Source organism: Zygotorulaspora mrakii, chromosome 5, assembly GCF_013402915.1.
Source record: "Zygotorulaspora mrakii chromosome 5, complete sequence".
Taxonomy (NCBI): Eukaryota; Fungi; Ascomycota; class Saccharomycetes; order Saccharomycetales; family Saccharomycetaceae; genus Zygotorulaspora; species Zygotorulaspora mrakii.
This window is the reverse complement of record NC_050723.1, coordinates 1180753-1249962: the sequence shown is the minus strand read 5'-3', so window position 1 is coordinate 1249962 and position 69210 is coordinate 1180753. Positions and strand designations below refer to the sequence as shown.

General features: G+C 40.8%; 21 protein-coding genes and 3 non-coding genes across 24 annotated transcripts; 9 read left to right on the top strand and 15 right to left on the bottom strand.

The window, feature by feature from the left end:
* Positions 1-542: 542 nt before the first annotated feature.
* On the bottom strand, positions 543-7214 carry HG535_0E05880 (uncharacterized protein; the record flags this gene model as incomplete). Its single annotated transcript, XM_037289334.1, has 1 exon — positions 543-7214. The coding sequence occupies one exon, from the start codon at positions 7212-7214 to the stop codon at positions 543-545; it is 6672 nt and encodes a 2223-aa protein (XP_037145229.1).
* Positions 7215-11456: 4242 nt separating this feature from the next.
* Positions 11457-11530, bottom strand: HG535_0Etrna11V. Its single transcript has one exon. It is a non-coding gene; the product is annotated as a tRNA-Val (tRNA).
* A 531-nt stretch (positions 11531-12061) lies between these two features.
* Positions 12062-17105, bottom strand: HG535_0E05860 (uncharacterized protein; the record flags this gene model as incomplete). The annotated part of the gene is given in 2 exon segments (XM_037289333.1): positions 12062-16072; positions 16074-17105. Coding segments are annotated over 2 exon segments (5043 nt in total).
* A 1049-nt stretch (positions 17106-18154) lies between these two features.
* MET17 (bifunctional cysteine synthase/O-acetylhomoserine aminocarboxypropyltransferase MET17) lies at positions 18155-19495 on the bottom strand (the record flags this gene model as incomplete). Its single annotated transcript, XM_037289332.1, has 1 exon — positions 18155-19495. One exon carries the CDS (start codon positions 19493-19495, stop codon positions 18155-18157), a length of 1341 nt encoding a protein of 446 aa, XP_037145227.1.
* A 461-nt stretch (positions 19496-19956) lies between these two features.
* Positions 19957-20056, bottom strand: HG535_0Etrna6L. The gene is given in 2 exon segments: positions 19957-20001; positions 20018-20056. It is a non-coding gene; the product is annotated as a tRNA-Leu (tRNA).
* Positions 20057-21300: 1244 nt separating this feature from the next.
* On the bottom strand, positions 21301-22332 carry GTR2 (Gtr2p; the record flags this gene model as incomplete). Its single annotated transcript, XM_037289331.1, has 1 exon — positions 21301-22332. The coding sequence occupies one exon, from the start codon at positions 22330-22332 to the stop codon at positions 21301-21303; it is 1032 nt and encodes a 343-aa protein (XP_037145226.1).
* A 189-nt stretch (positions 22333-22521) lies between these two features.
* TYW3 (tRNA methyltransferase TYW3) lies at positions 22522-23217 on the top strand (the record flags this gene model as incomplete). The annotated part of the gene is made up of 1 exon (XM_037289330.1): positions 22522-23217. The coding sequence occupies one exon, from the start codon at positions 22522-22524 to the stop codon at positions 23215-23217; it is 696 nt and encodes a 231-aa protein (XP_037145225.1).
* Positions 23218-23403: 186 nt separating this feature from the next.
* Positions 23404-26466, bottom strand: HG535_0E05810 (uncharacterized protein; the record flags this gene model as incomplete). Its single annotated transcript, XM_037289329.1, has 1 exon — positions 23404-26466. The coding sequence occupies one exon, from the start codon at positions 26464-26466 to the stop codon at positions 23404-23406; it is 3063 nt and encodes a 1020-aa protein (XP_037145224.1).
* Positions 26467-28437: 1971 nt separating this feature from the next.
* Positions 28438-29658, bottom strand: RPT6 (proteasome regulatory particle base subunit RPT6; the record flags this gene model as incomplete). The annotated part of the gene is made up of 1 exon (XM_037289328.1): positions 28438-29658. One exon carries the CDS (start codon positions 29656-29658, stop codon positions 28438-28440), a length of 1221 nt encoding a protein of 406 aa, XP_037145223.1.
* A 287-nt stretch (positions 29659-29945) lies between these two features.
* Positions 29946-30539, top strand: ALG13 (N-acetylglucosaminyldiphosphodolichol N-acetylglucosaminyltransferase catalytic subunit ALG13; the record flags this gene model as incomplete). Its single annotated transcript, XM_037289327.1, has 1 exon — positions 29946-30539. The coding sequence occupies one exon, from the start codon at positions 29946-29948 to the stop codon at positions 30537-30539; it is 594 nt and encodes a 197-aa protein (XP_037145222.1).
* Positions 30540-32576: 2037 nt separating this feature from the next.
* On the top strand, positions 32577-32650 carry HG535_0Etrna7I. Its single transcript has one exon. It is a non-coding gene; the product is annotated as a tRNA-Ile (tRNA).
* A 295-nt stretch (positions 32651-32945) lies between these two features.
* Positions 32946-35279, bottom strand: ACO1 (aconitate hydratase ACO1; the record flags this gene model as incomplete). Its single annotated transcript, XM_037289326.1, has 1 exon — positions 32946-35279. One exon carries the CDS (start codon positions 35277-35279, stop codon positions 32946-32948), a length of 2334 nt encoding a protein of 777 aa, XP_037145221.1.
* Positions 35280-36093: 814 nt separating this feature from the next.
* On the bottom strand, positions 36094-41808 carry STT4 (1-phosphatidylinositol 4-kinase STT4; the record flags this gene model as incomplete). The annotated part of the gene is made up of 1 exon (XM_037289325.1): positions 36094-41808. One exon carries the CDS (start codon positions 41806-41808, stop codon positions 36094-36096), a length of 5715 nt encoding a protein of 1904 aa, XP_037145220.1.
* Positions 41809-42375: 567 nt separating this feature from the next.
* UBC12 (NEDD8-conjugating protein UBC12) lies at positions 42376-42774 on the top strand (the record flags this gene model as incomplete). Its single annotated transcript, XM_037289324.1, has 1 exon — positions 42376-42774. One exon carries the CDS (start codon positions 42376-42378, stop codon positions 42772-42774), a length of 399 nt encoding a protein of 132 aa, XP_037145219.1.
* A 212-nt stretch (positions 42775-42986) lies between these two features.
* On the bottom strand, positions 42987-43247 carry DPA10 (Dpa10p; the record flags this gene model as incomplete). Its single annotated transcript, XM_037289323.1, has 1 exon — positions 42987-43247. One exon carries the CDS (start codon positions 43245-43247, stop codon positions 42987-42989), a length of 261 nt encoding a protein of 86 aa, XP_037145218.1.
* Positions 43248-43972: 725 nt separating this feature from the next.
* HG535_0E05740 (uncharacterized protein) lies at positions 43973-44890 on the top strand (the record flags this gene model as incomplete). The annotated part of the gene is made up of 1 exon (XM_037289322.1): positions 43973-44890. One exon carries the CDS (start codon positions 43973-43975, stop codon positions 44888-44890), a length of 918 nt encoding a protein of 305 aa, XP_037145217.1.
* A 109-nt stretch (positions 44891-44999) lies between these two features.
* Positions 45000-47561, bottom strand: IMH1 (Imh1p; the record flags this gene model as incomplete). The annotated part of the gene is made up of 1 exon (XM_037289321.1): positions 45000-47561. The coding sequence occupies one exon, from the start codon at positions 47559-47561 to the stop codon at positions 45000-45002; it is 2562 nt and encodes an 853-aa protein (XP_037145216.1).
* A 340-nt stretch (positions 47562-47901) lies between these two features.
* Positions 47902-52887, bottom strand: CDC25 (Ras family guanine nucleotide exchange factor CDC25; the record flags this gene model as incomplete). Its single annotated transcript, XM_037289320.1, has 1 exon — positions 47902-52887. One exon carries the CDS (start codon positions 52885-52887, stop codon positions 47902-47904), a length of 4986 nt encoding a protein of 1661 aa, XP_037145215.1.
* A 1863-nt stretch (positions 52888-54750) lies between these two features.
* Positions 54751-56460, top strand: DPS1 (aspartate--tRNA ligase DPS1; the record flags this gene model as incomplete). The annotated part of the gene is made up of 1 exon (XM_037289319.1): positions 54751-56460. The coding sequence occupies one exon, from the start codon at positions 54751-54753 to the stop codon at positions 56458-56460; it is 1710 nt and encodes a 569-aa protein (XP_037145214.1).
* Positions 56461-56684: 224 nt separating this feature from the next.
* COX19 (Cox19p) lies at positions 56685-56942 on the top strand (the record flags this gene model as incomplete). The annotated part of the gene is made up of 1 exon (XM_037289318.1): positions 56685-56942. One exon carries the CDS (start codon positions 56685-56687, stop codon positions 56940-56942), a length of 258 nt encoding a protein of 85 aa, XP_037145213.1.
* Positions 56943-58228: 1286 nt separating this feature from the next.
* KNS1 (serine/threonine protein kinase KNS1) lies at positions 58229-60577 on the top strand (the record flags this gene model as incomplete). Its single annotated transcript, XM_037289317.1, has 1 exon — positions 58229-60577. One exon carries the CDS (start codon positions 58229-58231, stop codon positions 60575-60577), a length of 2349 nt encoding a protein of 782 aa, XP_037145212.1.
* A 640-nt stretch (positions 60578-61217) lies between these two features.
* On the bottom strand, positions 61218-62738 carry ATG39 (Atg39p; the record flags this gene model as incomplete). Its single annotated transcript, XM_037289316.1, has 1 exon — positions 61218-62738. One exon carries the CDS (start codon positions 62736-62738, stop codon positions 61218-61220), a length of 1521 nt encoding a protein of 506 aa, XP_037145211.1.
* Positions 62739-64239: 1501 nt separating this feature from the next.
* On the top strand, positions 64240-64995 carry MRPL15 (mitochondrial 54S ribosomal protein mL57; the record flags this gene model as incomplete). The annotated part of the gene is made up of 1 exon (XM_037289315.1): positions 64240-64995. One exon carries the CDS (start codon positions 64240-64242, stop codon positions 64993-64995), a length of 756 nt encoding a protein of 251 aa, XP_037145210.1.
* Positions 64996-65123: 128 nt separating this feature from the next.
* On the bottom strand, positions 65124-68870 carry SPA2 (Spa2p; the record flags this gene model as incomplete). Its single annotated transcript, XM_037289314.1, has 1 exon — positions 65124-68870. One exon carries the CDS (start codon positions 68868-68870, stop codon positions 65124-65126), a length of 3747 nt encoding a protein of 1248 aa, XP_037145209.1.
* Positions 68871-69210: the final 340 nt, after the last annotated feature.

The following is a 69210-nucleotide window of genomic DNA, read 5'->3' as shown; positions in this document are numbered from 1 at the left end:
AAGCACTACTTTACTATAATACCAGTATTTTAAGGTTTAATATTTTCAAATTTTAACACAAGCATTATCCCCAATAATAGTTTACCATATAAAATAGGTTTCACACTGCTCTTCACTCAGCATCCGTTTGGCGTTTTTTTCCCCAAATTCGAGCTATATTGCACTTTTGTTGGCTGTTTGTGCCTCAGAAAAGTCCCTACATGTCGAAATAAGCGCTGAAATTTTCAAAATGGAATGCGCTAGGCCACTTTCGACAACCGTTTTCAACTCCTGAAAATTAACTACTGACAGTACCACAAGTCATATATTAGACTCATCAAGCCACTATCCCCAAAGTCATCTACCTCCATCCATAGGAAAAACTGCCGCGGCTCTTGCAAAAAGTGAAATAAAAAAGAAAATGAGTTCAGTTACTATATAAAAGATAATCCTCGAATAATATATAATCTCAACTTTTTTTAGAAGTGATTTCTCTGAAGCAAGACTTGGAGCAAAAATTCCAGCTGGAACTCAAAAAATAATACATTTTCCGTCCAATCAAACTATAGGAACGCGAGTGGTAGAGCAAATAGAACACCAGCTCTGAGTCTGTTGGCCACACCTTCGTAAACAGAAAGAGTTGACAATGATTGTGGGGCTCTTGTTGAAGTGCTCAACTGTGGAGAGACAGTTTGTGGTGACTGCGGCGCAGAGGTCTCACTCAAAAGGGTGTTTGAGACCACAGTTGAGCCAGCAAAATCGGTAGTTCTTGGAACTGTGACAGATGTTGACTGTATGTATGTTTCACTTCCACGGTTGGACGAGCCGTTTGGCTTTGATGTTGTCGTCGCAACCGATTCTTTTGGAGCTCCGCTATTTGAAGCTTCACTAGTAAATTGAGGAGTTTGTGTGGTTGAATAGACAGAAAAACCTTTGCTTGAAGCTTTTTCTGGTGCTGGGGAAGCTGTTTCATTCTCAGGAGTAGCACTACTATCTGAAGCAGCGTTAGGACTAGAAGTATGTTCTGAATGGTTATCGGAAATGGTTGTTGACTGAGAAGAGACACTGTCGGATTCTGGGCATGTCGTGGTGTAGGAAGTCACCATACCATTCATGGTAGTGGTAACCACAGACCTATTGTTACCACTTGTGACACTTGATGCAGCAGACCCTGAGTATGAGCTAGCTGTTATGACAGACTCCTTGAAGGTACTGTCAGAAGCTGGGCATATCGTAGTGTATGAAGTCACCATACCATTTACAGTAGTAGTAACCACAGACTTGCTGTTACCGCTTGTGGCGATTGATGCTCCAGACTTTGTGTATGGGCTGGCTGTTGAGGCAAAATATGAAGAGCTGTCAGAGTTCACTGTTGTCTGAGTGGTGCTAATATCGCCTCCGGTTTCCGACGATGGTGAACTTGTGGCGCTCTTCGGGGTTGTAGATACCGTACTTGAGACTAAGCTTGCTGGCTCCTCGGAGGTTGAAACTGTACTTGAAATCGTACTCTGCGTACTGTTACCATAGTAAGCTGACCCTGGAGTTTCAACATAGTAGAAAGTTTCAGTGGTAACAACGCCATCGCTACCCGTTAACACATCAGTGGATGTGGCGTAAGTGCTTGTGAAAGTACCAGTCCATGGTGTGTAACTTGTGGTTACAGCGTTTCCAGATGGTGTCTCGACATAGTAGACAGTTTCAGTGGTAACAACACCGTCACTGCCAGTGAAGATTTCTGTGGAAGTTGCGTAGGTGCTTGTCAAAGAACCGGTCCATGGTGTGTAACTTGTGGTTACAGCGTTTCCAGATGGTGTCTCAACATAGTAGACGGTTTCAGTGGTAACAACACCATCGCTTCCCGTTAACACATCAGTGGATGTGGCGTAAGTGCTTGTGAAAGAACCGGTCCATGCTGTGTAACTTGTGGTTACAGCGTTTCCAGATGGTGTCTCGACATAGTAGACGGTTTCAGTGGTAACAACACCGTCACTGCCAGAGAAGATTTCTGTGGAAGTTGCGTAGGTTGTTGTGAAAGAACCGGTCCATGCTGTGTAACTTGTTGTTGCAGCGTTTCCAGATGGTGTCTCAACATAGTAGACGGTTTCAGTGGTCACAACACCGTCACTGCCAGTGGAGATTTCAGTGGATGTGGCGTAAGTGCTTGTGAAAGAACCTGTCCATGCTGTGTAACTTGTTGTTGCAGCGTTTCCAGATGGCGTTTCAACATAGTATACAGGAGCAACTGTTGTTGAATTGTCAGTTCCTGTGAAGGTTGTAAATCCAGTAGAGTAGGTGGTTGTGAAAGAACCAGTCCATGCTGTGTAACTTGTTGTTGCAGCGTTTCCAGATGGTGTCTCAACATAGTAGACGGTTTCAGTGGTAACAACACCGTCACTGCCAGTGGAGATTTCAGTGGATGTGGCGTAAGTGGTTGTGAAAGAACCGGTCCATGGTGTGTAACTTGTGGTTACAGCGTTTCCAGATGGTGTCTCAACATAGTAGACGGTTTCAGTGGTAACAACACCATCGCTTCCCGTTAACACATCAGTGGATGTGGCATAGGTGGTTGTGAAAGAACCGGTCCATGCTGTGTAACTTGTTGTTGCAGCGTTTCCAGATGGTGTCTCGACATAGTAGACGGTTTCAGTGGTAACAACACCGTCACTGCCAGAGAAGATTTCTGTGGAAGTTGCGTAGGTTGTTGTGAAAGAACCGGTCCATGCTGTGTAACTTGTTGTTGCAGCGTTTCCAGATGGTGTCTCAACATAGTAGACGGTTTCAGTGGTCACAACACCGTCACTGCCAGTGAAGATTTCGGTGGAAGTTGCGTAGGTGCTTGTCAAAGAACCGGTCCATGCTGTGTAACTTGTTGTTACCGCGTTTCCAGATGGCGTTTCGACATAGTATACAGGAGCAACTGTTGTTGAATTGTCAGTTCCTGTGAAGGTTGTAAATCCAGTAGAGTAGGTGGTTGTGAAAGAACCAGTCCATGCTGTGTAACTTGTTGTTGCAGCGTTTCCAGATGGTGTCTCAACATAGTAGACGGTTTCAGTGGTCACAACACCGTCACTGCCAGTGGAGATTTCAGTGGATGTGGCGTAAGTGGTTGTGAAAGAACCGGTCCATGGTGTGTAACTTGTGGTTACAGCGTTTCCAGATGGTGTCTCAACATAGTAGACGGTTTCAGTGGTAACAACACCATCGCTTCCCGTTAACACACCAGTAGATGTTGCGTAGGTGCTTGTGAAAGTACCTGTCCATGGTGTGTAACTGGTTGTGTTGAGGTGAGCGACCGGTGTTTCGACATAGTAGAATGTTTCAGTAGTTACAATACCATCGCTGCCAGTAAAAACACCAGTAGATGTTGCGTAGGTGCTTGTGAAAGTACCTGTCCAAGGGGTGTAACTGGTTGTGTTGAGGTGAGCGACCGGTGTTTCGACATAGTAGAATGTTTCAGTAGTCACAATACCGTCACTGCCAGTAAAAACACCAGTAGATGTTGCGTAGGTGCTTGTGAACGTACCTGTCCATGGTATGTAGCTCGTGGTTGCAGTTTGAGCACCTGTAGAGCTGTTCTGAGCACTTGGTGTTTCAACGTAGTAGAATGTTTCAGTAGTCACAATACCGTCACTGCCAGTAAAAACACCAGTAGATGTTGCGTAGGTGCTTGTGAAAGTACCTGTCCATGGTGTGTAACTGGTTGTGTTGAGGTGAGCGACCGGTGTTTCGACATAGTAGAATGTTTCAGTAGTTACAATACCGTCACTGCCAGTAAAAACACCAGTAGATGTTGCGTAGGTGCTTGTGAAAGTACCTGTCCAAGGGGTGTAACTGGTTGTGTTGAGGTGAGCGACCGGTGTTTCGACATAGTAGAATGTTTCAGTAGTCACAATACCGTCACTGCCAGTAAAAACACCAGTAGATGTTGCGTAGGTGCTTGTGAACGTACCTGTCCATGGTATGTAGCTCGTGGTTGCAGTTTGAGCACCTGTAGAGCTGTTCTGAGCACTTGGTGTTTCAACGTAGTAGAATGTTTCAGTAGTCACAATACCGTCACTGCCAGTAAAAACACCAGTAGATGTTGCGTAGGTGCTTGTGAAAGTACCTGTCCAAGGGGTGTAACTGGTTGTGTTGAGGTGAGCGACCGGTGTTTCGACATAGTAGAATGTTTCAGTAGTTACAATACCATCGCTGCCAGTGGATACACCAGTGGATGTTGCGTATGTGCTTGTGAACGTACCTGTCCATGGGGTGTAACTGGTTGTGTTGAGGTGAGCGACCGGTGTTTCAACGTAGTAAATGGTTTCAGCAGTGGCAATTCCATTACTTCCAGTGGAGGTTGCAAATGACGTTGAATAGGTGTTTGTGAAACTGCCGGTCCACTGAGTATACGATGTTGAGGTCTGTATGGCTCTTGAGCTTGGAACCTCAACGACAACCGTTGCGGTTCCTCGCGTGGAGTCACCACTAATGGTAGTCATTGTTCTTGTTAAAGGAGAGTCCCATGTATTTGTAAGTGTCTCCGTAATAATTGGCACAATGACTTGAGTTTCAACATATGGTTGTCCTGTGATATACGTTGTGAATGTGGATGTTACGGTAGAAGATTCGGTCCAATAGTTAGTTACCAACGTACTGGCAGTTGAAGCCGGTACACAAACAATATTAGCAGATTCTGTAGCACATCTTAATCCCAATTGACAACAAGCAGTTTGAGAACCCAAAGAACCAGGAGATCCAACAGTACCACAGGAAGCGCTAGAGGTAGCACATACTGTATTTGGAACATAGTTTATGATAGTTTCTGTTAATGCTCCGTCAGATAAGCTCAGGGAGGTACTTGTGGTTGTTCCTGGATATGGATAATTGATTGTTGAGGTTACAAATGGGATATGAACGACTTCTGTAATTTCAGTGGTAACAGTATTAAGTGGATCACAAACACGAGTATAAGGATTCTCTCTCTTATGAAATACGTTCTGCGTTGGATTAGCTTGCTCTATATCACCACAATTGAAAATCGTTGTTCCAGTGGTAGAGAAAGTCCAGCCTCTGGTGACAGTAGTACGTGGAATAGGTTCAACATTAATGATCGTAACCTGTGTTGGATTGTTAGAAATTGTGTACGTTGTTGGGGTTCTTCCAGTGTATGAAGATGTCGATGTGTAGTACGAAACGGGTGGACCATAAATTACTACTGTATATTCGGGCGCATCTTCTTCAGGGGAAACAGTGGAAGTGAAAAATTGAGTACTGGTCCATGTGCTCCGAACTGTAGTCGTTGTTGGAGTAAATACGTCAACATATCTAGTTGGTTGGTTGGATTGTAAGGGTTCAGTAGAAGTTGAGATTTGCACATGACTCCAAACGGTTGTCCTTGTAACAGTATTTGGTGGACGAAATAGTACGATCGTACTATCTGATGTAACATAAGGAAGTGTAGAATATGACGAGGTTGGACCATCAAAGTATACAGTTGACGTTGTAGTACGGATTGGAACACAACGCTGATTGTTTGCATTGTTTTGACTACAGTACAGTCCACTGGCACAGGCGAGGCTGCTTACACCATTTGTGGGTCCACAGACACCGTTTTGGCTCTGAGGAAATGGAGGTACATATACAACAACAGTTTGAATTGATTGACCACTTGGACGTAGCAGTGTTGTTGAGGAAGAAGTCTCGCTACTCCACACATAAGTTGAGGTCCTGGTAGTAACAGTACCATATCTGTAGATTTCAAGACCAGTAGTTGAACCAGAAGAATCAGTTAAAGGGCTAGTGCTCAAGAAGTTGGTACCAGTGGTTGCCACAAATGTTGATTGTCTTGGATATGGTCTCCTATCCACAACCGTTACTGTTTGATCAGCCTCGCTGTATGGGATAGTGGTAAATGTTTCAACTGTTCCGTCATAAAATGTGGTTGAAGTAGTTGTGGTACTGGAAGGCTGCCAAATTTCAACCGTCAGAACTGTATCAGAGGCTGCGTTGAAGGAATCAGTAGTAGTGGAGTGAGTTGGAGAATTCCAGATGTGAGATACTGTTGTCCTCCTGACTGGTACATTTATAACCTCAGTAAAAGTAATGCCTGATGTGATTAACGTACTACTTGTTACGGTTCCGGTCCACGGAATAGTGGTTGTTCTAGTTCTTGTTGGGAGATCAACCTCTACTGTTATGAAAGTAGCGTCTGTAGCGTGCTCCAAAGTTGTTGTTCTTACAGAATTGCCTGAATACGTCCTTGTAATTGTAGTTCTTGGTGTTGGAATTAAGACAACAATGTTTTCTGTCCCTGCAAGTACTTCCGTAGTAACTGTGGTAACATCTCCTTGATAAGAACGCGTGGTGATTTCAAATGGCACATAGACACCAGAAGCAGCAGCGAGCTGCAGTTGTGTGTTAATCGAAAAGGCTTTATTTACCGTTGTACCGTCAGAACAAGTAACATTGTCGGAATATCTGTTTAAAATGGAAATAGGATTTCCAGAATTTGATGGCCGCTGGAATCCATTTAAAAAAACCCGATAGCCGGCTGGCAAACTTCTTGCATTAATTGTAACTACATTGTTTTCACACGTATAAGTAACAGAGGAAGGAACATCCTCAGCAGTCTCTGGCATCATCCACCTATTGAACCTGTTTGACATTTTCAATTCAACGTTGGAACATGAAACCAATTCACCAGTAGCGGCATCACCTCTAGAAAACCCTGCAAACTGAATCCTGATATCTTCCGCCGTGATTGAACCTGAAGAACACTGGGAACCAACGAAATAGTTTTGGATTTGGTTGTTTACCGAAGTACGCACGTAGTAGTTGGGATCGCTGGATGAATCATAGCCATTGGCAAGATTAGGGGTATATGTGGGGCCAGCAGCAAAGGAAGCTGTTGCCGTCAGACCACCCCAAGTAACTGTGTTTGTGCCAGTGGTGTATACTTGCGCAGCATCCAAATCTGCATTAAAGTCAGAACCACCGACGGAAAAGATAAAAGGAAGTGTAACAGAACCAGAAACGTTGGCTACCGATGCCATCTGGTTGATGTTAGAATTTGTGATTGTACATTCCACTCTTGAATCAGTAGTTAATGACAATCCAGAGAACACGGAACAGGTTGCCAATTGGGATCCAGAAGCAGAACTTATGGTGAAACTTGAAGAATCTGAGCCTCCGCCATAAACCCTATAAACGTCTGGAATATCTAAAGCAAAAGTGTCACCCTGTTGAGCATTCATAGCATCAGTAATGGAAAATTGCAGGTTCGCGTCCCAGACACCTTGAGGGTGATTACGATTGCTGCCTTCAGGGACAATGATAAAGAATTAAAGACATGTCCTAGATCTTTCGCAGAGGCAATCAACGAGATAGACGCTATTAGCCAAGAGGCGATAAGCGAGGATCTCAGAGAGCGCATGATAACCCTTGTTGAATTTATTTTATTTTATGGAAAGCCGTAACCTTACATCATTGATAGTCGACCCGCTCGGTGTGTGTCTTTTTTATATTCAACGTTGGCAATTTTTAGTTTGTCGAATTTTGTGGAGCTTGTACATAAAATAATACTAGAAGAATTATCACTTTCGCTTTTACTGATTCCAGGTGAGTGAAGTCATCAGATTTCCAAAGGCAACGGTAGCACCTTTTACATGGCTGCTCTAAACTTTAAAGAAATTCATACGTTTGTCATCCATAAAGGGAAACATATGTGAATCATTCTGAGAAAACAATGTTTTTCTAAAGGCACAGCCGCTTTTTTGAGGAACATTCCAAACGAGAAAAAATCTTAATAAGGAAATTAGAATATCGTTCCATGAGTATGTCTCACTCTTCTGGAAGGAAAAAGGAAGATATCTCCAAAACCGGAAATTCTTCTCCTATCAAGGGCAGCTTGGTGAGGAGATACAATCCGTATCGAGAAAGGTAGAGGTCGTCAAGAGAAGAGCTACCATTGCTACCATCATGGTTACCATTGTATATTCGAAATACGTAGCTACGTTCAGTCTGGGAGTGCTGTTAAGGTTGTCCTCTTTCAGCTTTCTTTAGTTTCTCTCTGCCTCTAAGTACTCTTTCCCAGTTAGGTCACATCCAGTAGTAGCTGTGCTTTACTCAAAATAGGCATATCATTTTGAAAGTGAGACACACTGCTATTAAACGATTAAGCTTTTTTAGAGAGATCTCTTCCCGTCGATGTTCTTGGAAATTCTCTACGACAGAAGAGTTGCGCAGCAACCTCGCGACAAACATACTATGGAAGTATAATTTATTCTTTGACGTTTTCATATCAATGGTGGCCCGTTTGGGTGGATGTATAATTGGCATCGCTCAGTGATTCTTTCGAGAGAAAGGTCGCTACTTAGAATAACTGAATATTTGCTCACACACACAACAGGCGTCTCATAAGAAATTGTCTATTGCTTTCCGACAGTTCGGTAGGTATCAAAGATAGACTGGTTTGGGGAAGTGTGCGCTTGGCGTTAACTTGTGATTCTTTTATAAAAAAAGATGCGAAATAAGACGAAAATTTTTGAATTTAACACAACTTTTCGATGAATGGCTAAAGCGGACTCTACGCTTGATGTGCTATGTTTCGAGGGAGCCAAAAAATTTGCGTTTTGTCAAGTGAATTCTTTGAGCCTCCCTATTCCATAGGGAAATGTATTACATGATTACTGTGCACACATTCTCTCCAACAAGTCCAGATATAAAGCCAGTAGTGGGGGAGGAAGTAAGAGAACTGATCAAAAAAAGGTAAAAGAAGTCAATGGAATCGTCTCGTTTTTGACTTTCTTCCCAACAACTCCTAGAGGAAAGTGAAACATGTTGAAGAGACATTAGACATGAAATGCCTTTTTAAAGCCTTTAACAGGCAAGAATAAACTCTCAAGACTTAATACTAAAATCTGCATCCCCCAATTAACGGTCCCGTCCTTTTGCTGAGTTTTATTCTTCATTTAATTTTCAACTTTGTGCTACATTGTTCGTTTCTTCACTGAGAATAATACCGTCCTAATGATACCTGATATTTCCACTTATCTTTGCACAAAGCGAGTGCTTCTTACAGATACTTGATATTTTACACAATCATAAACGTGGTAAAAGCAGAGAGAAACTGTTTTGGCGTATCTGATGTGCTACTTATTTAGTACCCTTGCAGTATTCAGTATTCATGTAACCAAATATGTGCTGAAAATATTATCAGATGGTTACAATACAATCGAAAGATTGAATGTAAAGCATCACAACTTTACAAAGACATGGCTTTTGTTATTTGCGCGTTTGAGTTCTCCGCTTTCTTTTACCGCCGCGACTGTGCTTCTTTTTACTTATATGTTACCCTCCCTTTCGGATAATTGTCATCTTTATAACTACTATGAATATAATTGCAGCACCTTCTTCTTGAGCGCTTCTGGATGCACAAAACGAAAAAACAAAGAGAGTGAAAATTGATTTCTCGAGCTATCTTGTATGATAATAGTTTTTACGAAAAATGAGAAGAGAAATTCATATCTCCAACTAGAGTAACTGCAGTAACTGCAGTAACTGCGACATAGCTTAAAAGAGAAAAGTCATTTCGATGCAGGCACTTATTGCCTTGCAGTCTTCGAATCCAAACTCTTTAGAGAAGGCACTTACTTTCAAAACCATCCTACCGCTCTGAAGTAACAGTTTGAATTGAACGAGCAAAGCGATCTCAGAGGAGGTCATACGGAAGGATCTTCTCAAAATGTCGTGTCGTAGGCAAGTTTTCACTGAAAATCAAAATGCCTAAAATGGTTACATTCCTGGTTGGGAAATTTTGGAAGTATTTCCCGGAATTTTCCCAAAATAGAAAATGAGAACATCCGCAGGTGAAGCAAAAGCTCGAAAACTTCTAGAAGGATGTTCCTCATGGGGCAACATGAAAATTTTGATCCGCTGGTTCCGCGTTTCGTTTCGCTCTTCCGCCAATCGTATCCACTATCCATTCCCGAATGAAGCAAATGATGCTATTTCAGTGGCATTAAACTCTTTTTGAAGGTTTGGTCATGAGGATGAAGAACTAAATTGAGACACGATTGCGAAAAGACAAGCATACAATTTTATGTCTCTCCTCAAGTGTTTGTAATAGCAGCAGTCTAACATTGTTTCTTCAAATTGAACGAGATACGTAATATGAGATATGAAGGTAACAGCTAATATTAGACCACATTCTTTGTATATTTTGACAGAGATCAAACTGTTAATCGATGAAATGAATTTTTTTTTCTTTTTGCTGATTTTCTTTTGAATGCAAGACACAATTCCTATCAATATCAAGATTAGGATCAGAATTCAAGTTTGCCCCTTCATCAGTCGATATTTTGTGTATCATGTTTACGATACTAAAAGTGGTAGCTTATGCAGTTAATCTGCGACGTTGGCATGTACTTAATCGACTGCTGATTTGAGATAGTATATTATTTTAGATTGGCATTCGGCTTGTCTCGTCTCGAATGTGCAGTTTTCAATTTAAGCATTGAATTGGATATGCTGTTGCGCGTTTTCAGGTATTGCAATATGCAGTCTGAGAAGATAATTCGAAAGCCTGCTTTGAATAATTTATTATTGGAATAGCATTTCAGCTCAACAAACGCGTGTATCCATTGAATGACTTTATGTTGAAGACTGCGCTTTAGCATGCTCTAAAGTTTAACTTTATAAGGATTTTATTGAGATATCGCGGAAAAAAACAATACCTGCATTTCAAGAGCTTTCCCCTGCTTGCGCAGTTGTTTTTGAATCGTCAAAATATATTTTAATGGGTTTCAAAAATCAAAATCAAAATCAAATGAATTACTTCTCAAAACTGTTTATTGAACCCTGGACGAAAGTATCTCTGACCATGCCTCGAACCGCCAGTAAATTAATTCCGATGAGTCTTGTCTTTGAGGCGCTTAATTTTGAGCCTGTACCTGTGCTTACAAACACATAGAAACTTAGGTCTTTGAAGAGAGCGTACTAATCATAGTTGAAAAACGTTGTTAAATTGCATTTGAAAAACAAATCTACATGTCAATTGTTTATAAGTTTGCAAAGTTCCATGAACGGAAAGCTTCAAATGAAAGGTATCTAAACAATTTACTATGCATTCTTTCTGTTTAGCCTAGTGGTAGAGTTCGTGTCTGTTAGCTTGTCGAATAGACGTATAGCTTCTAGCGAGCCCTTGCAGGACATTTACTTGACATCGTGGTAAAATGCAAGCTTACTGACAATAAGGATTTTGGTTTGACAATATTTAGTTATATTTCTTTATGAGCCTTTTGTTGGTGACGGAAGGTCCGGAATCTTATTATTACCAATCAGAGGATGCTAGCACAAAACAATACGTAATCTGTAAAAAAATTTATATTTCTCGTACTGCACGCCAACGAAGGGACAACTACTAAACTGCATTAGGCAACTCAATTGTTTGAAAACACGTGTGACTCCATAGGTCAGAGTACTTACACTTGCAAAAATGATTTCGCCCAGGATCGAACTGGGGACGTTCTGCGTGTTAAGCAGATGCCATAACCGACTAGACCACGAAACCTCAACTTCTAATATTTTGTTTTACAGACCAATTGTCTTATTTCTGATGCTTATAAGTCATCTCTTTAATATATCTTACAACCTCGATTTATATTTCAACATTGGTCAATATGTCCGCATAGTTATCTTTGTTGAAATATAAATCGAGATTGTAAGATATATTAAAGAGATGACTTATAAGAATCAGAAAGAGACAATTGGTCTGTAAAACAAAATAAACGAAGTCAGATGAAACCCTAACAGAATGTCAATCGATAATGGAAAGATATCGGATGATAATCTATCACGAGACGTTTACAACTCAGGAGTCTGACTACGAAGGAGTCTATGGCATGGAACATGAAATAACAGTTGTACTGTGGATTCTATGGGACTAGAAATGGTGTGATGACGATGAAAATTCTTCACTCGTCGTCCTCTCTTATGGTTCAATAGGTGCGAAATGCTAGGTATAAATACTGACGTATTTTCCAGATATTAATCCAAGTTCAATTAGTTTTATCTCAATTCATGATATAGAAAAACAAAGGAATTATATATCTCTATAATTGAATATCATAGCATTATCATCAATGTCAAACCAAGTTACTATCGACAACGCCGAAGAAAGCATTCTTTCTAAATAATCTTCTGTCTTTATGTATTCGAACTTCATATCGTTGCGTCTAGCTTCATCTCTTAACCTGAAAGCTCGTGTCCCGAAGAAACGATTTCTGAACGCTCTTGAATCTTCACTTTGGTCCTCTACTATTGATATAGTAGGTTTTGAGTCAGTTAGTATCTTCGACCTAAGTGATGATGATGGATCAATTTGTTTTACTAGGCATGCTAATCCTTGTAACATTGGGACTGACTCGCTTACCGCATATATTTCTGCTTCGGTAGATGATATGACACGCAGTTTTTCGCTAGATGATCTCCCACCGATGACTTTTCCATTTAGGCAGTAGTAATGGCCCAATTGTGATCGGAATACTTCTTCATTCGCAAACGATGCGTCAGTGATAGCGGTGATCCTATTTGTCTTGGTATGCTTGTTGGCATGCCAAATCAGCTTTTTGTGTTTTGACTGCCACACGAAGTTCAACAGCTGTTTGGTGAGTTTCTCCACTTGCTCTGAGGGGTATAGCGTATGCTGAGCTAAGATGTTCACATAATATAGAATATCGAATCTATATTTGTATCCCACATATGATAGCAATCCTATAGCCTTCTGCATTTGCTTGACCTTTTCTTTGTAGTCGTCTTCTTCAACGACCAGATTATCTTTGTGGATATGTTCACCTGGTGTGCCTGGCACAAGAAACTTCTTGTTATCCTTTTCGATATCAAAACCTAAATGTGGAAGCTTTTCGGTTAAGGAGTTTTCCATTCCTATTGTCATTTTCTTTCCGAACGTATATTCTATTTCCAGTCCTAGAATATCGTATGTGGCCATGTTGTTTTCGTCTAATTTCCCATCATGGATCACTTTGGTCTCGAACTTTTTCTTTAGAGTTTTGACTAGTTTGTTTGCTGCCTTGATATCTTTGGACAGGACGATCATGTCGTCTACAAAGAGGCATACAAAACATTCATTTTCATCTTTGAACACGCATGGCCAACCGGTTAATTCTGTCATGTTGCAAGAGTTGGTTAAGTAACTGCCAAGCATCTTGTACCAGTTCGCTCCGCTCTGCTTAAGTCCATATAGTGACTTGTTCAACTTGAATGCTTTTCCTTGGAGCTTCATGTGTGGAGGTGCTCTGATGTACAGATCTTCTTCCAATTCAGCGTATAGGTACGCTGAGGATATGTCTAGTTGGGTGATAAACATTTTCTTGTCTAGTGCTATGTTGAGACTGGTCATCAGTGCGTAATGATGTACCGTGTTTGCTTTGAGGTCTTCTTTGTAAGTTCCAGCCTTCTGCTGGTCACCTCTTGCAACGAATCTGCATTTCTTCCTTCCATCTCTCTTAGTGTTGAAAATAAACATGGAGTTTATTATTTGTTGTCTAGGGATCGTCTTTTCATTTATAGGTTTGTTAGGATCCCAGGTCTTCATTTTGATCAATTGGTCATATTCCTTCATGTAGGCTTCGTTGTACCCTTTTGCATCATTTTTATCATCGTTATTGACAATTGCCTCATAGTAACTTAAGGAGGGTTTAACATGAGGAGTTGGATTCGAGTGTACTGCGTTGACATAAAGTATATGACGCTTTGGTCTCTTGCGTTGAGTCCTATCTTCAATTTCACCTAGAGCTAAACTACTTTTTCTTTTTGTACTTGGTGGCTTTACCCTCGGGATGTCGCCATTACGGTACTGAAAAATTCTATTCTTTCTTTCTTCTAAACTTTTAGCATTGACTTCTGGAGACTGATCGTTACCACCCACATTGGAGATAGACTCAGGTGTTTCGCTATCGGGAGTTGCTACAGTAGTACTCTCTGGTACGGGGGAGTCTTCCTCGCTGGGAAGTGGATCGAGTTCTGCTGTGGAGGTCGATGATGTGGTGCGCTCATTTACCGTAGTAGGAGCAACATCGTCGTAAGCAGATGCCTGTATTCCGACCGTGGATGCAATTGCACTGCTTGGGTCAATGTCATTGTTGATGGGTCTTCTTGAGACGGTATCGGGAATTGGATCCGGTGTCTTAGTGTTGTCAATGATGGCGGAGGATGGATGATCGTTTGCTGGATCATTTATGGGGTTTGACGTTGGTTCATGCTGCGTGGTCTGATCGTCACCTTCTGTATTATCATAGGTGACAGCATGGTTTGCGCTTTGAAGATTGATTCGGGGATCTTCATTGATCATGTTAGAACCATGTTCCGCGATATCATCAGCGATCTCGTCACTGGTATGTTTAGGAGGATCATCATGGATGTCTGGTCCTAGAAAATCATTGTTATCCTCGGGGATATACTCTGGTATGACTTCAGTTGTATCTGTGGTTCCAGTTTGGATAGGGTCATTACCACCCGACGAGGTAGATAGGTTATCGGCTGTTGGGGTTGGTGATACAGGCCTTTGGTGAATGGTACCACCCGAATGGATTGACACATCCATTTCCATACCACCCGAATGGGTGGACATATTATTATCGAATTCACCGTCCTGTCTGGCTTCGAGTTGATCAAGTAGGGGAGCAATGACTGCGTCGGCGTCATCTGTCCTGTCATGAGGATCACCCCGAATTATCAGGTAGTTCGTAGTGTCAGTGACGGTATGTTTCGATGGGATGTATATTAGATAGCCATGGGATTCCGCGGATGGTGTGAGTGCGAATCCCACTACACCCCGTGGTCTAAGTTTGTTCTTTGGCGGATTATTTACCATGACACGTTGTCCAAATGGTAAAATAGTGCTGACATCTAGTCCTGTCAGGCCTGCTTTGGCCCTGGAGGAAGTGCCAACACTGGACGTTATTAATGAGTTCCTCATTAGCGTCGAGAACTGCACTGCATAGAACCAAAGATGTAATGGTAGATTGCTACTGCGAAGCAGTGTCCGGCAATCATCGAGCAGTGTATAATTAAGGCGTTCAGCTACTCCGTTTGCTTTTGAGTCACCTACGGAAGTGTAGCACGGGATTATTCCGTACTCCTTGAAGAAGTTACGAATTGTATTATTAGTATATTCTGATCCTCTATCCATTTGGAAGCTGCGTACCTTTGTGTTGAACTGGGTTTTAACCATATTTACCAGTTCGCGAAACTTTGAGGTAACCGTTTCAGCTTCTTTATTCCACAAGCCAAAAACCCATCTAAATCTCGTGGCTTCATCTGTGAATGCCATGAAGTATGATGGTGACGATGTGGGCATGTGAGGTACAGGTCCAAAAATATCGGTGTGTAAGAACTCGAAGGGTTGATAGGATTTTTGGTATGTCAATCTGGAACCCACCAAGTGTTTGTGCTTTTTGCTTTTTCCACTCACACAATCCTCACACTGGAAGTTAGAGTATCCGGACCAATCTATGTCATCCATGCATAAATTTGTCAGCATCCCTTGCTTAATGGAATCTCTTAAAGTTATAATGTTGACATGACCTAGGAGCCGATGTATAAATTCCATAGGGAACAATGGTTGTTTTTGAACGTTCATGACGTTCAACTTTTTGTGTGGTTTATGGATATATTTTGCCGGTATCCAATAGTAAGGTCCGATCTTTTTGATCCGTGCTACCATTTTCCCTTTATTATTAGTTACTTGGGAATTGTTGAAGTCGACGGTGATTCCGTTTTTTTGGAGCTCATGGAGGCTCAATATGTCGACATGTGGCACTGTAGATGCCACTGCCTGTGTGTGGATAATGGAGGTACCCGGGAAGCTTAGCTGTAGGTCACCACTGACACTTATGGGGATCTCACGATCTTGCGCGTCAGCTATGCCTATATTGGGGTGTTTATTAATGTTGTGAAGGAGGCCTGGGTCGCGAATTACTGATATGGCGGCCCCAGAGTCAATCAATAGATGTTGGTTATCTTCAACTAGTTCACCAGTTTGTGGTGTCTTCGTCATACTCGGACGTTTCTTCTTCGAATTCTGGAGAATGCCTAAGTAACTCTGTGTCGCGGGTGAGTCCGATTTTATGGATACCCTTACGATGGTAATGCTTTTTCTCCTTTCGTGAATTGATGGAGGGTTTTGGTAGTTTATCTTTGACATTTGGGCATTGAGGAGCAAAATGGCCCTCAGAGGAACACTTGTAACAATGTCTGTTTGTTACTGAAGGTGATGTTTCAGATGTATGTTTCTTATATTTTATCAATCTGTCATATGTGCGCAATACACATTTCGAAATGCCTGCGATTGTGTTCAGGTCGTATTCCAGGTAATGATTCTCCCTAATCTTTGCGTATTGACCGTGCAAATTTTTGAGCAGGTATTCACAAATTATTTCTTCTGGGATGTTGGAATTTGTTGCTTTAAGTTGACTATAAAGCTCTTTCACTCTACTAGTATAGTAATATGAATCTTCAGATCCGTCGTAACTTATTGTGGTTAGTTCTCTCCATATAGCGGATCTAAGGTTACTGTCTTCGGATACATGACATAGGATAATTCGGAACAGGTCGTGTCCTCTTTTTATTGCGTCTTTGACGCTCTTTGGATAGGCTGTTTCCTTCACATATGTTTTGAAGGAATTAATGATGAAAGCCTTTTCGCTTTTCGTGGCGTCCCTCTCAGATTCATTTAATCTGTCAGGTATGATATCACCTAGCTTGTTGTCTTCCAGGAATCTTTTGAATGATCTCATACATCTGGGAAATTCCGAAGGATTACTAATCTCATCCAAGTCTGGTAACACTTGTTCATTGTTAGACTCTTTAGCGGACTCAGAAGTGGTATCATCTTCTGATCTCTGGTCATAGAACTTTCGATATTGCTTGAATTGGTCGTTCAGCAGTTTTTGATGGTAAATGAATGTTTCATAGGTAGTGGCCGGAATGTATTTTCTTCCGTCAGTATTCATATTCCAGTTGAACATACCATTCCCCATTGGTGGAGCCATTGGGGGAGATGGATTCGGCCATGGGTAAGGGTAGGTATACCCTTGTGTGTAAACCAGTGTATTGATAACTGGCATCGTATGCGTTTGATTTAGGGGAATTTTCTTGTTTGTTATCAACACTGGTCGAGTTTGAATTGCGACGAAGGATAGTATCTTTGCGAATCATTCAAGTTGTGGATCAGTGTTGTTGTCACTAATTTCCGAAGAGTTTTATTTCTTGCGAGCTGTATTCAAAAGTTTCTCTGCATCTCTATTATTTGAGAAGGGGACGTTAGAAATGCTACCATATTGAGAGCGTAGATTACCTTTAGAATGCTTAGTACTAGATTGGTGAGACATTGATGATAATATTGTGATATTCGGTGTAAAGGTATATGTGTCCGTGGTTTCCTGTATTAGAATGACATAAAAACTTGATAAATTGAGATTGAGTATTTGGGAAAGACGTCAGTATTTTATTCGAATATACACTAATGTATTGGTTCAGGCCATGCTAAAGACGCAATTCGAGGAAATATGAAAGTTCAGAGATCTCGCCTTGGTAATCTTACGACAGGAAGGTGGAGTCAGATAAAACTCTGGCAGAATACCAATTGCCTCTAGCGAGTCGTCCACCAATACTCTGTCGTGAGGCACTTAGTACTCAGGAGTCTGACTACGGAGGAATCTATGGTATGGAATAAGAAATTACAATTTAGGTATAGATTCTACGGGATTGGAAATTGCGTGATGACGATGAAAATTCTTCACGCATCGACCTCATTTCATTCTATAAATACGAAATCACTGGCGTATATATCTCTATACTGAATATCACAGTATTATCATTTATGTCTAACCAGTTTAGAATTAGTAACTCTCAAGGTAATCCACTCTCTCATTATGTGTATCTTTGAAACTGAATATCACGAAATATTCCAAAAATGTAACAAGACAATAATCAACAACAACTCCGCAAATAATTCACTCCGTCAAAACCCCATTCCATTTTTTTTCTCGGCACAAAAAAACGGCTGAAGATATAAAATAATCTGTTTATAGCACATTATATATATTCTTGTTATACATTCACTTATCAAGTTAATCTGAACCTGCTTGTCAAGTTTTACATCAACAGAATGCACTTAAGGTCTTCCTTCACCATAAACTGCTTGAAATGCCTGTTGGAAATCATTAATAATATCATCAATGTATTCGGTTCCGACAGAGACACGAATCAAATCCTTTGTTACACCCGCGTTCAGTTTTTCTTCTTCTGTTAACTGTAAATGAGTGGTGAAATAAGGTGCAATTACTAAAGTTTTAGAATCACCAACATTAGCTAAGTTGGATGCTAGTTTCAAGCTATCACAAACGCGAGCACCTGCTGCTTTGAACGGATCTTCCTTCTCAGCTTCACTATTGTTGGGCAAATCCTTAGCACCGAAGGATAATACACCACCAAAACCGTTAGTTAAATACTTCTTCGCGTTTTCATGGTGCGAATGGGAGGGTAAACCAGGATATGAGACCCATGAAATGTATGGTGATTTTTCTAGCCATTGCGCCAATTTCAACGCATTTTCACCGTGCCTTTCAGCTCTTAGGGACAACGTTTCTAAACCCTGAATTAGCTGGAAAGCTGCAAAAGGGTTCAAAGCTGGTCCTAAGTCCCTCAAAAGTTCAGTTCTAACATGACCGATGAATGCCAAAGGTCCGAATGCCTCATTGAAGACTAATCCGTGATAGCCTTCAGAAGGTTGTGAAAATTGAGGAAACTTTTTTGGGTAATTCTTCCATGGAAACTTACCGGAGTCAATTATCAATCCACCAATGGTTGTACCATGACCCCCAATCCACTTGGTGGCTGAATGTGTAACGATATCAGCACCATATTTTATTGGCTGAGCAAAGAAACCACCGGCACCAAAAGTGTTGTCAACAACAACTGGGATACCATGCTTGTGAGCGATGTCAACTATTTTCTCGAAATCAGGAACATTGTACTTTGGATTGCCAATTGTTTCTAGGTAAACGGCTTTGGTCTTCTCATCGAAATATTTTTCGAAGTCTTCCGGTTTGTCACCATCAACAAATCTAGACTCAATTCCTAACCTCTTGAAAGCAACTTTAAATTGATTATAAGTACCTCCATATAAGAATGAAGTAGACACAATATTGTCTCCTGCGTGAGCCAAACCAGAGATTGCTAAGGCTTGTGCTGCTTGTCCAGAAGCAACTGCCAAAGCAGCAGCACCACCTTCAAGAGCTGCTATTCTCTTTTCTAACACATCTACTGTTGGATTCATAATACGCGAATAAATGTATCCTGGTGTTTCCAGCCCAAACAATTGAGAACCGTGCTTAGAGTCGTCAAAGACATAAGATGTGGTTGCGTAAATTGGTACAGCTCTTGGTCTGTTAGCATTGTCACTGGCATTTTCTTGCCCGGCGTGCAACTGGATGGTGTCGAAATGGGATGGCATTTTTACAATAAGTTCAATGATATTCTCTTAACGATTAAACACCTTTCTTAACCAATAAGCGTAGAATATTAATGAAAACAAAAACTGATCCTACATACTGACTAGCGTAGTTTACGTACCTTTTATACATTTTCATTTGCCCCGCTTCTACGAATAATTGTCAATCAACAACCTGTTCGAGATTCAAGAACCTCTTGCGTCCCATACTCGCAGAGCTCACCACAAATTCACTGTTATAGGCTAACTCCTTTACACAACGGGTGTCGAAGAGTGCTTATTGTGATGAACAGCCACCACAGTGCCGGTGACTACAGCACTGGCACATGCCCCAGTCTGCCGACATGTTTTTGAAAACAATTTCAGATCATCGCATGTGATGTTTCCACACTGTGGCTTTTATTGTCCAGCCCTGACAAAAATCTACACGGTTCGTAAGGTGCTTCCGAATGGCACAAAAATATTGAGAGCTAAGGGATTCGAACCCTTGCATCCGGAGATATCAGAGGATTTAAATTGAAAACAACCTAAATCTGACGCCTTAAACCACTCGGCCAAACTCCCAACAACTTATATGGTTTTATATAATAGCATACGTCATACCTGCAAGAACAAAGTGCATGTGCTTTCAACGTTGAACTATCTTTAAATAAGCACTGAAAAGCATATGTATTTATAAAGAATGTTTTCTTCGGCGTTGTCGATAGTAACTTGGTTTGACATTGATAATAATGCTATGATATTCAATTATAGAGGTATATAATTCCTTGGTTTTCTATATCACGGATTGAAATAAAACTAATTGAACTTGGATTAGTATCTGGAAAATACGTCAGTATTTATACCTAGCATTTCGCACCTATTGAACCATAAGAGAGGACGACGAGTGAAGAATTTTCATCGTCATCACACCATTTCTAGTCCCATAGAATCCACAGTACAACTGTTATTTCATGTTCCATGCCATAGACTCCTTCGTAGTCAGACTCCTGAGTTGTAAACGTCTCGTGATAGATTATCATCCGATATCTTTCCATTATCGATTGACATTCTGTTAGGGTTTCATCTGACTTCGTTTATTTTGTTTTACAGACCAATTGTCTCTTTCTGATTCTTATAAGTCATCTCTTTAATATATCTCACAATCTCGATTTATATTTCAACAATATGAATATCGGACAGAGTGAAAAGATACTTTAATATATGACAGAGTTTATTTTAGGAGTATTTGGAAAGAATGTTTTCTTCGGCGTTGTCGATAGTAACTTGATTAGACATTGATGATGATACTATGATATTTGATTATAGAGATATATAATTCCTTGGTTTCTTATATCATGAATTGAGATAAAACTAATTGAACTTGGATTAATATCTGGAAAATACGTGAGTATGTATACCTAACATTTTGCACCTACTGAACCATAAGAGAGGACGACGAGTGAAGAATTTTCATCGTCATCACACCATTTCTAGTCCCATAGAATCCACAGTACAACTGTTATTTCGTGTTCATTCCATAAACTCCTTCGTAGTCAGATTCCGGAATTGTAAACGTCTCGCGATAGATTATCATCCGATATCTTTCCAGGATCGATTGATATTCTGTCAGGTTTTATCTGACTCCACTTTCCTGTCGTAAGATTGCTAAGGCGAGATTTCTGAACTTTTCATAGTTTCCGAGATTGTCGCTTTAGTATACCTTGCCTGAATCACAATTTTGACCTCTATTTTTGATATCTAGAAAGAGTCAAAATCTTGGTGTATATGCAACTACTTTTACACATTATTATCCTGATACGTACATTTCAACTTGAGCCAATGGGCGATTCTTGTCGGGACGTAACTCTTGCATTAGCCCATATATCTTCTAACCCTTTTTTAAAAATGTCAACGTTATAATCGGCGACAGTCAAGCAGCTCTCCGTATCAGCTCCGTTGGGTCTTATCACAGCTACAAGCGCCAAGCCACGAATCATTTGTCTAAGATAAATAATCACTCCATTACCTAAATGAGAGACGTTTTTCAGTTCCCTTGGCCGTATTTGCACTGCTTTTCCATCACTATCCTTTCTATTCCTTTGAGTATCTTTGTAGAGATCAAATAGATCTATTGTTACGTCTACGAACTCAGCGCATATTTCATACATTTGTATATCAACTGGATTTGAATCAGTTGATACGTATATCTTGGAGTTTATATCAAACAGAAATGCCTTTTCAATTTGGGAATGTTGGATCAAGTTATCTAACATGTTCTCTAAAAATGATAACTCGGGGATTAATTTTTGCACAATACGTGAAAAGGCTTCATATATGGAGTGATCGAAAATAGAGGTGAGATAAAAAGAAACCTGCACGCCGTCCAAGCCAAGTTCTAGCAGTTCTTCTCCGGTGCGCTGCATGATGTCTCTCTGTGCGTCAACTTTGAAATCCTCACTTAAGCCGTCCACTTTGTGTATCAGTACTTCTATATTAATTAACGGATTAACTTTGTACGCATATTCTATTATCATCGCCAGATTTGTGATTGCATTCATGTATTCGTCTTGTGAGTCGATAACGTATACCAGGCCTCCAACACTTCTGAACAGTCGTTCTGAATCGTATGTTGGTTCGAAATAATTGAGTTGACCAGGAAGTTCCATCACTGCGAGATCAATAAGAGTAGAGAAATGCTCCACTGTTGGATTAGACGTTGACTCTAAATATAATGTATCCAAGGGTTGCATATTATGAAACAGAACCTTGCAGATAGAAGACTTCCCGCCTCTGCGTAAGCCCAAAAGAAGAATCATGGCCTTAGAATCGGGATTATCTGTAGCATTGATATCGTTCATACCGTTCGTGCTTTCCTGAGTATTATATCTCTGGTTTCTCTTGCGCTATTTGAAGGCTGATGACGTTCAGTAGAAAGTTTTCTTCCTTGAAAATTGATATGGACGCTTTTTTCTTGAAAAAAATAGAATTAATGCTGCTTCACAATAACTACTTCAACACCATAGTTCTGAAAGTTTCCGCGTAATACTATGGCTAAACAAAATCCTTTTGACCAAAAGAAGGCCTCCATTTTGTCTGAAATACAATCAGAAGCACCAGATTTATCGCCTAAGGGAGATGTCGACGTATTATGTTTCCCAATTATAAATTTAATAAACACAAATGCAGACATGGTGACAACCTCATCATGCTCAGGTAGAATAAGTATATTTTTGGAAGGCGATAAAAACCATAAAGGATCCATCAAATCTGGTGGTAAGGGAGAGGGTGGGAGATGGCTGTACGTAACTCATAATGTTAGTGAAGTCTCAAATTGGATTGACCGAATCGAATCCGAAAGCTTCGAGTTTTCTGACCCTGCTATAATTGCAGAACAGTTTGATGGTGACAAACGACTTGTGCTTTATAAGTACGAGCCTTTCATATTACATGTCAAATGTCGAGACTTTTCGACAGCGTCCAAATTATACAACGTGGCCATGGGATGTGGCTTCAGAGAAAGCGGGATAGGATCCAACAATCTTGTTGCCATTAGAACTAGTAGTAAACTAGACATACCAATGGGTATATGGGACTCTATGGGTAATCATATCAAATTTCTGGTTGACAAGCACTATATAAAAATGATCGACGCAATAGCCATTGCGAAATTTGGGGAAAATGAAAGAAAGATGACCAAGTTATATGAAAGGATAAAGAGTGATATATTTGAACCAGTCCCGTAAGCATGTTTGCTGGTAAAAGGCGATTTTCGAGATTAAGCATAATGTTGTTTTCTCAATGTAATTTATAAGAGGCACAAATTAAAAATAGTGCTCGTAAGGTGAATAATGTCACAAGTAAATAATAAACAGTATATAGATGGATGAATCTAATATCACTATAGCAGATAGCGCATTTAATTCTCATTTTTATTCATCGTCATCATCCATTAATGCATTAAAGATATTAGTAGCTGTCATTTGTGGTTGACGTTGCTCTTCCTTTTGAACTGGCTTTTGGGTGTGCCTTAAAGAGGAGGATCTTGTTGTTATGAAGTTATCCTTGGAGACAGATGGCACTTCCCTTCTAGAAGTGTTCCTTCCACCCATTGAATTGTTAACCCGTCTAGAATTAGACCTAGAGTTACTTTTTCTTTGTTGGCGTTCTTTTTCCTCCTCATGAATTTGTTGAATGGTTTTTGGCCCATCTTCTTTTTTGTTACTATTCCAATGTTTATCTCTCAATTCTTTCATATCAATTAGCTTGAACTTCATTCTACTCGATATAGTTTCAGATTGAGTGATCCCTTGCAAACTAGCAAACAAACTATCAAGAAGAGCAGAGCCCTCTAAGGTAGCCTGCCCTGCACTGAAACTATCTGTTTCGAACTGTTCACCGACTGTACTTAGTAATTCGATAACGGATTCCAAAGTCTCCTCACTAGGGTTATTACTTAGATCCTTCATCAATCTACGGAAGCATTCGAACATCATCTTACCTGTCAACAAATTCAAACGATACAAAAACCCAATAAAACGAACTAAACCTAATCCTCTTCTCTTGGCGGTAGCTGCTTTATAGTACTCATCAGACATCATTTCAGGCTCCAAAGCTGTGCCGTCTTCATTTGTGGGCAGTTTATCAGTCCAACCTTTATCAAACTCTGCATGGCATCTAGCAACAAGATAATGCAACACCAATTTTGGTCCTGTCTTGCCTTCGTTGTTCTCATCCATAATATCTGGGTCTAATTCCTTCACGACTTTACCACAGAGTTGTGCATACATGGAAGACCAATGAGGTTCATCGCACGCCTTTATGAAAATCTGCTCTATGACAATACCCAAAGTTTCACCCTTATTTTCCCATTTAGATTGATGCGCGATTGTTAAAATGTCACTTGAAATTTTATCAAACATTTCCAAAGTAAGCTTGTTTAAGAGCGATTTCATCTTTCGTTCGACTTCATCCTTCTCCAAAAGTTGTGTCACGCCATCTGGTGCCATCCTTTTTTCGTTTTTCTGCTGTTTAGATTTTGGAACCCACCTGTTAGCACTTGGAACCAAAGGAGCGACTTCTTCTTTAGGCTTTTCGGCTTCTTTACGTTCCATTTCAGCCCTCTCTCTATCTCTTCTGGACGTGTACGACCTGTTGGATCTTCTATCGTCCAGCATCCTCTTTGACTTTTTCTTTGAAGAATTTCTGGAATTGGATCTACCATCCATATTTCTCATAGAGCCACTTTTTCTGAAGTCACTGCCGTTCATTCTTCCGCCTGGGCCTCCAAATGAGCCACCATCTCTTTGTTTCCCTGCTTTGTTCATACCAGGTGGAATCACAATTTTTGAGGCAGCTTTTTTTACCCATTCTTCATCAGCAGCTGTTTTAATTCTATCCTTGAACTGAAGCAAAAATGTAGGTCCATAGGTGTACTTGATATGAGATTTTTGGTATCTTGGATCTGGGAGATCTACACCAGCTGGATACTTAAATGAATAAATGTCCTCAATAGGTTTAGCATTATCCAATTTCTCTAAAAGTTCTGTCATGGTGATGTCAGCTACAACATCAGAGGTGTCTGCCTTGTTTTCTGCCTCCTCTGGTTTTGTGTCATCCACCGCAGACTTAGCACCCTCCGCCTTGATTTCTGCCTCCTCTGACTCAGTTTTGGCATCATCTACTGGAGTTTCCAAATCCTTTGTGTCCAGATTTCCTATGACCGATGACTCTTCATTTTCTTCATTTGCCGCTACCTTTACTTCCGAAGCATCCTTCGAGGCACTTTGAGATTCCGTTTCAATGTCAGCAGGTTTTTGATCTTTATTCTGCTCCTCGGTAACGTTTTCTTGTTTAACAGCGGCTTGAATGGGCTCTTTAGAATTTACAAGTTGCGTGGAAAGAATCTCTTCATCAATAGCTGACACCTTCTGCTCATTCATAGAGACTGTTGCTTCAGATAATAGCTGTTTCTCATCCTTACTGGTCTTTTCGGTTTCTTGGAAGATCGGAGAAAGAGTATCATTAGTATCCAAATCTTTTTCACTAACTGAGAATGGTGCATCTTTTCTCTCCTTTTCGTTTGATTCCAATGTCACTTCCTTCTCGGTAGTTTTAGTCTTTAAAGCTTCAAATTGCTCTAGTTTCTTCCTTTCCAGAGCAGCTTTACGTTGCTTGATTTGCTCCAAAAATTCCCGTTTGGTTTTTTCTGCTTCTGTAATACCCTTCTCTGTTGGATTTAGGATATTTTCGTTCCTTTTTTCGTTAAGAGCTGTTTCAGGGATTTTGTCACTTTCTGTTACATTTTCTGTTATTCTTGTCGCAGAGCCTGGAGTTTTCGTTTCAAAGCCTTGATGAGTTCCATTATGCAAAATAGCGTGTGTGTTATGTGAATGAAGACTATTCAAATCGAGATGCTCACCTGTCTTTGTCGTAATTTCAATCTTCCTAGTAGCGGGGGGTGAAGCACTTGAAGCATGTGTTTGAATTGGCGACGTCGATTGTGGCATTTCCATTGATGTTGCTGCTGAAGCATTACCGGGTGCTAACTGTGGAGCCATATAATACATTTGAGGGTTATAATAACCCTGCCATTGCATGTTCATAGCTGCTGGATTGATGTTACGTCTGTGGGGTTTGTAACCATTACTATTATAATTTCTAGCATGACCACCACCAGCAGCTTCATTGAAGCGGTTGAACTGACCGGAAGGGCTATTGCTATTAACGTTATAATTATATTTGTTCGACCCATATCTACCGCCCCTTGGCTGACCTTGTTTAGCAGGATTGCCATTTCTGGTTCCTCTTTGAGAGTAGCCTTTAGCAGCATTGTAATGATAAGGTTGCTGATGGTACTGCTCATCAGTAACTTGCTCGTAACCCGGGTAAATGTTCTCCGGTACGCCAGCGACAATCTGCTCCTGTTCGGGCTGCTGTGGCTGCTGTGCTGGATGAGCGCTCTGCTTTCCATGCGCTTCTAACTGCTCAGACATTGCACCGTGAATTCTTATACTTCAATATCCACTATCGATTCCTCAATCTTTGCAGAAGAGAACTGTCGTTGCTCAGATTGTTTTTCAAAAAAAGCTGAAGAATTAGTAATGTGAAGGTTGCCTTGTAGTCGGTCCCACTTTGCTGCCTACTCTTCTCTTTAGGAATAATGCTTTTGAGTAACCGCTGATGAACCACCTATACACTTGGGGTCTATCAAAGTCAACGCTACGATGTTGGCGTTTACCTCTGTTTCGATAGTTAGATCTTTTATAGAGAGTGACGAAAGATCGGTTTTTGAATGTACTGCAAATTTCTACATGATGGCCACACGAAATCGAAAAATTTTTCTGTAGAAATGTCAAACTTGAAGAAATAATTACTTCAACCGCAGAGAGGCAAAAAAAAAGTAGTCCAGAGCGTTAATAGTGATACGTTGTCCTTTTACTAACCGAGTAACGAAAATATCTGCTGTTCAGTAAGAACAATGCTCAATTCGTCCCATCGTTCAATTGAAACTGTAGGTACCACTACACTTCCTATCCCGCTTACATTTGAGATTAGAATAGAAGGTCACTTTTGAAGAAATGTCGACATTGCGAGCAGAAAACGATCAACAAATGTGGGGATGCCTTTTATGACGGATTGGCTATGTATTATATAACTGAGTAGATACTTCAAGGTCCTTTTCAGATGAGGCTATTATGGAGCACTGGTTGCAATCCGTTCTATATTTCGCAAACTATTTCAGAACTATATAATACTGACCGAAGAGTCATTCTCAGGTGGGAGGTCAGGCAGGTTCCATCTCATTCTCTTAGTCCTGGTTACTTACCGCAAGTATTTTGCAAAAGCTCAACTTAAGGAAACAATTTTTTATATGATACAATTTCAACATTCATGTAGAGCTTTGCCCTATCGGGCCAGGCTTCCGCAGAAGTAATAGTGACCAATACAAGAGCTCTTTTGGACGTTTAAGGGAGAAAAAAGGTCTGGTACTTTGTCTATCTATGCCGTCTTGTTGAAAAAGGTCCAATCTTGACTATTCTCCTGGTCAGATTTAACCAAAAATTGTTTGGAGTAAAGGCGCAAATACTATACTCTTCTCTTGCCAGCACTGTTGAAGTTCTGGATCTCATTTTCTAAGTCTAGTACACAATTGCTTGGTGACACAGTCATCTAACACACTGTGTTGAAAAATATGTTTTACCTAAACTTGTTTGTTCGCGTATTTCCCATGAATGGTATGAATGTCGTGTCTAGCTTGAATAGGACTGGAAAAATACTGTGATGGGTGTGTTATTGTCATATGTCCAATTCCAAAGAGCACAACGCTTGCTTTTTGAGTATTGCCTCGTCTCGTTCATTCTTTTTCATTCAACTTGTTCTTCAGAAAAGTAATCACTTCGAGCATTCTCAAATTGAATTCTTTATTTCTGAAGTTCTGTCGACGGTTGAAGTTTAGCTGTTAGGTTAAGCTCAATGGCCGCATAATAGGGGACATTAGCTTCCAGGGGTGATAAGCGGTTTTTTGGATGCATGATTAGGAATGATCTCTGACAGCAAGAATAAAGGCCCTTTGGCATACTGCCATAAATCCTGTGATTTTGGCTTGATATTCATAGCATATGACGATGGACTTTTGTTCCCTGGATCCTGTTAGCATTTCGTAAAAAATTTTGCGGAAACAACATGAGAGAATTATGTTTCTATTGGCTAATATTCTTATTTTTAAAGGACCATTAAATTACGCTATTTTTTTTTTGGTCTTTCCTTAATATTTCAAAAGCTGGTAAAAACATAAAATGCTAGACTAGAGGGATATCAAATTTGATAATTCAATGTATAGAAAAATATAAAACAGCATTACTCGGAAACAAGTATGCGTATGAACATTAGAAACTCATTTACTTACTGAACAAAGAATCTTTATGGTGGCTATAATGACTATTTTGCTGTGCTATACTGATAACTCACTTGAAAAGTTTTGCAGCTGAGATCGTTGTTTCTTGATTCTTATTCATGACCTTACCAACCGCTAATTCTAGGTCTTCTTGAGTAACATGTATCCTTCTTTCCCTCAAAGCATACATACCAGCCTCAGTACATACACCCTTGACATCAGCCCCTGAGCAACCGTTCATTTTCTCTGCAATTTTTCTCAAGTTAATTCCACGTGTTAAATTCATCTTCCTAGAGTGTATTCTCAATATTTGTGTTCTCGCAGCTACTGTTGGAGGTGGGAATTCGATCTTTCTATCAATTCTACCTGGTCTTAGTAGAGCAGGATCCAGTATATCGAGTCTATTTGTAGCCATGATTATCTTGATGTTTTTAGAGGTTTCGAACCCATCCAATTGATTTAACAATTCCAACATTGTTCTCTGCACTTCGGAATCACCCCCTCCTGAGCCACTTTCCACACGACTTGAGCCAATAGAATCTATCTCGTCCATGAATATGATGGATGGCGCATGTTCTCTTGCCATCACAAAGAGTTCGCGAACCATTCGCGAACCCTCACCAATGTATTTTTGAACTAACTCCGCACCACTCACTCTTATAAATTTACAGTCAGTATGATGCGCAACTGCTCTAGCAAGCAAAGTCTTACCAGTCCCGGGTGGTCCATAAAGTATAACACCTTTGGGTTGAGTAATCCCTAAACTTTCAAAAAGCTCTGGGTGCTTCACAGGTAGTTCGATAACCTCTTTTATTTCCTTTATTTGCTTATTGAGACCACCTAACATATCATATGTTGAGTCAGGTACCTTTTCAACCATCATCAGTGAAACTAGTGGATCGGCTTTATTTTCCAAGATTTTATGTAGCATGTAGGAGTCGCTCTTCAAACAGACCCTTTGAGATGCTTTTAGGTCCTTTACATCAATGTCTTTGGAGATATCAACGATGTATTTACCTTCAGGCTGGACCTTGACTAACACCTTTTTGTCTGATACAACCTTCATAACTTCACCAACATAGGATCCAGGCTCCTGTAACAGACGCAGTTCATCTTTGATAAAGCGCACTTTATCATTCAGAGAATTTCTCTGAGCCTCCAATCTGCGTAAATTCTCAGTCTTTGACCGAATTCTCAATTCGATATCCTGAATTTTCTGCTCAAAATACGGTCTTACTCCACTATCGTGTGGCACCAATGCGACTCTTGGTGTCCCTGTTGCTGCTGCCATATCTAGGTCAATGATACAAAAATCTCAGTTCTTTTCAATAGTAGCCTAGATATTACCAGAGTTAATAACGGTTGAATTGTTATATTTTGTTAGTATGCTGGAATTATCTATGTATGTATGTGTTTTGCCACCCTTTTGTCTTAAGTTGATGTACCAGCTACAGGCCAAATGTCGCGCGTGCAGTATGATATGAAATCTGAAAAACTGTACTATAAGAACCTTATCCACACATGTGGAAGTCGATTACAAAAGTGATAGATTAAAGCACAGTTGTTACCGCTCACTGAATGAAAACTTTACTTGTGACTTGCGGGGCCACGGTATCATTTCCAAAGCTCATATGTTCAGTTATATCTGCGCCTTTCATTGGGGAATTAAAATCAGATGGTTTCGAACGTTTAATAGTACAATTTGGTAAAGACTATCGCGAAGAATTTGCGGGAAAGCTGGATAACGAACTTTTTATCGAAGTGGAATGTTCTATCTCAACAGCAGAGCTGGGCACAGTAAACACACCTGTTAGCAGAACGCTCATGGCCAGTCATTTCGAGATTATAGGAATTGATTTCTCCTCAAAGATACAGCATGTTATAAAAGAACATGCTGATCTAGTTATATCGCATGCGGGTACAGGATCTATTCTCGATTCACTCAGATTAGCCAAACCGTTGATTATTTGCGTAAATGACGACCTAATGAACAACCATCAACAACAGATTGCAGATAAATTCGAATCGTACGGATACGTATGGGCGTGTTCGGCCAAACCGAAAGATTTGCTCAGATGCTTGACCAGATCCCGTTCAGAAGTTTTGAAGCCATTCCAAGCTACTCGGAGTGACGCTTTTGAAGGAAGACTGAAGTTTCTGGCCTTTTCGTAAACTTCGTTACTTGGTCACGTTTGCAACGCATTCAAACAGCACGGAGCTATTAGCTAACTCTCAATCGTTCCTCTTCCTTTAGAAGACTTCCAACCGCGCCCCAACTATACCCTCGATAAGGATGTGACCGCTGTCTTTTCAATACCATCACTAATCTGAACAGGGCTGTCAATGAATATTACTTCAGGAGGTATATTTTCAGCTATTGGATGCGCTCTCGTGTAAATCGCTCTGCAAATAATAAAATGGCGAGATGAAGAAAGCGATGCGGCTTTCAAATTGTTGGTCTTATCGAAAATAGTGATTCTCTTGCACGTGAATATCCTACGATTACTTTTATAGAGGCCAAAACATGGAAATACCTGCTGAAATTTACATGCTACTGTTCAGACCCGGGCCTAAATTTATGTGATTGAACGAAACTGCGTTTGGGTCTGTTAAGGCTTTTGAAGAATGCGCAATGAAAGCCTTTTCATACAAATGAAAAATATATTCCCCTGGTTACTATGCCTAAGGGTCAGTCGCACAGAATCAAAAAAACAAACAGACTCAAACGTTAGCGATTCGAAGTTCTTCTGAATACGACACAAAATGACCGATAGTATGGAGAAAGTAGCCATTCAATAGATAGTTGTACCAGCTACTGCTAATTGCAATGATAAAATCAAAATTCCATTTAAGTTGGCTCCATAAATCTTTATATATTTCTGAATGACACCAAAAAGCGGCCAGAAAATCGTTAATGTATTCCAACCGAAAAATCTTTTATTCACAGGAGTTCAGTTGACCACCGGACGAACGTTGGCATGAGACTTCATCCAAATCCCAGAAGGGCGAATTTTCGGCAAGTATCAATATATGATATAAGTTACCTAGGAGAGAAGTTTATTTTTTGAGAATTGGGATTTTTTCATTTAAAACCGCTGATTATATTACATTATATATGTTGAAGGAGGGACTGACATCAAGAGTATCAGCAAGAGACTAGCAGTCCGAGAAAGTCGAAGGTGATACTTTTTTCCCCATTGACAATGAATGAAATGAAGACCGATGAAATCCCAACGGATCATCAAGCGAATCTGAAGAGCCTTCGGCCTACAATCTATCACAAGGCGTTTGCATTTAAGGACTTTAACTCCGTGGGAACCTATGCTACGGAACAAGAAATAGAAATGTAGAGTGTTAATAAGATGTGTTGTGACTAAAAATTCCTCAAAACATTGAAGTTGCAGTACACAATTCCTTACACCAACTTCGTCGCTTGTATTTTGTGTATTAACTGTTTCTCCGAACTTCTTCCCCCTTCTATGTAATATAACATAAAAATGTTGAAATATAAATCGATATTGTAAGATACATTAAAGAGATGACTTATAAGAATCAGAAACAAGACAATTGGTCTGTAAAACAAAATAAACGAAGCCAGATGAAGCCCTAACTATTTGGAAAGAATGTTTTCTTCGACGTTGTCGATTATAACTTGGTTAGACATTGATGATGATACTATGATATTTAATTATAGAGATATATAATTCCTTGGTTTCTTATATCATGAATTGAGATAAAACTAATTGAACTTGGATTAATATCTGGAAAATACGTGAGTATGTATACCTAACATTTTGCACCTACTGAACCATAAGAGAGGACGACGAGTGAAGAATTTTCATCGTCATTACACCATTTCTAGTCCCATAGAATCCACAGTACAACTGTTATTTCGTGTTCATTCCATAAACTCCTTCGTAGTCAGATTCCGGAATTGTAAACGTCTCGCGATAGATTATCATCCGATATCTTTCCAGGATCGATTGATATTCTGTTAGGGCTTCATGTGGCTTCGTTTATTTTGCTTTACAGACCAATTGTTTTGTTTCTGATGCTTATAAGTCATCTCTTTACTATATCTTACAATATCGATTTATATTTCAACAATTAAGGATTTATATATCTCTAATTGAACATCATAATAGTGTCATCCATGATATAAGATGAATATGACCTACCGTATAGAAATATTACATCATAATATTATTTGGTCTCTTGGCCCAGTTGGTTAAGGCACCGTGCTAATAACGCGGGGATCAGCGGTTCGATCCCGCTAGAGACCATATTTGTGGCATCTTTTTTTGCAAAAAAGATGATTGATTGAAAATCTCAACCTCCTCTCATGACATATTGGAACTGATAACTTTTCATTTTTTGGACTCTTCAGTACACGCCTTTACGGGGATCCGAAAAATGCTGGTACGGTAATAATGTACTAAATAAATAAAATAAATAAATAATATAAATATGTGAGTGTTAGCATAATAACATTAAAGAATGATTAATTACAGTGGCATCAAAAAAGTAGCAGAGCGGAAATGTCCTTAAAAGAAGAAAACAATCTCTAAGCTAACTTAACTAAGCCTTGTCACTTTTGATTTTATTCAAGGCTGAACCGGCTTTAAACCATTCGATTTGTTCTTTATTAAAGGTATGTGTTAGTTCACAGTCCCATGGTTCACCATTCTTTGGATGAACTCTCATAACCAAATTTTTACCTGGAGCAAATTCAGTCAATCCAAGGATATCAATTCTATCATCAGGATTGATCTTATCATAGTCAGCAGGATTTTTGAAGTTCAATGGGAGCAAACCCTGTTTCTTTAAGTTGGTTTCATGGATACGAGCAAATGATTTTGTAATAATTGCGAAACCACCCAAAAACCTTGGTTCCAAAGCGGCATGTTCACGGGAGGAACCTTCTCCGAAATTTTCATCACCAATAACTACCCATCTAATCCCTTCATCTCTGTAATCCCTGGCTGTTTCAGGTACTCCCTTATACACACCAGTGTAAACATTTCTGATACTGTTAGCCTTTTTATTTTCAGCATTTATAGCACCAATCATATAGTTGTTAGAAATGTTTTCCAAATGACCTCTGTATTTCAACCATGGGCCAGCCATAGAAATATGATCAGTGGTGGTCTTACCCAAAGATTTGATTAAGATTGGCATGTTTAATGCGTCTTTACCATCCCATGGCTTGAAAGGTTTCAATAGTTGTAAACGATCTGAAGTTGGTGAAACTTGTACGTTAACAGTGTTGCGATCCTTTGGTGGAGCTTGATAGGTGTTCTCACCTGGATCATAACCTTTAGTTGGTAAACCAACACCAGTTGGTGGTTTCAATAAAAATTCATTTCCATCTTTATCCTTCAATTTATCCGTTAATGGGTTGAATCTCAAATCACCAGCTATAGCGAAAGCAATCGTTAACTCTGGGGAAGCAACGAATGAATGCGTTTCTGGATTACCATCATTTCTTGAGGTGAAATTTCTGTTGAAAGATGACACGATAGTATTCTTGTCACCCTTCTTAATATCTTTACGATCCCACTGACCAATACAAGGACCACATGCATTTGCTAAAACAACACCGCCAAACTCCTTGAAAGTGTCCAATTGACCATCACGAGCAATTGTTGCTCTGATTTGTTCAGAACCTGGAGTAACTGTGAAGATTGATTTGGCCTTCAAACCATGATCGGTTGCATCCTTAACAATTGAAGCAGCACGCGACATATCTTCATAGGATGAGTTAGTGCATGAACCAATCAAACCAACTTTAACCTCTAATGGCCACTTGTTTTTAACGGCAACATCTTTCATTTTTGAAATTGGGGTAGCTAAATCTGGAGTGAATGGTCCATTAACATATGGCTCTAAATCATTCAAATTAATTTCAACAACTTCATCATATTCAGAATCTTTGTCAGCTGATAATAAATCAGATTTGTACAATTGAGCAAACTCTGCAATTTTATCACGTTTTGTAGCATCTAGATACTCAACCATTGACTTGTTGAATGGGAAAACTGATGTAGTTGCACCAATTTCCGCACCCATATTACAAATGGTACCCATGCCTGTAGCAGAGAAGGTGTCAACACCGTCACCAAAGTATTCAACGATTTTACCAGTACCACCTTTCACAGTCGTAATACCAGCTAATTTCAAAATGATATCCTTTGGAGATGTCCAGCCATTCATTTTACCGGTAAGTTTAACACCCAGAATTTTTGGAGCTTTCAATTCCCATGCTAAATCCGACATGACATCAACGGCATCAGCACCACCAACACCAATGGCTAATTGACCCAAACCACCAGCATTTGGAGTATGTGAATCTGTACCAATGATCAAAGCACCTGGGAATGCATAATTTTCGAGGACAATTTGGTGAATAATACCAGAACCAGGTTTCCAAAAACCCATGTTATACTTTGCGGTTGAACTGGATAAGAAATCATAAACTTCCTTGTTTAGGTCTATAGCTCTTTTCAAATCTTTGGCACCACCCAATTGCGCTTGGATCAAATGGTCACAATGAACTGTGACTGGCTTGGCAACTTGCGGCAAACCAGCTGACATGAATTGAAGAATAGCCATTTGTGCCGTAGCATCCTGACATGCAACACGATCAGGTCTTAGCTTCAAGTACGAGACACCTCTTTGAATTTCCTGCTCATGCGGGTTATCTAGATGCCCGTACAGAATCTTCTCCGCATACGTCAATGGTCTATTCAATCTCTTTCTGACAATGTCCACATATTCCAAGTTTTGCTTGTAGTTGATGAAGGAGTGATCTTCTAGTAAATTTTGATGAACCTTGGAGTCCCTGGTCAGATTGGCGACCGTTGCCAATCCCCTATTGGATCTCTTCAAGAGAGTATTACGTGCAGACAACATCGTTTCCCACGTATATTATATTATTCCGATACCGCTGATCCTGGATATACCAACACGTTCAAATAGATCAAGCTGCCGACCGGTGGATACTGTTCGATATAGTGCAACTAACGACCCCTATACTGCTCTTATGAGACGAACTGAGTACGATTGAACTGCAGTGTGTGATCAACCAACGTGTTCGACAAATGAATACGCCCTTAACAGTCTTAAAAGAAACTTACCGAAGTGAGAGTAACAAACCAAAAATTAGTATATCAACAAACCTGATAGTGAAAGTACCTGCACATACACAACCATATATGTATATATATATGTATAAATATTGAATTACGTCGAATCAATAAAAAGGGAAGTCTTCTTATTCTACCCGACAACCATGCGCATACCTAAAAAAGTATTCTCCCCAAATTTTTCTGCAACTGGCACTTCGTTAACTGCCCCTTGAACCTCCGCAGGGCAATAAGCATCACCTTGGGAATCAAATTACATGATATCGCCTCCGATTCGAATTTGTCGGCTAGAAATCAGCGCGGTCATCAACTTTTGATTGGATCTTTGACGCAAAAGGGAAAAACAAGAACAAATTCTCTTCACGTGTGACCACACACATTTCTGTGAAGGACGCGCTTGTTCCAGGACTGCTGCCCCCTTTTCTTTGCGAATGCAGCTGGGTTGAAAAAAGTTTCGGATCCGACTTTCGGTCACGCGTTCTCCGGAGAGATCGACGAGGGGCGGGTCCGAGGTTCGGCATATGGTCATGTGGACGCGGGTCCGTGGTCGGTTAGTTGGGTGTGCGGGCTTGCGGTGTTCTTCAGTACGGTATACCGTTTGTCAGTCTCTGGAACTCGTCGTAGCCCTTGGTGAACAGACTTTCGTAACTTTTCTTGATCAGACCCTTCATAAACAGTGCGGCCTCGTGATCTGACCGGTTCTGCTGAAACCTGTTTTGCAGATGCTTTATGGTCTTCAAACCTTTGAAGCACGGCAACCCACTGTCTAGCATTGCTTTGACACACTCAATGATTGCGTCCATGTGCGGTCTTGCGGATAGGTAGGCTTGAATGCATAGCTCCTCGAAGTCGTGGTATGCTTGCGTGTCTTGCGATCCGCCCATGATCCTGACCATTTCTTTGGTCAGCTTGAATGGCACGGCTTCGAACTTGACACCACCAGGAACTATATCGAAGATGAAGCCGAAATCGATGTGCAGACAATGGCCTTGCTCATCGTACATTATGTTACCATTGTGTCTGTCTTTGAATTGTAAAAGGTACGAAATGACACTATAGCCAGCCAACGATTTGACAAAATTGTTCCGCGCATTTTGGAATTCGATCGTGCTCTCGTCTCCGAATTTTGTGACGAAATACTCGTACAGTCCGTTGACCGCTTCACGCCCCAGCATGTCTCGAGATATCGAGTTCGGCAATACGTCAATGACACCGCACCCTGGCGCAGTTGCTGTCACTCTGTATGGGAACACGTAGATATTGAGACCGATATTCGCCCAGACTGTTCTGAAAATTGAAATCAGCTGTAAGGCCAGCACATCTTGTCTACAGTCGTCCCCGACTTTAAAAATCGCTGCTTGCCACTTTTCAATTTCAACTTTTTCTCCACTTTCACTATCAGTAACGGTCTTTTTTATTTTGAAAGTTGCCATAAATGGAGCCTTTGCATGTGATTGGAGCGGTTTACCGCTCTTACGATTGATATCGATAACCACACCATCCGGATTTGATGGTAAATAAACGTTCGGACGGATTTTGATCTTTTTCATCTCCTCATCTATCTTTTGTTTCTTTTCAGCTTTGCTCTTCTTGATATACGGCTTTAATTTTCCTGATATACTCGTTACCTCATCGAAAAATCCAAACTCTTTTTCGTAGAAGTCATATTTTGAGCCGCTGAATGTTGCAACCAGCTTGTTGCGTACATGATCCAGCTTGGGTTTTAGCTCATCTTCGACAATTCCCTCATCGTCTTTATAGCTGTTTGCAAGCATATTCCAGATAATTTGATGGGCAAAGAGCTCGTTTGTTTTTGCTGTGTCCAAAATTAACCTTTCCACATAACCAGTGCTATCGTACCTTAAACATTGCGTGATCTGAGGAACATAAAAGAAAGTTACATTAACATCATGCCACTCTAGCGAGAAAACGCAGTACTGTAAAAGGAAAGTATTTGTATTCCATGGTGGCAGAAATAGATTGATTGACTTCAAAGGATCAACCGGGCACCAATACACGATGTGGTGCATCGAGCTTTTGCGTCTTGAGGTTTCTCCGCTTAGCAAGTAAAAATCTAGCGCCTCTGGTACGCCAACAAAATGTGAGGGGTTAGTGACAATCAACGTGGCAAGTGCATCTTCAAATTTCCTGAACCGGTATCTTTCGAAGAATGTTACTGCCAATTTTGGATCAACATCGAAAGCAGATTGTAGTAGGTCTGTATTGGGTTCCCGTCCTAAATCATTTTCAATCTTGCTCAATGGAGATAACCACGTTTCGATACAGTTAATTTCGCTCAGGAGAAAATATTGCAATAGCCTAAATCTGTTACCACAATGACTACTCATTAAATCAGAGAATTTGCCCAAAGAAGAATACAAGTGAGCTGTATTAGTTAAATCAGCTTTTATTTTCAATTGGTTGGAACCGAATGGCCAAGACATGGACTTCTTAAACCAAGTGAGCCCGCCCGATACGATAGCACGACATAGAGCCCTGATGAATTTTGAATTTTGCTTTCTATGGACATCTAGAACCGATAGAGCGAAGTTCAGCAGATCATGACGTGCCATACGAGCATAAGGATGAAAAGAAGCCTGGTTCAAATGATTCAAACCATGCAGAACCCATTGGGTGAATAATTTCAACAACGATTCACTTTGGTAAGACGTGCCTTCAAAATGAGAAGTGAAGAACCTAATGACGTGCCTGTGTGGTTGAAAAGACTGAGAAACAATCAGAGCATCCCGATTAATAGCTTTCTTGTCGTACGGTGCATATTCCATTTTTTGATTCTCTTCTCTTTTAAGATCATGCTTACGAGAGAAAAGACCAACTCGGTTATCAATGGACTGCATCCAACAATATCCAATTTCAGCTAGCAGAATATGAGCGAGATCTTGTCGTTCTTTTATAATTGTTAACCAAACATTGCTGGCGATCTTCAGAGCTGATGATGTAAATATTGCAAAGGGAATATGGACTAAATCAAATACCAGTGATGCCGCAGGACATTTATCCAAAAGCAAAGAAGCTGTTGAAAGATCGAAAAACACCGTCATATCAGTGAAGGATATTGTGCTACCTGCTTCTAAGGCCTTTCTAATATTTTCAATATGTGATTGGATTTGAGTCGCGATGTCTCGGGGGGAGGAAATAACGGCGGTGTCTACCAGATTCTTGGACCTCCATGAGTGTTGTGATATAAATCTAGATATTGTATTGGGTTTCTCTTTACCCACGCAAGTCAATTTAGAAAGCTCTCTATCAGGTCCCAATATCGACCCTGCCATATCCATTGCAAAGGACACACCATACTCCACATTATCTATACGACTGAATTGAGTCAAGTCTGCAATGTATGATTGCAACAGAATCTTTGTGTCATCATTAGCTTTGTTGAGTATAATCTTCACCCACTCTCTGGCAGAACCTTGTAACCTTTCCAAAGTTGACTTTCTCCATATTGCTGCATCAGGTAGCAATATTTTGATACCGGAGTGCTTCAATACAAACTCGTAATGAGGCTCAAATTTATTGGTTTCGCAATCAAGAACACTATCAAAAAGTGTTGTCATCAAATCCAATAGAGTGAATAAAGATTTATGATGGCATAACGCAGATGGCAAACTACGAATGAAAATGTCACAGCACTGGAAGGCAGCATTTTGGAGAAGGGCATTTCTATGCGACAAACATAAAATCAAATCATTCAACTGTTCTGCAATAGCTTGTGATCCAAATAAGGTTGGATTATTGGATTGAACTAGAAAGGTATACTTGCGAATCAAGGAATTTGATATAGCATCAATATACTTCTCTATACCACTTGAAACAGTGGAAGGATCACAATAGTACCTTAAAATCTTCGAGCAATCACCAGCTTCACATCTCATTGTCTCTAGAAGAGCAGTAGAAGCTAAAAACATTATCTTTGGTGTTGACAAGGTTCTTGCTTGAACGTGGTTGCTCGACAAATACTTAGAAATTGCCTGTTTTTGTCGTTTGTGATTTGAATTCGAAGAACTCCTTCGTAAAACTGCATTCATATCTAAGGAGACCTCCCTATTTGAAGCCGGGAAGTCTGAAGCTAATGGGGGCGTATTGAAAGCTATGGTCAACAGCGATACATAGTGTTCCTTCACAAGATCAGAGTCGTAATGAAACCCATGAATCACCATATTGAACCATATATTCCTGAAGCCTTTGGTTATCGCCTCATCGTTCCCAAGATTTAGCGGCATATTGCCAGGAGGGGGTAAAAGAGCCGCTAACGGGTCCAAATAAGTGACGATTTCCTCAGCAAAGTGAGAAAGTTCTGTATGTTGTTTGGAGTGATCAGATTTCTCTAGCTCCCCACAAGATGTGATGGATTCCAGGAAGTCATTCAGCACTAAGTAATATAGGTCAGTCCGAAAACATTTCAAATAAAGCTCTTTCGATATCATTGTGCGAGCCTTTTGAATGCTCTTTAAAAGAGCCTGGTTTCCTTTTTTCATAGCCTGAGCATAAGAAACTTTGTAAAATTTTATCATTAGTGCCAGTTCAGTTACAGTTGTCTCGACCACTAAATTCGCTAATGATTCAACAATGATAGAATCAAGTTCTTTCGATACTACACTTACCTTCTGAGTTAATATTGAGATTGCCAAAGCTGTAATACTTTGGTCATCATAATAGGATGCAATGGTGATGGCTGCGATGACACAATTCTTGAAAAGCATACTGTGATAAGCTGTAGAGCTGAAGTCATTGACATCATGAGCTACAGAACCAGACAAGGCTGCATTCGTTTTGTCAATCACCTCCAAAGTATCAGTTGTGCGCGCTCTCCCTCTAGTTAGATCTGTCATCCGGTCATGATCTGACGCCGACGTTAAGGTCATTTTCCTTTCTCTAATTGCCTTTAATTCAGTGTCATTATCAGTCACCGTAAGCAAATTATTTAGAGAATAGACGGTGGTAACTACAGCGTCTTCATTGAGTGGTTTTAGTCCCAGCGTAAACAGTTGAGTGAATTTCGCAACCTCCGATGTAGTGATATGGGGCGACGAAACCAGTAAGGGGAACATCCTAAGGAGGGTCAAAGAAGCTTTTTCAGTGAAATAGTTCAACAAAGATGCTGAGCAGATAACTGCCTGAATCAAATTGGGGCTTACAAGCTCTGAAAGCAAAAATTTATCGATCGAATCACACACCAAAGACGTGAATTTTGCACCTTTTTCTGTGCCGATTGTTTCATAAAATGGAATCAACATCAAAAATTCTATGAAGTAACCTCTTGTCTCGAACGAGAATTTAGCACGGATATCATTAGATAGATCTAATGTGGTAACATCCTCACAATATTTAAATGCAAAGTCGCACATACTCAGAAGAAGTGCTATATTTTCGTTCAACGTACAAAAAAAGTTTTCTATGATCGCTTTATCATCAGAAGAGGTTATTTCATTTTGTTGCACTTGATATGAACGAAACTGCATGTTTAAGAGATACTCACTTAACTCTGACTTATTTTTAGGTGCCTCGAGGACACGACATGCTAGCGAGACATGGAATTGTGCCATCAAATTCAGAATAAGCGAGTCAGATACCTCTCTGTGCGCTGCGTGGTACCGAACAGCCGTTTCATTGGAGTAGTGGGAGCTAGTTTGCAAATGAAATTCTCCCTTTTGGAACAGTGCTGACACTGTTTTCCAAACAGCAATGGTCAAACGAGTAGCATCATTTTCGAAAGTAAAGGCACTGAGAAATCCAATAAGAGAGAATACACTTGAGGATTTTTCATTCAAAAGTTTCACAGTTAAGGTCAAATGTTGTTCAATCAGTGAAAAGCATTCCTTTACCATGTCTGGATAAAGTGAACAAGTGTCAATCAAAAATCGCGTCAGTTGAAAGGTAAGCACCTCATTGGGATGCTTCAGATTTTCCGCTTTAAATTTGTACTCCAGAAGGTCTGAAACTCTTTGTCTAGGGGACTCTAAAAAGTAGGGTGAGATAACATTCTTTAGTAGGCGCTTGGCTCGTTCCAATGAGGAGGGAGATGACTGGCCCAACGACATCAATACTTCCCATTCACTGATGGTAAACGGAATAGTGTAAAGTTTTGAGACATCTGATGAATATGAAAGCGGAAGAGATTGGGAAAGAAACTCCAGAGGGTCCATTGAACCTTCTCCTGATTCCGATGAAAAAAGATCTTCCTGCTTAGCATCATCTTGGGCACAGTTGGCGAGTTTGCAGAGTGCCTTAGCTCTCAATGATTTTTTTACACCAGTGCTTGTCCTGTACCTCATCCAATTGAGCCTTTAAGAGATGTCTTCTGCGTTGCAATGGCAGTGTAAACAGTTACGATCACCTTTCTAGGTGTACAATGATAATCCTTCTTCGCCTCAGTTCATATTTATCTCTTACAATTATGTATCACGTGGCCACTTGCCCCCTTCGTGACGGAGCGAAACTTGGTAACAACAGATGTGTATGTAGGCCTCATCTCATATCTTAGCTTATGTTAAAATAATAAAGTACAGAGAATTAATGCAACATTGATACATCACGCGTTACCTTTTTGACCGAATGAAATAATGGTACGTATTGAATATAGGCGACCGGTAATATACGCCGTGCAATGGAAATGCCTGATCTGCATTTAACTAACCAAGAATAACAACGGAAAACGATATGTTGTGTAACAGTTCAAATTACGTGGAATACAGAAAAGGAAGCAAGAGCAATATAATGCTGCGAAGAATCAAAGTTCTAGAGGCACCCAATGTATTTCAGCAGCGCGACTAAGACTCCAAAAAGATTTAGATTCTTTGGAGCTGCCGCCGTTCACTCAGCTAAATATACTGAATGGCCCAATGGACGAAAGTAAGACGCCTCCGTTGTTGCATCTCACCATTTCTCCTGATGAAGGATACTATAAAGGAGGTAATATCGTATTCAAAGTTCAGTTTAACGAGAACTATCCTATTGAGCCACCTGCCGTGCTATGTCTCAGCAAGATCTTCCATCCTAACATTGATACTGATGGCAAAATATGCCTAAATATTCTGCGTGAAGACTGGTCTCCAGCTTTAGATTTACAGAGCATTCTCATTGGATTGGCGTTTCTGTTCTTGGAAGTCACACCCAAGGATCCGTTGAATAAGTTTGCCGCAAGCGTATTGCGTAAAGACGAAGGTGAGTTTTTGCAGTTAGTAAAAAGAGCCATGAGTGGCGCTTTCATCGATGGTGTTCAATACGACTTCATACTATAGAAGAAAGGATCAATACACTTAAGATCTAACGAATAGAGAAAGAGAATTTTTTTTTGAAGGAATACATAAAATATGATATATGGAATATGAATTTTTTCACTGCATTATACTGTGCTCAAATGATTCATGCACGCTGCCAGCAGTTGTATGCCAAATGATAGTAGTGTGCGAAGAGCTCTATATGATCCGAAGGAAATTGTAGTCAAACGTACTTAAACCCGAACGTGTTCTGAAACAGTCTCCACTTCGTTGTCGCTGCTAATTACCACGGTTGGTTTAACCACCTTACCGGAGGCATTAGAATCTTTACTGTAAAGGATAGCATCGTCAGCATTCTGGAAATATTTGACCGTGCTATACCGGGACGTTGTGCTGATTGGCGGAAATGTTGTCGTTTTGATCGTAAACTTTGGAGTAGCGCATTTGGAGGATGTGTTCAGGGTGTTTACGTACTTTGCAAGTCTAGATGACATTTTTGGATTGTTATTGATACTTCGGTAAGGATTGAGTGCAACATTACTGGAGAATTCTTACTTCCAGAACATTTCAGCTCCTTTATATATCGTAAAGTTGTCTATGACTAATTCGCAAGATCGTGTTTAGCGTTTATGCCATGTATCCCTGGTCGAAGAGTTGCACCAAATGGCAGGCGTGATGTAAAGAACCTTTAGATGATGTATGTTCTCATAAAGGTTCCGGATTAAATCACTATCGGGTGGGCAAAGGCTCATTAGTTTAATGAAGGTTACCTCCTTTCGGTCGAAGTCATCGATAGCGCGGGCTTCCATTACTCCTGAACAAATCTCTTTTTTTCGCATTTTCCAAATTAAACAATAATTCCGGCGAAAAGGAGTCTGTTGGAGGGTCAAATGGAGAAAATGCTTACCATACTTGACCCGCGCTTTGATGCCATCTTCGCGTTGGATCATCAAGAGTTGCGCGCTTTGTTGTCCGGTTGTTAGGCACCCGTTTGGTCGCAAACTACCTTAAAACTCGGACACGATCTGTTTGTGTCAGTATTTCATCAGGTTATTGTGTAAGTAACATTAATCCAGAAGAACGATAAATTTGACTTTTATTTAGAAAGCACACGCAATCTTGACAGTGAAGCAAGTCTATTTTATTAGTATTAACAATCTAATAAATCCACTGCCAGAAAACGCAAGTAGCCAAGAAATCAGAGTTTTGCCAATAGAAAATGCGCCTTAATGAACTGTTAGTGTTTACGACAGTGTCCTCACTCATGAGACTATCAATTGGAAAAAATTTGATTCAAGGAAATGATAAGACTAGCAATTTGAAAATATTTTCAAACCAAACACCATTTCCTAAATGGTTATATGATTTCACTGGATTGACAGAATGGCCAGGACTTCACCCTCCTTATATACCGTTGGATTTTATAGATATGACGAAAATTCCTGATTACAAGCCATATAAACAAGGCGAATGCTATAAGAACCCACGTGAGTCCTGCTCCTTTGATTGTGACGGATGTGTTGAGCACGACGATGTCTATACATGTTCAAAGCTTTCTCAGACCTTCGATGATGGTCCATCATTGGTCACTGAAAAGCTACTTGATGAATTGAAGCACAATACAACTTTTTTTAATCTTGGAATAAACACTGTCAACAATCCTGTTGCTTACAGGAAAACAATGGAGAAGGGCCATCTGATTGGGTCACATACCTGGTCGCATCCTTTCCTGCCTAGCTTGACAAATGAAGAAATAATTGCGCAGTTAGAATGGTCTATTTGGGCTATGAACGCCACAGGAAGTCATACTCCCAAATGGTTTAGACCTCCGTACGGTGGAATAGACAATAGAGTAAGAGCAATCTCCAGACAATTTGGTTTACAAGCTGTTCTGTGGGATTTTGATACTTTTGATTGGCAGTTATACGCTCCTGATAGTGCATTTCCATTAAGGACTGAGCAGGATGTATATGATGATGTAACAAGATGGAAAAAGATCAACAAGGGCTTAATTTTGGAACATGATGGTTCTCCCACTACTGTGAATGTTGGAATCAGTATTAATAAGTTAATTGGAGATGATCAGCTAACAGTGGCTCAATGTATTGGCGGAATAGATTACATTAGGCAGTACTAACCTCGGGCTTAACAATTTTTTAGTTTTTATACACTTCTATTGCGCATTAGATATGATATAAATATATATATCTCATCTTTATTAAAATGGCCGCGAACTTTTTGAAAATTCACTTGATTGATAATAGTAGTCTCTTTTCGTCATTACTATCTAAACGTAGTAACATCGCTACGACAGGCAATAGCTGCTTTCTTTGGTCTTTATGTTCCAAGAACCCTAGCAGCACATTTTTAATATAGGCTATTTTTTCGCTGGAGTCCGCCTGCGACTCTACATCGATGCCCTCTTTAGAGACAGAATGCGATTTATAGAAATCAGTCAAAATTGCATTTCCATTATTTCCAACATGGCTAGCAGAAGCTATGGAGCTGGACCTACTTGACCTGGTCGAAGCTTCACTTTTCTCTTCCTTTAATGTGCTTAATTGGTTTAGTAGTGCTTTGTAATTTTTTGTTAATCTATCAAGCTTTTTATTCACGTCATCATTCGTATTCATCAGACTTTCATTCGTTTCTTGTAGTTCTCTAATCCTTTTATCTGCTTTTGACAAAGATTCCTTCAGGTTTCTACTTGAGTTTTGTAGCTCAGTGAACTCTTCTGGATTGGTGACATTTTTACGTCGAATACTCTCATTCAGTGAGCTCACGCTTTCGATTTCTGATTCGAGTTGTTTCTCTCGAAGTTTTAATGTATGTAATTCTGACTTCAACTCACTATTAGCTTGTTTCCACTCGCTAAGCTCACGATTCCTCCTGGATGCTTGTAAGGCCATTTCATTCTGCAACTTAGATTTCTCATCATGAACGTAATGTAATTTCTCCTGGAGCTCCGTTTCTTTAGTACTTGTGCTGTTCGAGCTTTCCGATAATAGTCTGCGCATCGTATTCAACTCTCTTGTTCTTTCTTGTATAGTATTTGCATACTCACTGACTTCATCTTCCAACGTCATAATCACTTTATTGGATTCTTTTAGCTTTACACTTAATTCCTCGCATTGCTTTTTGATAGCGCCAACCTGGTCGCTTGAATTGCTCTTGACACTTTGCAGCGTTTCATACTTCTCCTGTAAGATGGAGAGTCTCTCTGAGAGTTTTCCATTTTCCTTTATATATTTTTCGAAAGACGAGTTATTCTTTTCGATGTTGTTACGTAGTGTATCGTTTTCCCTGTTTAAAGCTTCTAGACGTTTCAAAAGTGCATCATTTTCCTTCTGCACATTTTCAATGGATTTTTTACTTGCTGAAGAGGTCTCACTGTATTCTTTTACTTGCTTTTCCAGATAAGTGATGGTCTTTTCCTTCTGACTCAATAATGCATTCAGAGAAGAACATGATTTCTTCAAGTTATTCATTTCTTTGAGTTGTTCTTGCAAATCTGAATTGTCTTTCTTAGCTTGCGATAGCTCTCCGGAAGTACGCAATAGAACTTTCTCCTTTTTGTTTCTCTCCTCCTCATGTGATAATACCTGATCTTTCAAGGTCCTTACGTCACCTTCGAGAGTTTGTATAGTATTTTGCAAAGCAGCCACACTACTCTTTAATATATCGTCTTTTTCTTGGCTTAAATTGCTCATTTTTTGTTCTGCGGTATGTTGGGAGTGTTTGATTTCTTCTTTTGCTTCAACCAGCTCATTTCCAACATCGCGCAACATGTCTCTAACCTCTTCGAGCTCTGTTTCCTTTTCTTTCATCAAATTAGTCGTTTTTGAGAGATCTTCCTTAGTGCGTTCCAACTGCGTCGTCAACTCGTCAAGTTCATTTTGGAGCTGCATTTCAGACTCCAAAATTGCACCTGGTGTGTCTCTGTTATCGTCTTCGAAGCTGGCCTTTGACGGTTCTTCATTTTTATTGGGCAACGCATTCGCCATTTTTTTATTCTTTCCTCTACCCTTTTTCTTCCCTGTATTTTTTGTGCTTAGAGAGCTCGATGTTTTCCTCGAAATTTGTAGTAGATGATCTTTCTTTGCAAGCTCTTCCTTCAATCGCAAAATTTCGAGATCTTTCTCTTTTACCAGTGTAGAGGAAGTTTCGAGCTCCTTCTCTAGCCTGTTTTTAATAGAATCGCTTTGCTCCTTAATTGAAGAGACGGATGTTTCATGACTTTCTACAAGATCATTCAATTTAAGAGTGGCCTCTTCTCTTTCTTCATTGACTTGCTGCGCATCATTTTTTGAAATTTTCAATTGCTCTTCGAGCTCTTTGATTTTTTCATTTAATGAGGTAATCTCCTCTTCTACGTCTTTCAGAGGTCTTGGAGCGCCATCCTCTGAAGCGGTCCTCTCCAATTTCTCGATCTTACCACTTATTTCTGCATTCAAAGTTGTCAGTCTCTTAATTTCGTCATTTTGTAAACTTTGCTTTCCATTGATATCATCAAAAAATGCTTGAAGAGAATCTGCGTCATCCAGATTAGAGACAGGAGTATTCTCGGCCAGAATTCGTTCAGAAGCCGCAAGTTTTTCAATTTTTGTCTTCTCGTTCTTGTAGGCAGCCAGTAGTCTTGGATATTTTTCTTCGTACTTTGCGTACCTACTTAGTTTTGCTTGTATGTCTGCAGGTAAGCCGCTATTATCGTCTGGCAGGGCTTCCGGCGTGGAGGCAAGGTCATCTGCTAATCCCTTTGCAAATTCGTCGCTTAGATTTTTCCCAATCTGGGAGAGTTGCTTAAACATGGTGTTCTCAAGACCTAGATCGGCCCGCAAGCCAGCTGATCGTCTATATTGTTAATAGAGTGTAATGCAGCCTGCTTCTTTAATGAATTTTTCGAACGGGGCGCGAATGATAAACCATGATGCCATTTACCCGCCTTCTTAGAAGGAGACATGACAATCATATTAAAAACAAACCTCTCAACAGGTCTGTAGTGGCCTACCTATTGAAATGGATACATTTATATAAACTATTTATTTTTGGTTTCAATTATAGTACCGCCTCATGTAATCCGAACCGGCGGATAAGACTGCAGCAATATTAGGAAGACGAACTTAAATGATATCTTTCAACCTCGTAGAATCAAAATAATCTTGAAGATGATTTTTTCTTGCCAAACTTCAGCAGTCTTCCATTTCTAACATCACTGGCTGCTTTGGGATCAAAAACATTCCCTTTAATAGGATTAACTGCTGAAGGGCGGCCTTGATCATCTGTTCTTGGCTCGATAAGTAAAGAAAGTTCATACTGTTTCTCTATATGTGGTACTTTCTCAAGTGAACTTTCAATTATTGACTGAATATCATCATAACGCTTAAATTTGTAGTGAATTCTCTTGAAGCTCATTATTTCTTCCAGGATATCCACTATACGAGCCCTTTTGCCAAAATTGATGATATCGGAAGATCTATGCAAGAAATCAGGATTGCCTCCGAACGTAAAGGTTAGATCTGAGAGATATACACCGAAAAATGGCACGCATGGGACGTCTATCACAGACCTTACCAGCTCTCTGTAGTTGATAAAGTTCTTTTTGGAATCCATCAAGCTATTGAGTTCTCTTAAAATCCTGGTGCATTCTGCAGAAACATGCGACCACGTCTTTTTCAGACGATAAATTGGGGACGAACACAAAGCTGAGACAATTGCAGTCATCGCCGAAAAATTATTCAATTCACGGCAGTACTGAGCTACTGTTATGAAGTACTGGATCAGGGCCGACCGCTTTTTCACTTCGACTTCTTTAACAATTGCGTAGGAAACATAATTTGTGAGGTTGTTTGCACTACTGATAAACTTTGTAATGTTTGCAGAGCCCCCCATGTCACAGTACTTTGTACCCCAAGCTCTATCCAAGCACTCAAAAATAGGAATGCGTATATACAGTGAATGCTCCAATAATGTCAATTGAGCAGCATATGTTCGCGGGTCTATATCCAAAATTTTAAATTTCTTAAGTCTGATAATGGGGGAGGAAGAATGTATAGAAGAAAAACTTGAGAGTGCATTCATATTGAAATCTGAAACTGTACCACCTTCATGGAAGAATGAGCTTCCATCAGTACTTTTTCTTACACCCTTTGCAGCTATGTTGTCACTGATTTCCTCAAAAAGTTCTTCGGCACCAGGAATTTTCTCACCGACAGCAATTTGAGCAAAGTTCAGAATAGAGGAAATTCCTGGTTCATAATACGCTGGAGTCCAGTACTGCGAGAAAAGAGACTTCATTATGTTAATGACACGGCATTGAATTGGATTCAATTTCTTTTCAATCCAAAGATTGTACTCATCGTAACTTAACCCCTCCGGTGGGTAAAGGTTGTAGCGATATACAAGAGCATAGAGAAACTCTCTCGTGGTAAACATACTTCTAAAGGTAATGAGCATACTAACATTGAACCATGCATCGATGACTTCATGACTAGTTAAGTGCTCAATGAGAGCTTCACTAGTTCCACCTTTAATTCTGCCTCGCTGGTCCAATATAAAACTCTTGGAGTACTCTGACTGGAGAAACCATGGTTTATCTTTCAAAGGATCGCTAGAATCATCTGTGCATTCTACTCCAGAGAATTCATCAGTTTCTTCGCTATCCCTCTCGATAGTTTCATCACCGTCCTCATTTTCAAACACTTCGTAATCTCCAAACCATTTCTGTTGCTCCCCTTCCAATAATTCTGCAGTGAGATCATTTTTCATCATTCTTGCTGCATAGTTCAAAAGATTTTCTCTACTTTCAACCAACTGTTCTACAATTCCACATGAAACAAATGCCATTTGAGTATATTTCGCGCAGCAATCAATAAACTCGTCCGATGTCCTCAAGAACGTCATATCATTGAATTCAACGTCCTTCGATATTAAGGAGGTGTAAAATTCCATGACATTTTTATCGATCCTGTTGGTATGCGACTGGGAGATAGGATTTAACCCTGGCTCGAAATATCCGACTGGAAATTTAGGTCTCATGGAACAGAATACATAAGGATCATCTAAAGTGATTTGCTGTGCACTCATAATAAATTTTACAACACTATCATGAAAGAGTTGTTTGATATCAAAAAAATCCGTAAGTATAGAAGAAATTGTTGAGAAGGCATGTCTCAGGAATTCTTCGCTTTCATGATCCAATTTTCTGTTACTGGTAATCAGTGTTCGCAGACTTACGAAAATACCTAAATCTAAGTTTTCTAAAACTTCCAGAAGAACGCAGGAACTAACCTCCTCATAAGTTTGCGAAATGATCTCCAGCTGTTTCTTTTTCGAAACAATTGTTCCGTGGTTGTTATCAGATGCATCAAAAAGTTTGATAGCTCCCAACTTTTCGCATATGGATTGATATCTCTTCTTCATCAAATTAGCAGTATTATCATTCAATGGATACTGAATGTTCCGCGATGCTTTTGATCTCGAAAAAGTACGATGATGAAGGGGTCTATTAAATCCTGAGAGGGTGTTTGTCTTCTGAGATGATTGAATACTCTTTTCACGAGAAGTCGAAGGGAATAAGTTAGCATCGCGACAGGTATCTGCACAATCAACCGATGGACAGCCATAAACACCAGCAATTGCCTCGGCGACATTGGAAGGAAGACCTGATGGGGATGATACCTGTGACGAAACGCTCTCATGTGTTTGATGAATTTGATTGAAAGGATTTGACCACGAACCACCATTAAAAGATCCCTTGAAAAATCTTGGGAATAGTTGTGGTATCCAATCATTCGAGATTATAGACGTTTGTAACAGCAAAAAAAGTGTTTGTATCGCTTTAATTAAATGATTAAATTCGATATCCAAGTTTTCATACAAGTTCTTTATTATTGCGCTAGAGGTCGGTATGTCGTGAGGTGAGCCCCTAATGCTAGGCACCGACGTTCTGGTGGTAGTCGCCGAATTATTACGCTGAGGACTGCTTGATTCTGCATAGGAGTCTGTGCCAGAAAGATTGACATGATAACCCGCATATGGAGGATAAGTAGCACTGTCGCCGACTAAGGTATCGGTGTCTGTAACATTCGGATTTTTGTATAGAGGCTCACTAACCTCATTTGTAGTGCCTTTTTTAAGATCTTCATCTTTTAAAGATGCTTCGGAGGGTCTTGGTGTATCATTAAGAGATGAGAAGGGTCTATGGAAGGAGCCAAAATAAACACTTGAATTTATACTTATCGTTGACAGGGAGTTTATAATCCTCTTGAGAATCTTTTTCACCTCCCTTAAAAGTTGCTTCTCCTTTATTTGAGCATAGCTCAAGCGACACGCCATTTGAGTATATGTCAAAAACGCTGAGACCAAGTTAAGAGACCTTTCATATTCCAGGCGATTATTTCTCAAAAACATATTATGAGTCTTTGTCACAAAATATAACGTTGTGTCACGCAATTCCGACCACAACTTAATATCCATAGTATGGTGGTAAAAAAGATCTGGTTTCGATAAAATCGCTTGTGGTCGTTTATGGCTATGTCTATTATAAGCGGAAGACACCGAGTTCACCTTTTTTTTGCCATAATTAGGAGGGATAGGATCTGCATCAGTATTTGCAGTGGAAGGTAGTTTCTGGCGACCTCCTTTATTTGAAAGGGGCTGCTGACCTGTATTCCCCGCTTGACTCTCTGATGCCACCCGATAAACGTATGAAGTACTCGTTGAAGAAGAGCCGCTACGCATGTCCTTGGCTTGCATCTGAGTGGATGATGATAGTGAAGAGTTTTTGGAAGCTATCGAATTACGGCTGTTATAAGTCGGGGCCAATTTGAACGTTTTGCTGTCAATAGATTTAGATGAATCTTGTAAATCTCTGGGAGAAAGATCAATTAGATTATCATCGGTCTTGAAATCACTTGAGCTGTCCAATGATGAATTCGCTATTAGGGGTAATTGACTGCAATAAATATCAAAGTTTTTGTTGTAGTAAACGACCTTATCCATCGTACTTGCCGGAATCGGAGACCAAATGGGCGGAATCTCTGTATGCAAACTATTAAAGATCATTTCAATTTCTTCAAGAGATAGGATATTAATTTTTTCATGATGACTTTGTTCAGTAGCTTGTTGTTGCTGGAAATGCTGGGCTTTGTTATAACGCGGATTCGATCCGGCTATGGAACCCATATGTGAACCTGCACTTGAAGACGGACCTGAAAGAGAATTGTACCTCGTTTGTGAAGCTGAAGCAATATCGCTACCAATTCTATTTACATGCTGGGTATCATTAAAGTTGAACTCGTAACTGAAGGGAGAAATAGATATTGACCCAACGGATGAAGACTGTGAAGGAGAAGGAGAACATTGACGCAGGCCATGTGATTTGGCCTGGATCTGTTGAAATGAGTTATGGGGAGCAAACAACTGTCTTGAAGGACTTCCTGTTGACAAACTCGATCGCCTGTGAATAGGCGAGGCCTGTGGCACGGGCTGCTGTGGCAGGCTGCTTCTTCTGATACCATGGGTTGACAAATTATGCCTCACTTGAGAGCGCCGTTTACCACTAGCCGTAGAAATATGCTGCGGTGTTTGCTGTGGATGCTGCTGCTGCTGCTGCTGCTGTTTTGATACCTGCTGTTTCTGTGACTGCTGCTGATGCTGTTGCTGCTGTTGCTGCTGTTGTTTCTGCCGATACTGTAGCTGCTGCTGCTGTGAGTGGTTCAGAGATCTCGAATAGGTGTGAGGAAACCAGCCCCTGTTAACTCGATTGTACGAATCGATATATATGCCGTCCCACCAACCGGACTCGTTCTTGTTCAGAACATAAATCGTGTCACCCTGCTGCAGCGACAGCTGGCTGTTCTTCGACGAGCTGTTATTCACCGGCACAAAATCGTACAGCGCAATCACCACGTCAACAGGGATGATACTCGTCACCGGATGTGACACAGAATTGTCCATTGCCTCATTGATGTTGGTCGGCAAGGACACACTGGAACACTGCGTGCTCGCCGTTTTGATCATTTCCGCCGGACTCTGCGCTGGCGTGTGGCCCGATATCTGAACCGCATGCCGACCATCCCTAACCTCCCGAAGATCCTCGCCGCTTCCACTGCAGCTGTCGACACTGGAAGACATATCCCCAGCCTTGCCCTGTCCTGTCCTGCTGTGCCCTGTCCAATGTAGAAAGACGAAAAAATGAACTTTTCACCAATCCCGCCTGATGAAGACCAACACTGCGATGCCAAAAAACCCACCTGGACGAAGAACCGTTGAACTTTCAAATATAACTGAACAGTTTCTCTGCAAGATCTCTTTCCACACCAACGTATAAGAATACTCTCGTTTTTGCTTCTTCAAGGAACCGCTGTAACCTTTTCAATCCAACTTCTTTTCGTCTTTATTCTCACTACTTCTCACTGACTCTTTTTCCTTTCAAACCTCCCGTTATTTTTTTTCTTGGTTCTCTTCTCTGCTCGGCCGAATCCCTTCCAACTTTAGCGAACCCCCCCCCCTGTTTGTTTGTTTTAAAATTTTTTCCTGTTTTTCATTCGATATTCAATTATATTACAAATAGCTGTTAGCTTGTGCGGACCTCGCCCTCCTATTGTTCTCGCGCTGGGTTAACGGAATGCTCTCTCCCACACATCTTTCTTTTTGACGCTCGGGCACTGTTACTTTAAAATTTGTCTGCGCTATGGGAACAGGACGAAAAATGAAAAATGCAGGAGGGCAAGAAACAGCTCAGCAATGTCCCATTACGGTAATTATCTCCCTTCGCTAGCCTTCTCCCGCTCTGTTCGTGCTGCATTGCAATCCCCGCCTCCCCCCAGCAGTTTACCCCGTGGTACAGATAGTTGCGGCGGGATTTCACAGCGAGAATCGCGCAAGCTGCATCGCTATGCATAGTCCTCAACAAGCACTATGTGGAACGTTATGTACCGAACCCCTTTACCACAGAGTGAGAGAAATGTGACTATTTACGGTTTCAAGGGCTGCAATCGCGTGTTGACATTACCCTTCTGGTTGTTTAACGTTATTATGCAGTGTCAGGCGTCGTGATGCGTTCGCAGGTCACAGAAAAGATTATGCAGATGATCGCATTCTGCAACGCAGTCGACATTTCCCATTTAGTGTTTCAACGCCGTGGGGTCTTCCCCTTCTTGGCATCGCACACTTCTTGTAGCTTCCCGTCCAGAAGTTCGACGCAGCCTTTTCCTAAATTTGCGCTATCTAGTTCGTGTAGCCGCTGAGCCCTTGGATGTTCTGTTTCAAACGGTACGAAGTTTTACACAGGCATCGTTTACTGATGGAAGGGAGCAGAGCAGGCGCGTCGGCGGCACGGTGTTCGATGTCTGCTTTGGCGTGTATTCGGGAAGTGTAGCGTTTAGGTCGGTCATTACTGGAAGTATGGAGACGGAAAGCAGCCGCCGGGCGGAAGATTAGATCTGCAGCGAAATTTCAGATTTACGTCCAGCCGTCAACTGGCAATGTGTTAGCTCGCTTGGCAAGGGGCAAGACGGTCTTTTCTGCGTTGGTGGAGCTGCGTATACTTTGAGCACATGAGATTCAAGAGACGCAAGATTACGAGGAAGACGTCAAACGAGGCAGCAATGAGATCGCACAGCAGACTCGTTGTTGGAGTTCCACTTGGTGGTATGCCACTAGGTCGTTCGGCGCCGGAACGGGAATTGTTGAATGCGCCAATATGGGGGTTTTGTTCTGCGCAGAGGCTCTTGGACGTCGGATACGAGCAATTGTTCTTGTAGCCGTATAGTCCGTCGCTGGTCCTGTATCCGCCACAAAGCTGTTTTTTTGGCTTATGTACGTCGCGTTCGACGGCGGTATGTCGCTGCTTTGCGTGGTCGTTGCAGCGTCGTTCGTCGGCCACCAACAGAAAGACGATGATGAATCATAGAAAGATGGAGTGTGGTAGATCTCAGGTATTTCAGCTCCTTTCAGACTGTAAGACAAAAATAGGAGGACAGTAGACCCGTTGCAATGGCAGAGGAGAAGAGACAAGACACTCAGGATGTTCCAGAAATCATCGAAGCTGCAGTGGCGGAAACCGTTGCTGCCGCACTAGCAGGAGCTGCTGGGCCAGTGCAGTTGGATGAAACGGGCCAACCGCTGTCAAAAAAGGCTCTGAAGAAACTTCAAAAAGAGCGTGAAAAGCAAAAGAAAAAAGAAGAGAAGGCCCGCCAACTGGAACTGGAGAAAGAGCAGCGTGAGAAGCAGGCCTCTGAAAACGATACTGCGAAGAAGAATTACGGTAAACTACCGCTGATTCAATCACAGGAGAGAACCGGGGAACCACGTGTCAAGTTTGCTGATCTGAGCGAGGCCGACGACAACAAGGAGGTTCTTTTCAGGGCAAGAATCCATAATACGAGGCAGCAGGGTGCCACTTTGGCCTTCTTAACTTTGAGACAGCAAAGCGAGTTGATTCAAGGTCTTGTCAAGGTCAACAAAGATGGCTCTATCACCAAGCAAATGGTGAAATGGACCGGGTCTTTGAACTTGGAAACAATCGTGCTAGTGCGCGGTATTGTCAAAAAGGTGGAAGAGCCAATCAAATCTGCCACCGTGCAGAATTTGGAAATCCACATTACTCAAATTCACTCAATCTCTGAAACTGCAGAAGCATTGCCAATTCTTCTAGAAGATGCATCCCGTTCTGAAGCGGAAGCTGAAGCTGCTGGTTTACCGGTAGTCAATTTGGATACAAGATTGGATGCACGTGTTATTGACCTTAGAACTGTCACCAACCAGGCAATTTTCAAGATACAATCGGGTGTGTGCGCATTGTTCAAAGAATTTTTATCAGGCAGAGAATTTACTGAAGTTCATACTCCGAAATTGTTAGGTGCACCAAGTGAAGGTGGTGCGAGTGTCTTTGAAGTAAGCTACTTCAAAGGTAATGCGTACCTAGCGCAATCGCCACAATTTCACAAGCAGCAATTGATGGTTGCAGACTTTGAACGTGTCTTTGAGATTGCACCTGTCTTCAGGGCTGAAAATTCCAACACTCATCGTCACATGACCGAGTTCACAGGATTAGATCTTGAAATGACATTTGAGGAGCATTATCACGAAGTTTTGGACACATTGAGTGAACTCTTCGTTTTCATCTTCACTGAATTGAAAAAGAGATACTCCAAGGAAATTGAACTAGTCAGAAAACAATACCCGGTGGAAGAATTCAAATTACCAAAAGATGGTAAAATGATTCGTATCAACTATAAAGAAGGTATCCAAATGTTGAAGGATGCTGGTAAAGAGATCGGCGAGTTTGATGATTTGAGTACCGAAAATGAAAAATTTTTGGGTAAACTGGTCAGAGAAAAGTACGATACCGATTTTTACATCTTGGATAAGTTCCCTCTTGCAATTCGTCCATTCTACACTATGCCAGATCCAGTTGACTCACGTTACTCCAATTCATACGATTTCTTCATGAGAGGTGAGGAAATCCTTTCAGGTGCTCAACGTATTCACGATCACGATCTACTGCAAAAGAGAATGAAGGAACACGGCCTAAGTCCTGAAGACCCAGGATTGAAAGATTACTGTGATGCATTTAGCTATGGGTGTGCACCTCATGCTGGTGGTGGTATTGGTCTGGAAAGAGTAGTCATGTTTTTCTTGGACCTGAAGAATATCAGAAGAGCCTCCTTGTTCCCAAGAGATCCAAGGAGATTGAAACCATAGACAAAGCTAGATGCAATGATATCTATATGTATATACAATTGTGTACATTTGTATACATAGTAAACAAAATGTATGAGTCCGCCACGTGACTTTTCAATTTCGCCCATCACGCAACTTGCCTATCCCCAAATCAAAATTTTTCAATTCTACATGTACACAAGAGCCGTGAGACGCTCCTAATAACGGAGTAGGTCCGTGGAAGAGTCCAGTATAAATCCAACGAAATGTCCGGCAATCCAGGAAATGCTTTAAGAGCACTATCACCCACCCCGCCTGAGCGGGGCTCGTTCCCACTAGACCACGATGGCGAATGCACTAGACAAATGCAAGAGTACATCAATTGTATCAAGCTGGTGAAGGGAGAAAACGCGCCAAATTGCAGGCTGTTAGCCAAGGAGTATCTGAAATGCAGAATGGACAACCAGTTGATGGATAAGGACAGTTGGAAGAATCTCGGCTTACCGGAGGATGCCGGGAAATAATCCAGCGCCACGCCCCAGCTCCACGATTTGCTCCCATTTATGATTCTGTCAGACAGCCCTTTATAGCAGCTGAGTCACGTTCTGAGCAGACGCAAGAGAGCCAATGTGCCGCAGGTACATCAGTCGAGAAGCGACAAGGCTGGGTCGATCTGGACATCCGCATATCCCAGTCCGACACATTGCTACAGCCTGTGGCTATTTATCCTTCACGGTGCTCGTCATATCAACAGTTCTCTCGAGCTGGCACTGCGCCCAGGTGATCACGGTCGGGGTCAAAAGGGCATGCTTCGCATGCCCTTTTTTCCTCGCTCCAACCTGCTAGATGGCACAGTTCTGATCTCCCCGCATTGGCCGTGCTGTAAGCCCAAGCAGCCCCATTGGATTGATTGTGTAGAGCTTGTACTACTCTTAGTCTTTCATATCCGCTCCGGGTGCCATCGCAATCATTATTTTTCACACTCCACGGGCTCCACGGGCTCGCGAGCTTCTCCCCGCGTGCGAAACGTCCCAGGGGGCGCGCTTCATTCGTGGCGAGAACCGGCGTGCTTCAAATCGAGGCCATATCAGGCTCTGCAAAAGAAAAAAAAAGGACGACGAGCGTTAGCAATGATAAGGAAGCTGTGGCCTCAGCTGCAAAAGGCACCACGATGGTACGATTATATGCTGTAAGTACAAGATAGCACAATACGAGGAGTAACCACAGTGCAATGCTGTTCTTCTGGCACGTTTAGTCGCTTGCCTCTGGCGTGGCCGTCAAAGGACACCCACCCCACAGGGGACGATTGCTTGTGTCTTGTTGCTGCAATAATTGGAAAAAAGAAGTTGTATTAAAGTTGCAATTTACGATGCAGTAAAAAAGAGACAGAAAGACCGCAGTGGCACCCACATGCAGACGGGGTGCTGCTTAAATCGAGACCTCGGGCTTTTGTATCAGTATTTGTTGCAGTTTGCAGCGGAAGTGCAGTGGCTTGCAGTTTATCAATACGTACGTCTTGCATCAATAACTGTAGATTATTTCGTTTTCATTGGTGCGGGTAGCGTTTCATGTGCAAGATATCATTTGTTTGATATAGTGGGTACATAAGAGTGACAAAGCAGTATCGGTGTAGCAGGCAGGAACCGAGAGTTGGAGGGTGTATTGGAGGTGTTGTATCCAAGTTGTTTCAAGAAGAAGTGGAAGAGTTGTACGACTTGAACGCTACAGACGAGCTTTCCCCGCACACACCCTTTCTCAGGCAAACCGCACTCGCCTTCGAAACGGTGTTATCAGTTTATCGTAGAGACACATGTCGGTTAACACACAGGTCAGGAGGAAGCGCACGAGGACTAATCCGTCTATGGTTGATGGTTTGAATGGTACTGGCAATAGCGAAGGATGCGCATCTGGGGCTACAGGGGCCAGCATGAACGGGAACGTCCTCACGGGGACGGACTCGTTCTTAGAGAGAATGCTGGATAGACAGAGTTCCTTTTTGCAGAATACTTTACGTGACGGGCTGAACTTCGTCGATGATACGAACGTTAGACAGAACTGTCGGGGCGTTATGGACAGCAGCAACATGGACAGTGGCCTTGGAGAGCACGCCCTTATCGATAGCGATAACGCGATGATCGAAGTCGACAACGCTTACGTGGAAAATGCAGCCAGCTATCGGCGCATCGATGAGGATGTCCCGGGCGGTCACCATGAGCACATTGTGGAGGACGACGAAGACGAAAACGAGCAGGTCGACGACGATGGCGATGACGACGGCGTTGAGGATGATGGCGATGATGATGTGATTTTCATCAAGGAGCAGCCAGTTTATTTCAATTCACCTCTTGTCACTGAGCCTGGCAATAGCAATTACACTTCCACGACAAGTAAAAAATTCAAAAAGCAAAGAACCATATCGCTTCCCCAGCTGCCACATGCAAAACTACTTTATCAGAACAGACAGGACATCCCAAGGGGTCAGAATAATGATGAGCTGCTGCATCTCACGGGTTCCACTGCAAAGACCTTAGACGGTAATAGGAGTGTGAATTTGCGAGTCATAAAAAGCACATCTCCACTTTTGTCGGACCCATTCTATAATTCTTCCACATCACCTTCCAATTCGCCTAACGAGTCTACTATTTCCGATTCTCAATTCTTGCATAAGAGGAATAAAGACACTGACAATGCGATTCACGAAAAGAAGGGTTTAAAAAGGTTAGCTGCACCAAGAATTGCTGCTAAATTGGTTGGTAGAAAGGATAAACTCAAGAAGAAAGACTACTTCAAAACTGATAAAGATGGCCACTATATTTATCAGGAGAATGATGTGTTCAGTGACGGTAGGTTTATTGTTAAGCAATTACTGGGTCAGGGCACTTTTGGAAAAGTTCTGAAGTGTTTAGACACTAGAGCTGAAGTGGTTAATCAGAATCACTTCTGGAATTATACCAGCACGACACATGAAAAGGCTTTTGTGGCCATTAAGATAATTAGAGCAATTGACAGGTATAGAGAAGCAGCCAAGACAGAACTTCGAGTTTTGCAAGCAGTGATGGAGAATGACCCCCAAGGGCAGTATCAATGTTTGATGCTTAAGGAATGCTTTGATTATAGAAATCACATATGTATTGTTACAGATCTACTGGGTAAATCTGTTTACGATTTTATGTGCTCCAACGGTGTTGCCCGATTCCCTGGTTCTCATGTACAGGCCATCGCAAAACAACTTATTCGCTCGGTATGTTTCTTACATGATTTAGGAATCATCCATACGGATTTAAAGCCGGAGAATATTTTACTTTGTGATGAAACTTACGTAGAAAAAGAATTGCCAATCAGTGTAATCAGGTCAATGAGTATAAGGCGTAAAGATGCAAGTGGCGGACGGAGGAAATTTTTAACAGATCCAGAGATCAAGATTATTGATTTCGGTAGTGCAGTGTTTCACAATGAATACCATCCGCCTGTAATATCAACACGCCACTACAGAGCCCCGGAAATAGTATTAGGCTTGGGGTGGTCTTTTCCCTGTGATATCTGGTCTATTGCATGCATTCTTGTCGAGCTAGTTACCGGGGAATCTCTGTATCCTATCCATGAAAACTTGGAGCACATGGCAATGATGCAACGTATAAATGGTGAGCCGTTCCCGCCAAAAATTGTTGAGAAAATGTTTTACAAAATAACACATAAAATTGGTAATTCGCCGTCTGATTTGAACGCAACTGTGGTAAAACATTTTGACAAGGAGTCATTGGCTTTACAATGGCCGGAAAAAAATAAACGAGGTGATTACGTCACAAAGGAAAAATCTATAAAAAGGGTAATGGGCACATGTGATCGGTTGGATATTCATGTTTCAAAGAGAATAAGGCAAGATTATGGTGAATGGATAAGTATAAATTGGAATTTCAGTCCTGATAGGAATTGGTCATTAATAAAGTCAAAAATTTTGACTGAAAGAAAAAATAAGGGAACGACAGCGGGAGATTTAAACAAGGAGACATTTTTATTTTGGTATTGGTTCGTTGATCTCTGTCGGAAAATGTTTGAGTTTGATCCAACAAAAAGGATCACCGCCAGGGAAGCATTGGACCACGAATGGTTTAATTTGGGCATTTTGGATGAAGGAATTACCTGTTCAGGTAAATTCTAAATGTTATTGGGAATTGTTTTTGAAGTTTTTCTTTATTTACATTTTTTTATCTTCTGCGTATTATTAGCTGTATCGAAACTGCAGTTAGTTAGTAGAACACGTATCAAGCTTAAAGCGATAACTGGAAATTTTCCACATCAGCATTGTTTGAAAGGTTTCCAGGATATGGTGCATTTTATATTCGAGTAAATTTGTAATTGTGATTAATAAATGTAAGTGAAGAAACAAGTTGTAATGAAGACAAGTATGACAAAAAATTTTTAACAAACTTTTTTGCGTCATCTAGCCATACCACCAACTGAATGACTTTTTAAGGGAAATGGAAAATCATTATAAGCGTCCTTCCGGTGGTATCAATCCTGAACGGCCACTCTTGTATTTTGGAGTAGGTGCCGACGGTGTTTGACTCAAATTGAAAAAGAGAGGAACATCAACGCAATCATAATTATAGCACTTTTTGATCTAGGTGATGATAAACTGTTTAAATATATAATGAAGTATATATTTACAATGAGTCGAAAACAAAACACCCAAGCTATATATAAAACCAACAAAATCCTGCAAAAAAAAATCCCCTGATTACCTGATAAAGTTTGTCCACCTACAATCGCAAATCGAAAAGCGATTCCGTCATTGCTCATTAATTAGTAACATACTTTTTAAATATCCGTGCCGTAAAATTTCTCATATTTGAGATGCTCTGGTCAAAAACACCACTCTTGTAGAATCCAAGTTCGCTCAAACGCCTTTGCAAAAAATGTTCAACTTTAGGCTTCTCCTTAGTCCACTGTTTCTTGAAATGTGAATAAAATCTTTGCTTGAAAATTGAATCCAAATGTCTATGCAAAGTTTTTAGATCATTATCGAATGATTGCACAATGCCATTAAAAAATTTTTTTGAGGCCATCGAGGTACGATTCCAATTTTTGCTCAACAAAGGAGCACAGCTCTGTTTATATTTGGTACTAACCGCCCTTCTGCCCTTCTTCAACACCTTGTGAAGGGGAATCATTTTAGAATTGATTTTGCGCAACAGACAGTGGGATTTTTTCTTTAACAATCTTCCTTTTTTAACTAAAAAGTGTAACTGAAACAACTTCTTGAAATTTCGCTTAGCTTCAGGGCTAGGAGAGGCCTGAACTTTTAAACTTTGATATTCCAGTTGACATTTCCTTGAAATGTTCTGAGAAAATCTTTGGAGGATATTCAAAATTCTGTCACTCCTGCACCTAATCCTGGGCAGAAAAGAGTTGCAGCTATTCCGTAAACTGATTTGAAAACTATGGAAAAAATTTGCCAATTTATTAGCATCTTCAATGAAAAATCTGATAAACTTCCTGTACAGGTTTTTGCTGGACGGTATGAGGTTTGCGTTCAAGAATTTTCCCCATCTAACCCTCGCCGTATGCCACAGAATTAAAACATCTGTTTTATATTTTTGCAAGCCTATCAGGTCATTCTCCGTTATCGGATAAGCAATATGATTATCGAAATCTACGTAGTATTTTCCTGTAGGCCTCCAGGAAAGCTGATTTGAATCTTGGTGGTTCACGAAATTTATGTTCCCATAAACCAATTGATTGCTGTGCGCGTTATCATTATAGTGTGTGCCGTAAGTCACCGAAGGCCCATTCTTAGCCAAGCTATTGAAAAATGAAGGAGAATAACTCTGAATCCCTATAAACACGAACATTGACAAAAGAGAGGAGATTGTGACTACATGCCAAAGTTTCAGTGTGTTGTTCGAAAACCAGCCGGAATCCCATAATTTTTTCCACCTTAAACTGTGACCTTTCTCCCTCCCTTTCACGAAAGCATGCGTCAAGAAACCCCTCATGCCAGAATTTTCAGCTTTCACCTCCGGTTGATCACCTAAGCCACCATGGCTAGCAGTCGATCCGGTCAAAGTGTCGTACGACCCCTCGAGGTAACGACTGGAGTGCATATTAACGTTCCTTGATCTCAAACAATGCGATAACTCGGCATACTCGTCACTACTGGTATTCGATAGAATATCATCATCAACATTCGACTCGTCAGATATGATATCTATGGAGAGCTGCGACTTTGAGCTGATCGGATCACTATTATCATTCTCAACGTGACCATTCCGGTCTCCATTGAGTTTGACAAGGTTCCAACCATCATCCAACCCGGTCATGGTTACTGACCCCCCACTCGAAAAATGGATCTGTTATTTCAAGAACTGGACTGTCTCTTCTATTCTGCCTTACAGCGCTAGCTTACGATTAACGCCACAGTAAACGCTGACTCGACCTCAGCTGTTATTAAATCCTAGTATTGATCACTTGCAGGCCACCAACAAAGCCTTGAAACTTAAGAGCTGCTTCTATTCTCTTACTGTTCGTGATACCGACAGAACCGTAGACTTCAACTCGATTTCTCGTTGGTGTTCCTTCTGTAAATACGGATATCCCATCCTTTTCCTTATATATCTCATCTCACTCCTTATCAGCTCCATAAATATTATTGAAAACCCAAACACTCCGTAACTTTCTAAAAAATCCACATTCTTTGCTCGTAATGTCCACAAATAGTCATCGGTTTCCTGGAAGGAACATGAAGACCAGTCGTCGTAAGTGCTTGAAACAAGAACATTCAAACTGCAAGAGCTCAAATGAGTTGTTTCAAACCTGGCAGAGAGGGAGTCTGCTCTGGAATACAGCTAGAAATACAAGACCAGGATGCCTCAGACTAACCCGCGGCCCACACCTGCTTCGCGGGCTGTCTTGCAGAACGTGGCTCGTGTCCTTAGAGCGTTCGGTATGATTCGGCCTATGTCTCCGGAGCAGGTCGATCTGGGGTGACAGGAGTGGTTGCTGCGGCAATCGACGACCTTCGCAACTGGAACAGGGCATTTCGACGGGCATTGTGTTGGACAAATTAGCATCTATGGGGTCGGTGAACACTGTCAGGCATCGAATAGGACAGCTCATCAGTAGAGGCACGACGTCACAAGGATTGTAGCGAAGTAAAAGGTCTTCTCGAAACTCATCCATTGATAAGGCCATGTCCTCCCTTGTTTTCAAGTAATCCTAACTGCCCGGGCACCCAGTTGAGATGTTACAGAGGAAGATGGGCGCTATTGGCGTGCAAACCTTCAATGCGGGGCGTCAAAGAACGATTTACAACTAGTTCTCAGGCAATTGGGAATGCATAACAAAAGAATGCCAGATCAAAGAGCTGGGTTGAAGACTCGCTCGTCTCGTGCTTTTTCGAAATGCTCAATTTCCGCACCCCAAGCTGTTGGAACAAATCAACTTTCAAACTCAAACACAGCAATCTCCTGGGATTGGCTCCTCGATAAAGTCATGTATATACGCAGTGGATTCCTATGATGTCCATTTATAGGTGTAGAGTCTACTCAAGTTGACGCGCTCAACGTAGCTCCTAGAGCTGAATATCCGTTTTCATTTTTCAGAAATCAAAACGAATGAAATATCATCTTAAACGTCTTCTTTTGTCAGAGAACTAATAGATAGTAAAGCTTGAAAAATTGTCAACTCAGCTCTGTGGAAAAAAAAAAACTGCTAGACTTAGCTTCAATAGTGTCTTAGATCACTATTTAACTTGAGGGCAGTGGCTAGTTGACCTTTTTTGTACTTTATTTTACTACTGAGAAAGGTTAGTACGCGTTCGTCATGTTACCTGCAATTAGAAAGAATGCAATAGGACAAACTCAGCACCTTAATCAGATGGTTCGCACGATCACCTATCTCGTGCCGGGAAGTCGTGTACGTGGTCTGAAACGAGAGCCATCCAGCTATTTGAAAAGTCCAAAGGGACTTTCCTATCAAGAGATAAAGGTATCAGAATATCACGACAGAGTAAGAAAAAGCCTGCAGTTTGATGAAAACGAAATTGATTTACCAAATGAGATTTTATTGCAGTGTTTGACTCATAAATCTTTTGCTCATGGTTCAAAACCTTATAATGAAAAATTAGGCTTACTAGGTTCGCACTTTCTAAAGTACCAGGCCTCAATACACTCGATCAAACAACCACAGCTGCTTTCGCTAGTAGCGCCAAATAAATTACAACAAGCAGTTAATGGGTTAAACTTCGCCAATTTGGGTACTCAAGTATCCAAATTTTTAATTTCGAAGCCTGCAATGGCTGCATTTGTGAAGGCAAAAAATATAGACTCGTTGGTATTTTGGAAAATGAAGGATCCGCTCAAGGATTCGCACCATAATGGAGAGACGACAATTTTTTCTTCTGTTTTAAACGCTCTTGTAGGAGCAATTCTCTTAACGAATGGCCCAGAGAAAGCTAATCGTTTTGTAAGTAATTGTTTGTTGGGTGTTGACAAAGATATCTCACTGGTGAAAATTGCCAACGAGAGCTTCCAGAGCAGCAATAGCGGCAGCAATAGCACCTTCACCACTGAAAAATAGATTCCGTATATATCTGTAAATATTAAATGGCGCATGATTAAAAAGACGATTATCAAAATGTTATGCTTTCTTAATATCTGAATGTCTGTACATTTGCGTAATATATAATACATTGAGCTTTTAGAGCTCTAATTCAACCGTGAATTCAAGAAAGCAATCTCCTCCTTTAAACTTGCTTCTTCGACGGTCTTCACCAACTCTTTGGTACATTTGGCAACATCAAAAGCTATACCTGCTAATCTCTGTTTGAAATTTTTATCCGCATAATCTTCATCACCTTTAATCGGGGACATGCTTCCAGCATGGTTCAGTTGGCACAATCTCAACATTCTCAGAGAGCAGTCTTCTAAGCTTTTTACAACCCAGTTTCCATGTTCTTTTAAGCTGGCGTTACGGCTTTGGTTCATAGAAACACTCGTTGCTCCGACCATTTGACATACGACTTGATTTATAGCATTTGATTCGACCCTTAAGTCCCCTTTTGTTGCATGTGGCTCTTTGATGGAGCTCAATAAAGATTGGATGGTGGATATAACCTCTACAGTTTGATGCTCCAGATATAAGAGAAGCTCTGATAAAGTATTATCCGGATTTTCTATGTCAAATCTATCGAAATCAAAATCAACATCGGCATCACCATTTTCCTCGGAATTTTCCTCAGCATCGCCGCCTGCTTGAGAATATACTGCAAGTGGCTCATTAAGCTCATTCCGTTTTCGGTTCGCTATATCTGGAGGCATCTCTTCGCTTGCTTCCTGTTTCAGTGGCACAAACTGATAGTCCGAATAATCATCTGAGTAGTTCACTTGATTTTGATTCTTTTTTTTTATGTCATCTTCAAATTGTTGCAGTGATGAAGCGTTTGCCTTATCTCCAGCTAAATCCTTCTCTTTTGCTGGTTTTATGGGTGAAGTAATGACATCCTTGACCTTCTCACTAACAAAATTCGGTTGTGAGTTTAGATCATCTGAAGTTACTTCATTTGTTAATTTCTCCTTCTCACTAGCAGAATACGGTCTTGAATTCAGATCATCTGCAGTTGTCTCCGATGAGGATTTACGCTTTCCACTAAAATGAACACTTGGCTTATCTACGGGAGGAAATTCAGTTGTCTTCGTGATATCACGCGATTCTACTATGGGATTATCCTTTTTTAATGATTTCTTAAGCTGCATATATGCTTCGTTATCATCATCCGATGAGTCATTGTTACTGCTACCATCATTGTCTTCATCACTCTCGTCGTTGCTCATATGTTGAAAGGTTTGTCTCAACTTGTCGGTTAATTTGGAAGGTGACGTATTTTTTGTTACAGTAATCAATGGAGGAGCTTTGTTTTGTCCTAATCTGTTATAAGTGTTTTCTTTTCCAAGCGTATTCCCCAAAGGCTTCGTTGTTGGCTCAGTAGCATTCATCGTCTTATTAGTATTATGCAATCCTTTGTCCACTCTTAAGCCAATACCGGCACTATTTGTGAACGAGTTCAACTTCTCAGTGAAGCTTCTTCCGGGCAGAGCGGGAGTCGATTCTTCGTGACTTTCGGTTGGAGGTGAATTTGGTTGGTTGTTTGAAAGCGCCTTTAGAGATTCGGATTTTGTATCTGCCACCGCTGTCGAGGGAGCGCTCAAAGAGCTTAGTGATGTTTTGCTGTTTTTTTCTTGTACTTTAGACGGGGTGTCAATTGGGGTGTCCTTTGATGAGTCTACTGGGCCGTCAACTTGATCAGGCAGTGCGCTGACTGATGAATCGGTTGGATGTTCGATAGCGAAGCTTTTCCCATTCTCAGCTTTATCTGGGGTGTTCGGATCGAAATGGAGATTGTTTGAAGCTTCTTTATTCGGCAATCCTTTACTGCTGCCGGTTTGAATTCTTGATTTATCTGGCTCTCCTTTGGTTGTAGGAATTGGAAGCTTAAAGTTTATTTTGCTGGAATGGGCTGATGACAATGGTGATTTTCGATCTATCATAGAGAAAAGCAAATTACCAGAGGGTTTGCGAGAAGATGGTGGAGTAGATGATGGACTCATATTAGCCCTTTGGGTGATTTTCAGGGGTCTCACGGGTGACATTTCATCGACATGATCTGCGGGGATGGTTGGCACCTCTTCCGGTGTGAGATTCTTGTTATTTTTTATCGCAGGAGACTGTGGTAAAGGTTGTAGCAATTTTTCATCATCTTTTTTTGTCTTTGCACTTTTCTCGTCATTGTTCCGGTGTTTGATCTTGCATGATCCTAGAAGATTACATATTGAGAAAGCTAATTCAGCAATAGCAGCCTGTACTGTAACCTTTGGAAGCAAAGCTGTAAAAACAGAGTAATATCTGACGGCTGTGATTGTATGAGATAAGGACGCTTTCAAAAGAACAACGTCTTCTTTGAACTCTGGTGTATTCACGAATACCAATAACTGCGAGATTGAATCCGACAACTTCGAAATATTTTCAAATAATTCCTTTCCAATATTTTCTTTTTCATATTGTAAGGTGGCATATAGAACGATGATCAAACTATTGATTTTAACCACAGAATCTAACGGGACTGAGCCTTCATCTGAAATATATTTTGATATTGATTTCTCATCCAATGGATACTTTTCTCGGATGCCGTCCAAGAGATGCAAAGCTCCAACTGACGCAATGCCTTCTGTTTTAGCACAGCTAGAATGTCTGGACCTGAATTCAATCTCAGATAACTGTTGCTTTAACTTCTCATTTTCAATTGAAAGAGTACTGACTTGAGAGCTTAATGAGCTTAATTCTCTCTGATATGAAACATTTGATTCAGTTTTGTTTGAGTCACCATTTCCAGCAAGCGCTTCGTTTTTCAATTCAGTGATTTCTCTCTCTCTTTCCTCGAGTTTACTGTTGAGAGCTTCCAGCTTTGCCGTTAAATCTTTATCCGTCGAAGTAGTCCCATATGTTGCAACCACTGTTTTTTGTGGTATAGTAGGAATATTGCCACCTGTTATTTTTCCTGAGGTATCACGGGTTGTTGTGGTATCACGATTTCCTGCAGTATCATGGTTTGCTGGGGTATCTGAATTTGACTGCTTTGGCATCTTTGAGTGGTCATCTTCACAATCGATATCACTTTCAATTTTATTCTTTCCCTCCCTTTGAGGTGTTCCATTAAAGCTGAGAAGTTGATAATTATCTGAGACTGTCTTGGTTACAGGAGTAGCGATTTGTGAGGAGCCACTATGAAAACTGGAGTTTGATCCCTTTATTTCATCACTCGCAATAGCATATGATTTGAACCCTTCGCTGAATGGGCTTTTCGTATCCGTTGTGCTTGTATCGGTTATATCAGTGTTCAGTTTAATGTGCTTATCGCCTTCTTCCTCATCAGAAGACCAATCAATGGATGCCTTTTTGGGGATCACTTGAGATGTCTGGATGGTCGCTGTTGCCGACACGGCAGTTTTTGATGCATCTTTGGAAATTCCATTGCCAGTTTGTATATGTGCTGCCTGCTCTTCGCTCTGTACTTTGTAAGAATCGTAGCCTCTTCTCTTTATTTCATAGAGTATGTCATCTACAAGATCGTTGAATCTGGTCTGAGATAAATTGGCCAACTTCTGTCTCGCTTGATTTCTCTTTATATGAAAACTAGCCTTTGGCAGTAAATATTCTGGCTGGCTTTGATCCTCATTTATCCTTCTTTGTAACTCATCGTATACATCAGTGCTTAATTCGTAAAACTGAGATGCAGAGAGCTTTAAAAGTTTGGCTCTTGCCTTTTGCGCCCTCGGGGAATTAGAGCGGTCGTGTTTGGCTTCTGTGACTTCAAAAAATGACTGCAATGCTCGGTAGTAACCGTAAATGTCCTTGTGGTGCATAGAAGTAAAATACGGCGAACTTGCCATGCTAGCCATCACCAACAGAAAATAGTACTATAATCAGCCCTTTCAATCGCAAATAATATATAGAAGTCCGTAATCCGAAGCCGCTAACAAAACTGTAAACGGTAACAGTAGCAATGAACACATACGTATCGCTCTTCGCGTGCCAGGTAACTTCTCAATCGAATGAGATCTATGTCCATTATCGTGAAAAAGTGAGACGCGAATTTAAGTGTGGGCAAAGATACCGTATAAAAGAAGCGATAGAAGCGAATATTATTTATTTGATTAAACTACCTGACTGTATAGCATGAAATCACTGTTGAGAGACGCCATCTATCTCTTCACTATGATTTCTCAGATCATAGCACTG